This window comes from Mytilus galloprovincialis, chromosome 12 (assembly GCF_965363235.1).
Source record: "Mytilus galloprovincialis chromosome 12, xbMytGall1.hap1.1, whole genome shotgun sequence".
Classification (NCBI taxonomy): domain Eukaryota; kingdom Metazoa; phylum Mollusca; class Bivalvia; order Mytilida; family Mytilidae; genus Mytilus; species Mytilus galloprovincialis.
In genome coordinates this window covers 38,928,567-39,000,655 of record NC_134849.1, presented here as the reverse complement: position 1 = coordinate 39,000,655, position 72,089 = coordinate 38,928,567, and the positions used below count along the sequence as shown (strand labels likewise).

The window sequence follows — 72,089 nt, the reverse complement described above, 5'->3', positions numbered from 1 at the left end:
ACTACGAAGTTGAAGAGCATTGAGGACTAAAATACCTAAAAGTGTTGCCAAATACAGCTAAGGTAATCTATTGCCTGAAGTAGAAAAGCCTTAGTATTTCAAAAATTCCCATTTTCGTAAACAGTTAATTAATAAATATAACCATATCAATGATAATTCATGTCAGCACAAAAAGTACTGACTACATGGCTGGTGATATCGTCGGGGAAATAAATCTCCACCAGCAGTGCCATCGACCCAGTGGTTGTAAATGAACTCATCATAAATATCAGGACTACATTTTGTATATACGCCAGACGCGCGTTTCGTCTACAAAAAACTCATAAGTGACACTCGAATCCAAAAAGTTAAAAAGGCCAAATTAACTACGAAGTTGAAGAGCATTGAGGACTAAAATACTTAAAAATTTGCCAAATACAGCTAAGTCAATCTATGCCTGAGGTAGAAAAGCCTTAGTATTTCAAAAAATCTAAATTTTGTAAACAGTTAATTTATAAATAGAATCCATATCATTGATAATTCATGTCAGCACACACAGTGCTGACTACTGGGCTGGTGATACCATCGGGGAAATGAATCTCCACCAGCAGTTGCATCGACCTAGTGGTTGTAAATAAACTCATCATAGATTCCAGGACTAAATTTTGTATATACGCCAGACGCGCGTTTCGTCTACAAAAGACTCATCAGGGAAGCTCGAATAAAAAAAGTTAAAAAGGCAAAATTAACTACGAAGTTGAAGAGCATTGAGGACTAAAATACTTAAAAGTTTTTTGCCAAATACAGCTAAGGCAATCTATGCCTGAGGTAGAAAAGCCTTAGTATTTCAAAAATTCCAAATTTTGTAAACAGTTAATTTATAAATATAACCATGTCAATGATAATTCATGTCAGCACAAAAAGTGCTGACTACTGGGTTGTTGATACCGTCGGGGAAATAAATCTCCACCAGCAGTGACATCGACGAAGTGGTTGTAAATAAACTCATCATAGATACCAGGACTAACTTTTGTATATGCATTTCGTCTACAAAAGACGCATCAGTGACACTCGAATCAAAAAAGTTAAAAAGGCCAAATGAACTACGAAGTTGAAAAGCATTGAGGACTAAAATACCTAAAAGTTTTGCCAAATACAGCTAAGTCAATCTATGCCTGAGGTAGAAAAGCCTTAGTATTTCAGAAAATCTAAATTTTGTAAACAGTTAATTTATAAATAGAATCCATATCATTGATAATTCATGTCAGCACACACAGTGCTGACTACTGGGCTGGTGATACCATCGGGGAAATGAATCTCCACCAGCAGTTGCATCGACCTAGTGGTTGTAAATAAACTCATCATAGATTCCAGGACTAAATTTTGTATATACGCCAGACGCGCGTTTCGTCTACAAAAGACTCATCAGGGAAGCTCGAATAAAAAAAGTTAAAAAGGCAAAATTAACTACGAAGTTGAAGAGCATTGAGGACTAAAATACTTAAAAGTTTTTTGCCAAATACAGCTAAGGCAATCTATGCCTGAGGTAGAAAAGCCTTAGTATTTCAAAAATTCCAAATTTTGTAAACAGTTAATTTATAAATATAACCATGTCAATGATAATTCATGTCAGCACAAAAAGTGCTGACTACTGGGTTGTTGATACCGTCGGGGAAATAAATCTCCACCAGCAGTGGCATCGACCAAGTGGTTGTAAATAAACTCATCATAGATACCAGGACTAAATTTTGTATATGCATTTCGTCTACAAAAGACGCATCAGTGACACTCGAATCAAAAAAGTTAAAAAGGCCAAATGAACTACGAAGTTGAAGAGCATTGAGGACTAAAATACCTAAAAGTTTTGCCAAATACAGCTAAGTCAATCTATGCCTGAGGTAGAAAAGCCTTAGTATTTCAAAAAATCTAAATTTTGTAAACAGTTAATTTATAAATAGAATCCATATCATTGATAATTCATGTCAGCACACACAGTGCTGACTACTGGGCTGGTGATACCATCGGGGAAATGAATCTCCACCAGCAGTTGCATCGACCTAGTGGTTGTAAATAAACTCATCATAGATTCCAGGACTAAATTTTGTATATACGCCAGACGCGCGTTTCGTCTACAAAAGACTCATCAGGGAAGCTTGAATCAAAAAAGTTAAAAAGGCAAAATTAACTACGAAGTTGAAGAGCATTGAGGACTAAAATACTTAAAAGTTTGTTGCCAAATACAGCTAAGGCAATCTATGCCTGAGGTAGAAAAGCCTTAGTATTTCAAAAATTCCAAATTTTGTAAACAGTTAATTTATAAATATAACCATGTCAATGATAATTCATGTCAGCACAAAAAGTGCTGACTACTGGGTTGTTGATACCGTCGGGGAAATAAATCTCCACCAGCAGTGGCATCGACCAAGTGGTTGTAAAAAAACTCATCATAGATACCAGGACTAAATTTTGTATATGTATTTCGTCTACAAAAGACGCATCAATGACGCTCGAATCCAAAAAGTTAAAAAAGCCAAATAAACTTCGAAGTTGAAGAGCATTGAGGACTAAAATACCTAAAAGTTTTGCCAAATACAGCTAAGGCAATCTATGCCTGAGGTGGAAGATTATCAATAATAAAGCTATGAAAAATTAAGAGAGAACAATTTCCCACCAGAATTTCGATGGCTAATATATTGAAAACAAGCAAGCTGACCTATATATATGTATATATAGGCGTAAGTTTTTTTCACATGTGCAGATATATATATTCATTAAATAAAATAATAAAATAAGTAAAAAGTAAACAGTTCCATTCTATCGATTTCATCCTTCCATTGGGACTCTTCAGGATAAATGATGTAGAGTCGCTATAGGCGACGTCGTTAAGGAGGTTTATGACGTTCCGTCATTGTTCGTTACTAAACGTTCTGTGGATTTAATTTTGATCGGAACGTTGTTATGAAATAACATTCCATCTCTTTTCTATATGCTTCATTCCGTCTACATTTAGAAATAGGCATTATTTGAAAATGCTTTTTACCACAAATTTCAAGATGGGCACTAATTGGCGAATTTCTGTATTGTTGGTCTTTTATGTGTTCTTTGTGAACTCGCATCCGTTCACAGAGGCTATTCCCGGTCTGTCCAATATAATTTTTGTGACAACCAGGACATGTGACGCAGTAAATAAGGTTTGTTGTCTGACAAGTCATATTGGCGTTCACAGGAAATTTTTTTGCCATCTTTAAATGATTTCATTTTACCCGTTTCTAAATATTTTTTATCTTGGCCACAAACACCGCATCTTGAATCTCCGCAAGACTTTATTTCAAAGTCATTAACCTTCGGTTCGAACCGAGGTCTGATTAAGTGTTTCTTTAAGTTTTTAGGTTGTCTTAGGCTGTAGATTAAGTTTTCTTCCAGTATCAATTTTTTCATAGTTTCACTTTCGTGTAGAATTGGAAGGTTTGATTTAATTGTATTAAAAACGTTTGGTAAATACGGGTCATGTGTACTAACAAACGGTATTTTCTTTAAGGTTTCGTCGGTGTCTTTCACTTTCGGGGTTCGTAATTCTTGAAGTGTCAAGAGTTTATATTTTCGAATTCCACTTTCGATTAAACCCTCTGGGTATAGCTATTGTATCAAAAAACCTTTTAATTCCTTCAAACGTACTTCTCGAATGTTATGGTCATATACTATAGCACAAATCCGTCTGACTATACAGTAAGGTATATTTCGTTTTGTATGTGACGGATGACACGAATGAAAATCTAAGTATTGATGGGTGTCTGTGGATTTATAATAAATATCCGTTGTTATATTTCTGCCTGATTTTAAGATGAGGATATCCAAAAATGGTAATTTGTGTCACTGGTTTCCATGGTGAATTTAATCGACGGATGTAAGGAGTTGATAAGATCTTTAAATTTACATAAATCTTTTTCTGATCTGCTCCAAAATATTATACAGTCATCTAGATATTTTTTCCAAAATTTAATGGCATAATCACAGAAGTTTTGATCGAATTGGACAGATATTTTTCGATACATCTGTTGCTCTAAGTATCCAATCACTAAATTTGCGTATGTGAGGGTAACTTTAGTTCCCGTGGCTGTACCTTTAATTTTTTTGTATTTGTTTCCGTTGAAATAAAATGTATTTTCTTCCAGAACTATTTTGGTAGCTTCTAGTATGAAGTTTGTTTCAAATCTACTGTCAATTTTATCCCGTTTTTCTTCGATCCAGTATTTTACGGCTGTAAGACCTAGATCATGGGGAATATTTGTGTATAGACTTGTAACATCAAAGCTTGTTAATAGTGTTCATTCCGGAACTATGGCAGGAATGTGATTTAAAAATTCCATATCATCTTTGATATAACTTGGAATTGACGGACATTGATAACAAGGTCGATAAAATGACTTAGTCTTTGAGTTTATGATTCCCGTCCGGCTATAATTGGTCTTAATTTCAAATCGGCGGGACGGAATGTTTCAACGTAAATATTGTTTTGATCTCGAACAGTTTTTTTGTATTTGTGCACTTTTATGTACTTTTGGAAGTCCATAAAAATTACTCTTTTCGAATCAAAGTCACACAAGTACGCTATTTCTTTCTCGGTTAAACATTGATTGTAGTCTTTTATCAATTTCTTTAATCTCTTTTTAGTTGCTTTATCCGGGTTATTTGTTATTTGTTTGTAGTATTCCCCATCATTAAGCTGTTCCAAAACTGTTTCTTTATAAAAGTCGGTATCCATAATAATGATGGCTCCTCCTTTATCTGCTTCTTTAATGATAATGGAGTCGTCATCTTTAAGACTTTTTAAATCATCCTGTTCATTTCGGGTTGAATTCTGTTTACATTTACGTGTACGGACGGGAAATTTTGTTATTGTCTCAATGTAAGTATCTAAATAATCATCTTTCCCCGGTCTTGGGGTGTAAGTTGATTTGATTCTTACGAGAGATTTATCATGGTCCTTTTTATTCTTCTTTTAAACGGAGGCGTCTAGAGAAATTGTTGATATCAGCTTTGAACAATTTACCAAACGTTTTTAATACAATAAAATCAAACCTTCCGATTCTACACGAAAGAGAAACTATGAAAAAATTGATACTGGAAGAAAACTTAATCTACAGCCGAAGACAACCTAAAAACTTAAAAAAAACCTTAACCAAAGCTCGGTTCGAACCGAAGGTTAATGACTTTGAAATAAAGTCTTGCGGAGATTCAAGATGCGGTGTTTGTGGACAAGATACGAAATATTTAGAAACGGGTAAAATGAAAGCCTTTAAAGATGGCAAAAACATGTCATGTGAACGCCAATATGACTTGCAAGACAACAAACCTTATTTACTGCGTCACATGTCCTGGTTGTCACGAAAATTATATTGGACAGACCGGGAATAGCCTCTGTGAACGGGTGCGAGTTTACAAAGAACAAATTAAACACCCACAATACAGAACTTCGCCAAGTAGTGCCCATCTTGACATTTGTGGTAAAAAGCATTTTCAAATAATGCCTATTTTTAAATGTAAACGGGATGAAGCATATAGAAAAGAGATGGAACGTTATTTCATAACAACGTTTCGATTAAAATTAAATCCAGAGAACTTTTAATAACGAACAATGACGGAACGTCATAAACCTCCTTAACGACGTCGCCTATAGCGACACTACATCAGTTATCCTGAAAAGTCCCAATGGAAGGATGAAATCGATAGAATGGAACTGTTAACGTTTTACTTATTTTATTATTTTATTTAATGAATATATATATTTGCTTTTTTTGGTTCCTTTTACAATCCCCTATAAATATATCCCAGTATTATGAAAAGCTTGTTATTTTGAAACTTAGTAGCGAATCTCCTTAATTTGACCAATAGGCCAAAGGCCTCACCGAAACACCTAAATGAACTAGTGTTTTTTTTTTCCATAAACGTTAATAAGCCAATAATCTTACAGTTAAAAAACACACACAATTATACATTTTAGGTCAGACAAATATGTATCGGTTATACAGATTTTAATCATGATAGCTGTGTTAAACACATGTCTAACATAGCTCAATATCCCAATTGACAACATCTACAAGAATGATGTGTTTACAAATTGTCTTGATTTCTAGATAGAAATTTTAATGAAAAGTAAAACAACAAAAATGTCGAGAGTAAGGTTGCACTTTGTTAATACAGCTGTTTCTTAAAGCATACCTCTTTTTTGGAGACATAGAATATACATAGATAATTGATTTTGTTTACATACTGGTTCCCAGTTATGATCTCTAGTTTTTTGGATGAGAATTCAAAATTATTCAAAAAATTTTGGATGCCCATTTTGTCAACTTGGTCAATAAGGGGTGGAAAATCTTACCCATTTAACTGAAAGCTCATTTTAAATATGTTTAATTTTTAAATTAAACTATTCAAAATATTATTTTTAAATATATCTTCAGTATCCAATCAGATTTTCAATAAGTCGTAGATGAAGTAACCTGATTTTAACATGTAAACGTGTTAAAACAGTTGAAAACCAGAAAGGTAAAGAAAAATGCCAGAGAGCTGATTACAAGTCTGAAGTACAACAAAAACATAAAATACATGTTATCATTACATTTTTCTGCCAGATAGCAATTTTAAAACAGACATGCTACATGTATATATATTCAGGATCATTAAATTGAAATTTTGGAAAAATTGAGGCGAAAAAATTAATTTCAAAACAATAATAAAAATAAATGGTGAAACAATCCAAGTCACAACTCCGTGATGGGGACCCTCAAAATCAATATTGATTTTCTCCATATCTAATCGATAGAACTGTTTAATTTTCTAAAACAGCATACAATATATATTACAGTGAGTTGACTGTTAGTGTTGCTCTCCTTCAATTGCAATTCATTCAAAATTTTGACCCAATTGCAATTTGTTTTATAAAATCAAATTGTTCAACTGGTCAGAAATTTGAACCAACTGCTGTAGAAAACCACAGACAAGTCATGAAAGTGCAAGGTGATAAAATAAAACATACGTATAAGTATAAGTCATCTGTAAAGATGGTAAAAGTCTTATAATATCCTTTTTATTTTTTAATTGTTTTAGACCTTAAAGAAACTCACCAGATATACCAGGACTAAATTGTGTATATATACGCCAGACGCGCGTCTCGTTTTGTCTACAAAAGACTCTTTAGTGACGCTCGAATGTTAAAAGTTAAAAAAGGTCAAATAAAATACGAAGTTTAAGTGTATTGAGGACTAAAATACCTAAATGTTTTGCCAAATACAGCTCAGGCAATTCATGCCTGAGGTAGAAAATCCTTGGTATTTCAAAAATTCCAGATTTTGTAAACAGTTAATTTATAAATATAACCATATCAATGATAATTCATGTCAGCACAAAAAGTGCTGACTATTTTTGTGCTGACTACTGGACTGGTGATACCGTCGGGGAAATGAATCTCCACCAGCAGTGGCATCGACCCAGTGATTGTAAATAAACTCATCATAGATACCAGGACTAAATTTTGTATATACGCCAGACGCGAGTTTCGTCTACAAAAAACTCATCAGTGACACCCGAATCCTAAAAGGTTAAACAGGCCAAATAAACTACGAAGTTGAAGAGCATTGAGGACTAAAATACCTAAAAGTGTTGCCAAATACAGCTAAGGTAATCTATTGCCTGAAGTAGAAAAGCCTTAGTATTTCAAAAATTCCCATTTTCGTAAACAGTTAATTAATAAATATAACCATATCAATGATAATTCATGTCAGCACAAAAAGTACTGACTACATGGCTGGTGATATCGTCGGGGAAATAAATCTCCACCAGCAGTGCCATCGACCCAGTGGTTGTAAATGAACTCATCATAAATATCAGGACTACATTTTGTATATACGCCAGACGCGCGTTTCGTCTACAAAAAACTCATAAGTGACACTCGAATCCAAAAAGTTAAAAAGGCCAAATTAACTACGAAGTTGAAGAGCATTGAGGACTAAAATACTTAAAAATTTGCCAAATACAGCTAAGTCAATCTATGCCTGAGGTAGAAAAGCCTTAGTATTTCAAAAAATCTAAATTTTGTAAACAGTTAATTTATAAATAGAATCCATATCATTGATAATTCATGTCAGCACACACAGTGCTGACTACTGGGCTGGTGATACCATCGGGGAAATGAATCTCCACCAGCAGTTGCATCGACCTAGTGGTTGTAAATAAACTCATCATAGATTCCAGGACTAAATTTTGTATATACGCCAGACGCGCGTTTCGTCTACAAAAGACTCATCAGGGAAGCTCGAATAAAAAAAGTTAAAAAGGCAAAATTAACTACGAAGTTGAAGAGCATTGAGGACTAAAATACTTAAAAGTTTTTTGCCAAATACAGCTAAGGCAATCTATGCCTGAGGTAGAAAAGCCTTAGTATTTCAAAAATTCCAAATTTTGTAAACAGTTAATTTATAAATATAACCATGTCAATGATAATTCATGTCAGCACAAAAAGTGCTGACTACTGGGTTGTTGATACCGTCGGGGAAATAAATCTCCACCAGCAGTGACATCGACGAAGTGGTTGTAAATAAACTCATCATAGATACCAGGACTAACTTTTGTATATGCATTTCGTCTACAAAAGACGCATCAGTGACACTCGAATCAAAAAAGTTAAAAAGGCCAAATGAACTACGAAGTTGAAAAGCATTGAGGACTAAAATACCTAAAAGTTTTGCCAAATACAGCTAAGTCAATCTATGCCTGAGGTAGAAAAGCCTTAGTATTTCAGAAAATCTAAATTTTGTAAACAGTTAATTTATAAATAGAATCCATATCATTGATAATTCATGTCAGCACACACAGTGCTGACTACTGGGCTGGTGATACCATCGGGGAAATGAATCTCCACCAGCAGTTGCATCGACCTAGTGGTTGTAAATAAACTCATCATAGATTCCAGGACTAAATTTTGTATATACGCCAGACGCGCGTTTCGTCTACAAAAGACTCATCAGGGAAGCTCGAATAAAAAAAGTTAAAAAGGCAAAATTAACTACGAAGTTGAAGAGCATTGAGGACTAAAATACTTAAAAGTTTTTTGCCAAATACAGCTAAGGCAATCTATGCCTGAGGTAGAAAAGCCTTAGTATTTCAAAAATTCCAAATTTTGTAAACAGTTAATTTATAAATATAACCATGTCAATGATAATTCATGTCAGCACAAAAAGTGCTGACTACTGGGTTGTTGATACCGTCGGGGAAATAAATCTCCACCAGCAGTGGCATCGACCAAGTGGTTGTAAATAAACTCATCATAGATACCAGGACTAAATTTTGTATATGCATTTCGTCTACAAAAGACGCATCAGTGACACTCGAATCAAAAAAGTTAAAAAGGCCAAATGAACTACGAAGTTGAAGAGCATTGAGGACTAAAATACCTAAAAGTTTTGCCAAATACAGCTAAGTCAATCTATGCCTGAGGTAGAAAAGCCTTAGTATTTCAAAAAATCTAAATTTTGTAAACAGTTAATTTATAAATAGAATCCATATCATTGATAATTCATGTCAGCACACACAGTGCTGACTACTGGGCTGGTGATACCATCGGGGAAATGAATCTCCACCAGCAGTTGCATCGACCTAGTGGTTGTAAATAAACTCATCATAGATTCCAGGACTAAATTTTGTATATACGCCAGACGCGCGTTTCGTCTACAAAAGACTCATCAGGGAAGCTTGAATCAAAAAAGTTAAAAAGGCAAAATTAACTACGAAGTTGAAGAGCATTGAGGACTAAAATACTTAAAAGTTTGTTGCCAAATACAGCTAAGGCAATCTATGCCTGAGGTAGAAAAGCCTTAGTATTTCAAAAATTCCAAATTTTGTAAACAGTTAATTTATAAATATAACCATGTCAATGATAATTCATGTCAGCACAAAAAGTGCTGACTACTGGGTTGTTGATACCGTCGGGGAAATAAATCTCCACCAGCAGTGGCATCGACCAAGTGGTTGTAAAAAAACTCATCATAGATACCAGGACTAAATTTTGTATATGTATTTCGTCTACAAAAGACGCATCAATGACGCTCGAATCCAAAAAGTTAAAAAAGCCAAATAAACTTCGAAGTTGAAGAGCATTGAGGACTAAAATACCTAAAAGTTTTGCCAAATACAGCTAAGGCAATCTATGCCTGAGGTGGAAGATTATCAATAATAAAGCTATGAAAAATTAAGAGAGAACAATTTCCCACCAGAATTTCGATGGCTAATATATTGAAAACAAGCAAGCTGACCTATATATATGTATATATAGGCGTAAGTTTTTTTCACATGTGCAGATATATATATTCATTAAATAAAATAATAAAATAAGTAAAAAGTTAACAGTTCCATTCTATCGATTTCATCCTTCCATTGGGACTCTTCAGGATAAATGATGTAGAGTCGCTATAGGCGACGTCGTTAAGGAGGTTTATGACGTTCCGTCATTGTTCGTTACTAAACGTTCTGTGGATTTAATTTTGATCGGAACGTTGTTATGAAATAACATTCCATCTCTTTTCTATATGCTTCATTCCGTCTACATTTAGAAATAGGCATTATTTGAAAATGCTTTTTACCACAAATTTCAAGATGGGCACTAATTGGCGAATTTCTGTATTGTTGGTCTTTTATGTGTTCTTTGTGAACTCGCATCCGTTCACAGAGGCTATTCCCGGTCTGTCCAATATACTTTTTGTGACAACCAGGACATGTGACGCAGTAAATAAGGTTTGTTGTCTGACAAGTCATATTGGCGTTCACAGGAAATTTTTTTGCCATCTTTAAATGATTTCATTTTACCCGTTTCTAAATATTTTTTATCTTGGCCACAAACACCGCATCTTGAATCTCCGCAAGACTTTATTTCAAAGTCATTAACCTTCGGTTCGAACCGAGGTCTGATTAAGTGTTTCTTTAAGTTTTTAGGTTGTCTTAGGCTGTAGATTAAGTTTTCTTCCAGTATCAATTTTTTCATAGTTTCACTTTCGTGTAGAATTGGAAGGTTTGATTTAATTGTATTAAAAACGTTTGGTAAATACGGGTCATGTGTACTAACAAACGGTATTTTCTTTAAGGTTTCGTCGGTGTCTTTCACTTTCGGGGTTCGTAATTCTTGAAGTGTCAAGAGTTTATATTTTCGAATTCCACTTTCGATTAAACCCTCTGGGTATAGCTATTGTATCAAAAAACCTTTTAATTCCTTCAAACGTACTTCTCGAATGTTATGGTCATATACTATAGCACAAATCCGTCTGACTATACAGTAAGGTATATTTCGTTTTGTATGTGACGGATGACACGAATGAAAATCTAAGTATTGATGGGTGTCTGTGGATTTATAATAAATATCCGTTGTTATATTTCTGCCTGATTTTAAGATGAGGATATCCAAAAATGGTAATTTGTGTCACTGGTTTCCATGGTGAATTTAATCGACGGATGTAAGGAGTTGATAAGATCTTTAAATTTACATAAATCTTTTTCTGATCTGCTCCAAAATATTATACAGTCATCTAGATATTTTTTCCAAAATTTAATGGCATAATCACAGAAGTTTTGATCGAATTGGACAGATATTTTTCGATACATCTGTTGCTCTAAGTATCCAATCACTAAATTTGCGTATGTGAGGGTAACTTTAGTTCCCGTGGCTGTACCTTTAATTTTTTTGTATTTGTTTCCGTTGAAATAAAATGTATTTTCTTCCAGAACTATTTTGGTAGCTTCTAGTATGAAGTTTGTTTCAAATCTACTGTCAATTTTATCCCGTTTTTCTTCGATCCAGTATTTTACGGCTGTAAGACCTAGATCATGGGGAATATTTGTGTATAGACTTGTAACATCAAAGCTTGTTAATAGTGTTCATTCCGGAACTATGGCAGGAATGTGATTTAAAAATTCCATATCATCTTTGATATAACTTGGAATTGACGGACATTGATAACAAGGTCGATAAAATGACTTAGTCTTTGAGTTTATGATTCCCGTCCGGCTATAATTGGTCTTAATTTCAAATCGGCGGGACGGAATGTTTCAACGTAAATATTGTTTTGATCTCGAACAGTTTTTTTGTATTTGTGCACTTTTATGTACTTTTGGAAGTCCATAAAAATTACTCTTTTCGAATCAAAGTCACACAAGTACGCTATTTCTTTCTCGGTTAAACATTGATTGTAGTCTTTTATCAATTTCTTTAATCTCTTTTTAGTTGCTTTATCCGGGTTATTTGTTATTTGTTTGTAGTATTCCCCATCATTAAGCTGTTCCAAAACTGTTTCTTTATAAAAGTCGGTATCCATAATAATGATGGCTCCTCCTTTATCTGCTTCTTTAATGATAATGGAGTCGTCATCTTTAAGACTTTTTAAATCATCCTGTTCATTTCGGGTTGAATTCTGTTTACATTTACGTGTACGGACGGGAAATTTTGTTATTGTCTCAATGTAAGTATCTAAATAATCATCTTTCCCCGGTCTTGGGGTGTAAGTTGATTTGATTCTTACGAGAGATTTATCATGGTCCTTTTTATTCTTCTTTTAAACGGAGGCGTCTAGAGAAATTGTTGATATCAGCTTTGAACAATTTACCAAACGTTTTTAATACAATAAAATCAAACCTTCCGATTCTACACGAAAGAGAAACTATGAAAAAATTGATACTGGAAGAAAACTTAATCTACAGCCGAAGACAACCTAAAAACTTAAAAAAAACCTTAACCAAAGCTCGGTTCGAACCGAAGGTTAATGACTTTGAAATAAAGTCTTGCGGAGATTCAAGATGCGGTGTTTGTGGACAAGATACGAAATATTTAGAAACGGGTAAAATGAAAGCCTTTAAAGATGGCAAAAACATGTCATGTGAACGCCAATATGACTTGCAAGACAACAAACCTTATTTACTGCGTCACATGTCCTGGTTGTCACGAAAATTATATTGGACAGACCGGGAATAGCCTCTGTGAACGGGTGCGAGTTTACAAAGAACAAATTAAACACCCACAATACAGAACTTCGCCAAGTAGTGCCCATCTTGACATTTGTGGTAAAAAGCATTTTCAAATAATGCCTATTTTTAAATGTAAACGGGATGAAGCATATAGAAAAGAGATGGAACGTTATTTCATAACAACGTTTCGATTAAAATTAAATCCAGAGAACTTTTAATAACGAACAATGACGGAACGTCATAAACCTCCTTAACGACGTCGCCTATAGCGACACTACATCAGTTATCCTGAAAAGTCCCAATGGAAGGATGAAATCGATAGAATGGAACTGTTAACGTTTTACTTATTTTATTATTTTATTTAATGAATATATATATTTGCTTTTTTTGGTTCCTTTTACAATCCCCTATAAATATATCCCAGTATTATGAAAAGCTTGTTATTTTGAAACTTAGTAGCGAATCTCCTTAATTTGACCAATAGGCCAAAGGCCTCACCGAAACACCTAAATGAACTAGTGTTTTTTTTTTTCCATAAACGTTAATAAGCCAATAATCTTACAGTTAAAAAACACACACAATTATACATTTTAGGTCAGACAAATATGTATCGGTTATACAGATTTTAATCATGATAGCTGTGTTAAACACATGTCTAACATAGCTCAGTATCCCAATTGACAACATCTACAAGAATGATGTGTTTACAAATTGTCTTGATTTCTAGATAGAAATTTTAATGAAAAGTAAAACAACAAAAATGTCGAGAGTAAGGTTGCACTTTGTTAATACAGCTGTTTCTTAAAGCATACCTCTTTTTTGGAGACATAGAATATACATAGATAATTGATTTTGTTTACATACTGGTTCCCAGTTATGATCTCTAGTTTTTTGGATGAGAATTCAAAATTATTCAAAAAATTTTGGATGCCCATTTTGTCAACTTGGTCAATAAGGGGTGGAAAATCTTACCCATTTAACTGAAAGCTCATTTTAAATATGTTTAATTTTTAAATTAAACTATTCAAAATATTATTTTTAAATATATCTTCAGTATCCAATCAGATTTTCAATAAGTCGTAGATGAAGTAACCTGATTTTAACATGTAAACGTGTTAAAACAGTTGAAAACCAGAAAGGTAAAGAAAAATGCCAGAGAGCTGATTACAAGTCTGAAGTACAACAAAAACATAAAATACATGTTATCATTACATTTTTCTGCCAGATAGCAATTTTAAAACAGACATGCTACATGTATATATATTCAGGATCATTAAATTGAAATTTTGGAAAAATTGAGGCGAAAAAATTAATTTCAAAACAATAATAAAAATAAATGGTGAAACAATCCAAGTCACAACTCCGTGATGGGGACCCTCAAAATCAATATTGATTTTCTCCATATCTAATCGATAGAACTGTTTAATTTTCTAAAACAGCATACAATATATATTACAGTGAGTTGACTGTTAGTGTTGCTCTCCTTCAATTGCAATTCATTCAAAATTTTGACCCAATTGCAATTTGTTTTATAAAATCAAATTGTTCAACTGGTCAGAAATTTGAACCAACTGCTGTAGAAAACCACAGACAAGTCATGAAAGTGCAAGGTGATAAAATAAAACATACTTACAATCCTATAAGACTTTTACTCCACTTTAATGATGTTGTGACAAAATTAGTTTATCAGTTTGTATAGTTATATTATATTCATTTCCATGCTGAAGGGGAACTGTTTATTTTGAATTGCTATTAAATTGTCCAAACTAAGCTTTCATATAGTTTATCTTTCTAAAAGTATTCTATATTTATAAGAATCAGATATCATTTTAAATAAAACATCATATATTCAGTAAAATATGTGTGAAATAACAATATGCTATTGATAAGTTTTCAGGGGAGATAACCTAAAATAGACAAGGATTGTGCCTGATATTCTTATGATGAAATCATAATCTTTCAATCAGTTTAATTGAAGTCTGGAGCTGGCATGTCAGTTAACTGCTAGTAGTCTGTTGTTATTTATGTATTATTGTCATTTTGTTTATTTTCTTTGGTTACATCTTCTGACATCAGACTCGGACTTCTCTTGAATTGAATTTTAAATGTGCGTATTGTTATGCATTTACTTTTCTACATTGGCTAGAGGTATAGGGGGAGGGTTGAGATCTCATAAACATGTTTAACCCGCCGCATTTTTGCGCCTGTCCCAAGTCAGGAGCCTCTGGCCTTTGTTAGTCTTGTATTTTTTTAATTTTAGTTTCTTGCGTGCAATTCGGAAATTAGTATGGCGTCTATTATCACTGAACTAGTATATATTTGTTTAGGGGCCAGCTGAAGGACGCCTCCGGGTGCGGGAATGTCTCGCTACATTGAAGACCTGTTAGTGACCTTCTGCTGTTGTTTTTTCTATGGTCGGGTTGTTGTCTCTTTGACACATTCCCCATTTCCATTCTCAATTTATATTTATAAGAATCCGACATTATGTGAATTAAAACATTTCATTTTCAGTAAAATATGTGTAAAATTGCAATATATGTTTGTAGGGAGTTTCCATGGGGGAGATAATAACTTTTCTTTCAAAAAGTCTTTATTCAAAAGAATAATATTTTAGGTTATCTCCCCTGAAAACTTATCAATAGCATATTGTTATTTCACACATATTTTACTGAATATATGATGTTTTATTTAAAATGATATCTGATTCTTATAAATATAGAATACTTTTAAAAAGAAAAAATTATATGAAAGCTTAGTTTGGACAATTTTATAGCAATTCAAAATAAACAGTTCCTCTTCAGCATGGAAATGACTATAATATATCTATATAAACTGATAAACTAATTGTGTCACAACATCATAAAAGTGGAGTTAAAGTCTTATAGGATTGTAAGTATGTTTTATTTTATCACCTTGCACTTTCACATTTTGACTGAACAATTTGTTCAATATTCTGACCAGTTGAACAATTTGGTTTAATAAAACAAATTGCAATTGGGTCAAAATTTTGAATGAGTTGCAATTGGTGGAGAGCAACACTAACAGTCAACTCACTGTAAAGATTATTACAGGAATGAATGAAAAAAATTGAGTCTACCAATTGATGGAATTTTGTTATAATTGAAGCCAAGCCGTAGCGTAGCGTTAGCGAGAAAAGTTTAAAAAAAACACAATTCTCTCCATATTATTGTTTTTATTATAAAAATCAATATATCAATATATACAGTTTTATTTCAAGAATATATGTACCAGAGATTAACTTTTTCATTTCATAGCAGTGAATACTTCATATAAACACCAATACGCTTATAATTTTCCGTCAGTATTTTGCAGTACATGATAGGAAATAAATTACAAGAGCGCGCCATTTTTCAGTTGACGTCGGCCGACGCAAAATAGTCTAATTTTCGGCATAGGGCTACTGAGCTCCGCCGAATCACATTTTTGCCGAAAAGGCACATCCGGTTGTCCTACTGCTGTCGATATTCAAAAAGTAAGCCGCAATTCCTATATCTGCCTTTTTGTCATCGCAGCATAAACAAATACAGGCTAGAGATACAAAAATATCTCAACAAAAGTTACATTAGTGTAGTTATATCCTGAATGTATACTAAATATTCAATATTGCTAGAAACCGCTGAATAATTAAGGAAACTAGTGGCCCAAGGGGCAAAAAAAAAAACCAAGAGAAATTGTTTACCCCCTGAGGCATAAACCAAGTAATTTAACTTGTAAATGCTCTATTTTTTTCTGATTTTAAAAGGTATTTATATAGAAAACAATAAATGTACTTGGAATTTTTTCAAAAATTAAATGTTAGCAGTCATTTCTATAACCTGTTAGGTGTATGTATACATCAGTCTGGTATCTGCATATATTCAACTATAGCAAATACGACTTTATACTAACACTTCTAGCTCATATATTGGCTAAATTATGTCAGAAATATGGTTAGAGATGGTGCTGTTGTGACAAGAATTCTAATCTGACCATTTGAGGCAAAAATTGTGAGCTTTCACTGAAAAATAGTCATTCAGCTGTTGTTTACTCTATGGTCGGGTTGTTGTCGCTTTGAAACATTCCCTATTTCCTTTCTCAATTGTATACAGTAAAATGTGGACTGGAGATACAGACAGATACTATTGAAAACTGAATTATATTGGAAATGTTTATCCCATATGCATTTCAAGTTAATATAATGCTAGGTTTTAAAATTAAATTGTCTGGTTTGTTATAAATAATGATACATAGATGACTTCTGTTTACTATGAATCTGAAAATGAGACAGAAGAAGCTGTTCCTATATTTTCCTTAATGTAAAGTCCCAGTGGATATATAATGGGAATCCAATCATTAAATATTGAATTGAAAGTCAAGAAAGCATCATCAACCCTGGTCAGTACTCAAAGCAATTAATCACCAGCAAGTGCCTTCTAAAATTGATTGAGCTATCACAGAATTGTATCAGAAATTATTTTATTTACGGTAGCAGAAACAGTTGTATAGTATATACTAAAAAAACGTCAATTAGAGAGAATGTTAAATTAAAAAGAAAATACTAGTTCTACACTGATGAAAGAAATGATTCCTGTCTTTGAACATCTATTGATATATTCCTGTTGCGAAATATTTGACACAAAACATGTATATCAGCTAAGAAACGTTATTAGAGGGTATGTGTCAATATACAGATGTACATGCAAATTGTCTATTGTACATTTAAAGCAAAGCACATATTGTTATCCTTAAATAATTAAATACGTATAAACCATGCTTATTCACAGTTTAAGAAAATAATTGATTGCAAAAAACAGTGCTTAATCATGTTAATGTTGAATAAAAAGAAGAAATATCTGGTATCTTTTTTTTCTGAAATTCGTTTGGTCTTATGAATAATAACCCATCATGTTGTACAACAAACAATAACATATGATGCAATGGAAGCTGGTGATTTCTATTAATATAAAGAAACAAGTGCACTACATCATGTACGTGTATTTGCAATATGAAAATAAATTTGAGGCATCGTGACCCTAACATTTTTTTTTTTATTTTGAATAACTAACCCAGAGGCATTTGACACGACATATTGCTTTATTTGTTATTAAAATCAGGCAGATTTGTATTTTGAAACAATGTGAACTAAATATCAGTAATCTATCTTTAATATGTATCTAAACGTTCAGCGGTTATGTTCTTGAAAAATAGTTGCGCCGAAAATTGCAAGTACTGTATATTACAACATTTGTGTCGATAATTTTTGTTGAGGGAATTATGATCTACAGAAATATATGTTTCAGGATAGATGCATCAAGCAAATTTCATTGAACTCTTAATTGAATATATGACACGAATCACTCCCCCTCCCCCTCCCAAAAAAATAAAAATATATATTGGCAACAAAACATACATAAAAATGATAGGACAGATATATTTGTCACGGTCAAAATACATAAATGTTTAGTCCTTAATGTACAAATGAAAGATAAGTGTACCAATTAACCACATATCATGGAAATCGTACTTAAATATGTGACGACACTATCTATGATTAAGTGCATAGCAACTATAACAACATATAGTACTCAAAATTATGGAACTTTCTTATTTACAAATACTTAACACCACATAAGCTATTTCGCAAAGTTTGACAACATTTACAGTTCAAAAGTAAGAGGAGTACATCAAAGCTAGTTTCGCAGGTGTCAATGTTAATTGGACATAAGAAGTCACTGTTTTGATATGCCAACTAGGACAATTGTTATCGGCAACTTCATATTCGTCTTGGATTGCAAACTGTTTTGATCATGTATATGTATCAAGAGGAGGATCGCTGATAACATATGTTGGTTCTCCCCTAGAAGCATTTAGCTCCAAATAATCTGAACGTGTATTAATTATATTTATTGCATTTAAAGCATCCTGATCTATATAGGCATATTCATGTTCCTGATCTATGTTCAACACAGGCATTTCTCGATGGTCAGGTTCTTCAAAGTATCTTCTCGGTCTTGAAGGACAGTATCGACGTCGACCCAAGACGATAAGTATCACGACAACAGCAACAATTATAACAACAACAACACCAACTATAACAAAAACAACAACATCAACACCATTAGTTGGACTTCGTATGTTCTCATTCGGTGTGACACCTGCGGATTAAAAAGAAAATATTTTTTGTTGAACTGCCTTGAATTAGTTAAACCTACACCCCTTTTTCAGAAATGTCACTCTTGATTTTGAGGACCAGCATCTTCGCTAGCCAGAGGTTACGACCCACTTCTCTCCTCTCCACCCTTGGCAAATTGAGAAAGAATTTTGGAGACACAAGGTAATGATTTTCATAGATTGCAGTCGAAACTCGCTGCAACTAATCAAAAACGCTTATAACATGATCACGTGTAAATGTAAAAAGTGTATGTGAACAAGTGCCACGTGCTTATTGTGCAACAGGTCCTTACATCCCTAAACATACGACTATATTAAGCGACAATTTGAATGTTTTTAATCAATTTAAAGAAGTTCCTGGATATGTTTATTGCACAAATTCATGAATTTTAACGTATATTTTCGTTTCCTGCTTTACTGATTGTGTAGAATCTAGACGCTACCGGATGTTTACGTCCAAATTAAAGAGTTCATATTCTACCGTTGGTCAATAATAATGTATTCGAAATGGACGTGACTTGATTCGGCCGATAGATGGAGCAACATTGTTATCACAAATGTTGGCTTAATCTGCCAATGGTGGAGAGGAGAAAAGTAGATCATAACCCTTGACTAGCGAAGATGGAGAAGTGGATTAATTGGTGAAAATGTTTTACCTTCACAATTGCACACTTATTTCCTGCATCGTCCTGATTTTGCCAGACAGAATATTAATTTTTTCCATCGTGTCTAAATAATTTATATTGTCTATGGCTGAAAAAAATAAAATCCCAAAATTCCCAATCCCCAAAAAGTGTTTATATCGAATTAATACTGACTAAAAGACAATGCATTAATCATGCATATTATATCATTGCAAAAGATTTTCCGAAATTTAATGGGATCTCTCAATTCGACGTAACGTGTAAGCAATCGTCGATATGGGAGGATAATTTTAAAAATTAGAAAGCACAAATCTTGTGATTTATGTTAAAAAAAATGTTCCTGGTTACTAATCTGCTCATAGCTGTGATGGTGTACTATGCATACTCGTGGGATGATTATCAAGCTCAAAATATTCCAAATCTGTAGAATGTGCTCACCAGGAATTAACCATTTGTTCTGTGTTCTTAAAGCTTTGTCACCAGCACCGATTCTTTTTATAGTTAAGAAAAATAATCAAATACATTTCTTTGTGATGAGAATGTCATCCATCAACAGTTTGCCCATTTTTGTTTTACATTATTATAGAATGAAGAACGGATACAATCGTCTGTTAATACCGGACATTCTCAATAATTTAAAATTAATACAGCCGGGCATATCACGATATATACATTAATCATTTTTGTTAGTATTAAGAATATCGTATTTTTTTTTTAAATCGACCATCAATTCCATGAACACATGTGGATTTCTATTCATAATCTGATATAGCACATACTTCCTGAATCTTGTTTATTATTTTTGTATGCTTCAATCCTAAAAAAATGTATTTAAGTTACCATATTTCTTTTATTTTTAGGTGACATTTGTTTTTAAATTAAGCATTTAATTTGCATTGACTGCGGTCACTTTATTCTCATCATGTAATTCTTCCCATACCAAAGTGAATTTGCTACATCCAGTGTCCTCTTACATCATACATGTAACATATTTCTGAGTTAATAGTTTTATACACGTTCCAAACATTTACTGTTGATAAACAGATCAGTGTGTATGTGTGTGTATGTAAACTATCGTGTTGTGTTAAGCCATTCAGAATCAACAAAAGCCTCCAGATTTGTTTATCAAACTATTCACTTATAACCTCAATCTGTATAAGTATAGCTCACCTGGCCAAAAGGCCAAAATGTAACCAAACTTAGGGTGTCTAATTTCCAAAGTGTTATTGATGACCTCCTCGCCTTTTGTATTTACAAGTCAAAATGACCAAAGATGCAAGATGTGTTTGATATCTTGAAATCGAAATAAATAGAGTCAGGTATTGTTACTATTAAAATCTACCTGCTGTTCATTTATATTGAAACAGATGACATCTTTAAGGCGTAATAACCCTTTGATGTCATGTTTCATAAATTGTTTTCATTTAATCATTTCAGTTCTCAAGCTAGAATGAAAATATATAATCTTTTGATAAGAACATTTATCTGACTAACATGATCTACAAATAGGTATAACGTTCAGAAATCTCTATACACATGTTCCCTTAAAATGTATAGAATTTACTATTTGGAATATGACATCACATTAGATCAACTGTGGTTCTGTGTATTGCTTTAAATGACCCGATGACTGTATTGATAGGCAACAAACAAGTTGTATAAACAATGATTTTAACAAGTAAAATCAATCATAAAGTACAATTATGTATAGAAACGTCGGTCGAGATTTTTTTAAATCTGAACATCTGAAAACAAATAAGAAAGCTAATGATTCATGAATAAATGGTTTGCCCCTGTATATACAATATAAGTAAGTTTTTGGTTTTAAATATTAAGAAAACCAAGACGTTTCAAAATGCCATTCCATATATTCTGGACATTGTTGGATATTTTATTTGTTATTATACGACCATTGGTAAACATGGTAAATCAAATGCATAATTCGTACACTTACTAGTCATCTTAAAATTGTGTGAACGTTTGATTTGACCAAATGTATACCTGCATCTTCTGTTGAACAGTTGAGAAAGCAATGGATGCCAACATCATGATAATGACGACATTTGGATGTGTCTGTATTGAAGTTACAATTCAGTAATTTACTTTCAGAGCCAGAGCATTTGACATCATTCAACCATATCGGACCGACACCATCCCGTATTAGCGATCTGGGTTGCATGATTCCAGAACTGTAAACAAATGAACGATACATTGGATTAGATATTTTCTACTTTGCGGTCAGAGAGAATGTTATATCGGCAAATTTGAATATTCAGTTGATTACAGAATAACAGTTCAACACCTATTCGTCATTAGTATCTGTTTTTTAAACACCAATGGTCATTTAAAACTGTATAACTCTCACATGCTTGAATGTACAACAGCAAAATACGTCACGATCTGTTCCAGTTATTAAGTTTACACAGGGAAAAAATTATTACAACACCAACTTGAAATTCAAACTAAAAAAACACTCTTTATTTTTTTGTGATATAATTTGTTGAAATAGAACTTGTTAAACATTATTTAAATATCACCTGAGTTTAGTCAATAAATATCGACTCGATAAGTTCTTATCTGCACATGCAGATACTGTACTCGTAAGCAATAAAACAGATGCTTTTATCCTCATTGTTTTCAACACTTTAAATAACCAAGTTTATAAAATTATGTGTTTGACATCTTGTAATTGGTCATCCACAACTCACAACTGCAGCAAGAAGGCAGATAATCAGCATGAGAGAAGCAGGTATGTCGCTGTGACGTATTGTTGGTCATCACCATTTCATTATAAGTCGTTTTGAGAATAAAATCAGGCTAACAATGATGTGAAAGACCTTCCGAGATCAAGAAGACCCCTTTTAACATCTGCTAGGAAAAATCAAGCATAATGAAGGTTGGTCAGAAGGAAACCCATTGCAAACAATAAGATAATAAAAAAGAGAGTGATGACCTTACAGGAGCCTTTAAACAAGAACTGTTCGAGATCGGCTCATCACTACATGTTATCGTGCGATAACACCATTTTGGGGACCTTTGCATAAGAAAAGACACACAGTTGTCCGTATCCAATATAGTGCAGAGCCCACCAAAGTTGGAAATTAGCATGGTGGAGAATCCATTGTTCAAATGGAATTCGGTTTATCTTCCTTGGCCCGATCGTAGCCCGAAATTGAACCATATCGAGTATATATGGGACACTTTGGGATGTAAAGTGCATGAAAGGACACCCCAGTTCAAACACGTCATGAAATAAACAATACCCTTCGTCAGGAATGGTTGCTGCTACCTTAGCAACAAATTTACGGCAGGAATCTGAAGACGTTAAGGTGCGGATATTCGTTTGAATGGAGGCTGCGCACAAAATACTAATTCTTTGGCGTATAACAATCAACCATGATGTGAACAATCATCTAAAGATTAATTTTGAAATGTCTAAATTGTAAAGTTCGACTACAGTAAAAGTTGTAAAATGCATTTTTTTTGTACAAAAATTTTGGTTAGATAAAACATTTTTTTTTTCATACATTTTTTGTTCGTTTTAATGTCAATGTTATCATTAACTACTTTTCGATATTATTTTTCAAAAATTTTATAGTATACCATCCAAAATAAGAGGCTGATTTTTCAAGTTTTAAAAAATCAAGGTGTTGCAATTTTTTTTCCATGTGTATATATGTACAGTACAATAGCAATTGAGAGCGATCAAGTACTACAATTATTTTCAGTTCTGGTTAAGGGAATTAGGAAAAACGCCTAGCATTTTTAACAACAGTAAAACTTCTTTTATCTTGGCTTCTAGGAAGTGCTTTACAACTTTTCTCCCAGTGAATTTTAACTAGTTCCTAAACTACTATCATAGAACTTACCATTATCTTTAAAATCACATACATGAAAATAGTAGACATTACCTTTTTTGAAGCGTTAATGAATCTTTCATGTAGATATTATAAATAAAATTACGTACGTTTGATGATCCTTTTGATGCTGTTGATAGTTTTGACTTTTTAAGTGTTTACTTGGACGGGTCTACATGGATTAGGTACACATTGTATTAAAGAAACTAATTCGAAAGAAATTGTGCATTTGATATCTCTCCCTTAACGTAATACACACCAATATCCGAGCTGTCTACATGCTACTTCTGCATCAATGTCCTCAAAGTGATTATCACAAACTGTTCCCCATTCACCTTTATAATTAATTTCCAGTCGTCCTTGATGCAGAGCGTAACCTCCAGCAATACGCAAACGACCTGTAGAGAAAGGTAATGAATAGTTTTAAATGTAATTTTTGTAAGAGGTGGTCAAAGTGTGTGTATATAATAGAGATTTTTTTTTCTTTTTTGACATAGTTTTTTGTTAGCTTTCAGAATAGTTTCTTTTGTGTTGCGTAGTCTTAAGTTTTTGATGTTATGTCTTCTGTACTATTATTTTTCTGTTTGTCTTTTTTTATTTTTAGCCATGGTGTTCTCAGTTTATTTTCAATATATGAGTTTGACTGTCCCTCTGGTATCTGTTGTCTCTTTTTTCTATGATAGTCGCACTCAATTCCATATTATACTTACATTGATGTGTAAAAAAACCCCAAAAAGATACATAAAAGGTTATATTGTATAAAATGGGTACACAAGTCAACACTGTGTTATGATCTTACGCACTACAAAAAAAAAAAAAAAATTACGTTCATAAAAAACATGTTTTGCAATATAAAGATTTTATTTGTAAACTATTTGTAAAACAAGTAGTTGTCGTTTGTTTATGTAATTTTGTACGTGTTTCTCGTTTCTCGTTTTTTTTTTATATAGATTAAACTGTTGGTTTTTCCGTTTGAATGGTTTTACAATTATTATAGTAATTTTGGGGCCCTTTATAACTTGTTGTTCGGTGTGAGCCAAGGCTCCGTGTTGAAGGCCGTACATTGACCTATAATGGTTTACTTTTTAAAATTGTTATTTGGATGGAGAGTTGTCAAATTGGTACTCACACCACATCTTCCTATATCTATGAAATTAAAAGTCACTGTTACACACAAAAAGACAACACACACAAACAGTGTTGATTATTTAGACATAGTGAAAACAAACAATATACATATTGCTTTATGTTTAAGTACACGAACCAACAAACAAAAAACATTGACCTATTTGTAGCAGAGACTTGCGTCTGTTTACCTTATCAACACATATTGTGTCCTTCATTGAAGGCATACTAATTCCATTTGTTCTTGCGCATTCAACCAAAATCGAGGAAAAAATGCAAGGAAAATGCAATATTTATACATGACACACAGTTTGTTGATGTGTTTTGTGCCTTAATGAATTACTAAACCAAAGAGTAGTCTTTATCTGTTTACATTACTTAACCAGTTTGATCTGACCTTCATACCTTCATCTTCTGTTGAACAGCTGAGAAAACAATGGACACCAACATCATGCCAGTAGTGCTCACATTGAAATGTAACATTATTGAAATTACAATCCAGTAATTTGCTTTCTGAACCAGAGCAATTTACATCATTCAACCAAATGGCACCTTTACCATGATATATAAGATTTGCGGGTTGCATGATTCCAGAACTATGCATAAATGAAAGACATACATATTGATATACTATGCATTAGGTTCTATTCAGGAATCTATGTTCTAAACTCTTAATTTTGTGTAAAATACAGAAGAAAGCTTTTTACACATGTTGATATGAAGAACTTGTTGTCAAGATATAATAACATGTCCACGCTATAGCCAAATTATTCTTGTATGCTTGATATATTTGATATATTATTAATTGACTTTAACCCTTCCATTTAGTGTGAATGTGTCTTGGAATGTAGGTGTTTACTAAATTATTTGTTTTTAAATTTTGTGATACAGAAACAAAACTAGCATACATTTTGTAACAGTCCAAAGGTACGTAAATGATGGAATCAAAAATAATATATCATTTCTTTGTTATTACAAGAATGTGTATTATTGAGATGACATTGTGTTGTTTCGTTTTGATAAGAAATCAGCGGCTTTCCATTTCCTCACTGCTGACTAAATGTTTTCAGTATGTAAATTTAAAATTTAACTATAGTTGAAAATTAAATCCCTTTTTCTTTTAAATTCACCTGTCGAATAGGACCATTTAAATGTTGGATATTACTTTTTGAATTTGAACCCGGTGCATTTGGACAAAATAGAAATGAAGGAAATTATTGGAATAAATTATCTTAATGGTAGTCTGTTTAAACGTAAATATACCAATATCCGAGCTGTTTGCATGCTACTTCTGCATCAACATTCCCAAAGTGATTTCCACAAACTGTTCCCCATTCACCTCTATAATTAATTTCCAGTCGACCTTGATGCTTAGCGTAACCGGCAATTATACGCAAACTACCTGCAAAACAAAATGTTGTTAGTGTTGGATAAACCTTTCTTTAAGTCCTCACTTAACGAAAACACATATGTTTTTCATACAGTTCACCTATATATGGACATAGAATTGAAACATAATGCTACCATTATTGCCTATAATAAATGAATTGCGCATATAGCACCATATTTATAGATTATCGTTGGTCATCTTAACATAAATTGACTTCATCGCTTGAGCTGGTACGGCGATAATCAGAAAATATATAGAGTTGAGATGACCAATGATAATCTGTTTATCGCTATTTTACTTCTGACGACGTTGATAGTTTCATTGATAAATGCACGTGTGCCCTGACTTTCTAGTTATGATGTTCATATCAGTAAATTTCTTCAGAATGAAAAAAATCAATCAATAAAATTTAAGGAAAATAACGATAAACTGTTTTCAATGATTATGTGTACATCAAAATAGTTTTTTTTTTTTTCTCAATTAAAACAAAATCACCAGAGCAGTTCTATGAAAACTGTAGTTTTATGTGATCATCGTGTTAACCGATAATTTGATCAAACAATTAAGAAAATAAAATATATATATTTATGCTGTATTTGTAAAACAAAAAAAAAATGAAAGTTATTATTACAACACGAATCTACCATAAATGATGATTTAAAGTCATATGATACTGGTGACCAGTGAACACTTATGTTTACCAAATTTCTGAACCAAATGGATTTATTATATGAAAAACTTAGACTTCTGTGGAAGATGTGATCATTTTGTACGCATCATTATTGCATAATCGTCATTTTTTTTACATGACTTTATACAGAGAGTAAACGCGACTAATAAACAAGTTTTATTTTTTTAAGTAAACGCAGAACAAAAATAAACATTGAATATTTGTAGCAAAAGAGGGACGAAAGATATCAAAGGAAGAGTCAAACTCATAACTCGAAAAAAAAAATGAGAACGCCATGGATTAAAATGAAAAAGACAAACAGACAAACAATAGTATATATGACACAACATAGAAAACTAAAGAATAATTAGCACGAACCCGACGTCATTGTAATCGACAAACACATATTAACATAAGAAAATAATTTCTTGAATATGCATTTTGTAATATTTCTACTTTTACCATTGTGTTCAACCAAAAAGCGAGGAATTTTGCAAAGACAAATAAAATGTAGATAGTTGACATTACCAGAGTTTTTTGTCAGGTAATTAAGCTGCATCCTACTGTTTATTTTTACAAGAAAGTATTCGTTGAATATTGATCATGCATCAAAAGTTTCATCAGCCTTCATACCTTCATCTTCTGTTGAACAGTTGAGAAAACAATGGATACCAACATCATGCCAGAAGTGCTCACATTGCAATGTTACATTATTGAAATTACAATCTAGTAATTTACTCTCTGAACCAGAGCAATTTACGTCATTTAACCAAATGGCACCTTTACCATGACGTATAAGATTTGCGGGCTGCATGATTCCAGAACTATGAATAAATGAAAGACATACAGATTCAGATACAATGCATTAGGTTCAATTCAAGTATCTATGTACTGAACTCTTAATTTTGTGTAGAATACAGAAGAAACATTTTTACACATGTTGATATAAAAAAAATGTTGTCAAGATATAAAAATGTCCACGTTATTGCCAAAGTATTTCTCTATGCTTGATATATTGGATATATTATTTATCGACTTCAATGATTCCATTTAGTGTGTTTGTGTCATGGAATATAAGTGATTATTAAATTATTTGTTTAGAAATTGTTTAATGCGGAAAAAACTAGAATAGCATTACCAAAATGTGTTAATGATGGAATCAAAATTATTATATCATTTCTTTGTGATAACAAGAACTAGTGGTAGTCTTGATCATGTTTAGAAAGAATTTATAGAAACAAACTAAGACATTGTGTTGTTTCGTTTTAATTTGATTTCAACGACTTTTACATCTTCACAGTCAGGATTCTACTTCGTCAAAATTATCTCCCAATTACGCCAGTTCATTTTCACAATCGTAGAAATGGAAGCCATTGTAGGGAAGACGCGTTACTAATTTTGCTCTCAGAAACCGATAAATTTATCCATATTGCACCATTACGATCCTTATACATGTTATATAACAGTTGTATTTTAAAAGACAAATATACCAACTAGCTAATGAGCATCATTTAATGATCTTGTCTGCATTGATTCAACTTAAAACTATTGTCTGATCAGTTGTCAAGTGGAATTTTCGAAAATTCATAAACATTTTGAAAAATTCTAATTAAATATTTCGTAGAAGGGCAGACTAGATTTGTTTTAGTGGTTGAAGACTATAAACCCTAGTTATCAGACATAAAAAATTATAATTTTTCGAAGATATGCATTTTCTTCATCCAACTTGAAAGACTGTCGTCAAGTACTTTCAGTAAAAAAAATAGCTATTCGAACACACCTACTCTGTTTTTGTGATTAATTAAATAGGTATTTCACTTGACCCATATATTTCATCTTTAAGTATTGTGATTTTTTTCATGTTATAAATCAACCTGTAGCTTTAATATCTAAAAATGATAGAATCTGAAGCAAGACGATGTATGAAATATACTCAAACACGCCCAAACATAAAAAGGTGCACTCGATTTTCTCTTTTCGATACAACTGTAACCCATTTTTGAAATTTTTTTTGAGTCACATAATGGAAGGGCAGACACATTGATATGTTTTTCGGTCGTAATGTTCGTGGTAAATTGTTTTTTAAAATCGCAGGTGATGCATTTTCTACATCCAGCTTGAAAGATACCCATGTCGTCGACTTGATATATAATTGTTCTGCTTAACTATGTACTGGACAAATTGAAAACTTATGCAAATGGTGTTTTTAAAATAAAACATTTCGTAATCGAGAAGAAAATTGTTTTTTTGTTTGTTTCTATTAATTTTTAAAATGTTTATAACTATAGTAAACATTACAGTTAGAATTTATCACCTTCTCTAACAAAGAGCTTCGATTCATTTGTTCTATTTCAACCGGGTTTCAGACTGGACATACTCACTGATTGTGTAATTTGAAAATTTAACAACTATAGTTCAATATTAAATCCTTTTTTTTAAATTCACCTGTTAAATAGGACCATTGAATGGTAGATTATTACTTTTTGAATTTTAACCCGGTGCATTTGGACCAAATAGAAATGAAGGAAATTATTTAAATACTCTGTCTTAATCATATTAATGGTATTCTATTTAAACGTAATATATACCAATATCCGAGCTGTTTACATGCTACTTCTGCATCAGCATTCCCAAAGTGATTTCCACAAACTGTTCCCCATTCACCTCTATAATTAATTTCCAGTCGACCCTGATTCTTAGCGTAGCCCGCAGTAATACGCAAATTCCCTGCAAAACAGAATATTTTATATTTAGATGTTGGTGTTCGGTAGACCTTTCTTTATTTCATCACTTAACGAAAACGCATATATTTTTCAGATTGTTGTCCTATATAAATTGACACAGATTTGGAACTGAATGCTACCATTATCGCCTATAATAAATAAATATTTCATACAGAGCCATATTTATAGATTATCGTTGGTCATCTAAACGAAATCGAGTGGAGATGACCAATGATAATCTGTTATCGCTATTTTACATATGACGACGTTTATTGTTTCTCTGAGAAATGAACGTGTGCCCTGAGATTCTAGTAATGATTTTTATATTATTCAAGTGTTTTAAGAATGAAAAAAAATCAGTAAATAAAATCAATGGAAATTTAAGTAAAATAACGATAAACTGTTTTTAATTATGTGTACATAAAAACATGTCATTTTAATTTAAAAAAAATCACATGAGCAGTTCTATGAAAACTGTAGGTTTATTTGGCCATCGGACTAACTGATAATCTTATCAAAGAATTAAGAAAAAAATATATATTTATGCTATTGTTTGAAAAACAAACAAATGAAAGATATTTTTTTTTTTAAAAACAAATGTACCTTATTGACAATTTAAAGTCATATGAAACAAGTAACTAGTGAATAATTATGTTAACCAAATGTTTGACCCACTGGATTTATCTTTTTGTTGAAAATCTAAGTCTTCTGCGGAAATTGTAATCATTTTGTACGGATCCATATCGCATCCATATCCATATTCGTCATTTTATTTTTTCACATGACTTTAAACAATGAGTAAACGCGACTAATGAACAAGTTTTATTTATCTCTTAGTTAACTTAACATAAAATAAACATTGATCATTTGTAGCAAAGGAGGGACGAAATATATCAGAGGGAGAGTCAAACTCATAAATTAAAAAAAAACTGACAACACCTTGGCTAAAAATGAAAAAAAAAGACAAACAGACAAACACTTGTACACATGACACAACATAGAAAACTAAAAGATAAGCAACACGAACCCTACGTCATTTTACTCAATTTTCTTTTTTGTCATATTTCTACTTTTTTACCATTTGGATCAAACCAAAAGCGAGGAATTTTGCTGAGACAAATAAAATATAGATACATGACATTACCGGAGGTTTTTGTAAGGTAGTAATGTTGCATCCTAATGTATATTTTTACAAGAAAGAATTCGGTAAATATTGAACATGGATCAAACGTTTGATCAGCCTTCATACCTTCATCTTCTGTTGAACAGTTGAGAAAACAATGGATACCAACATCATGCCAGAAGTGCTTACATTGAAGTGTTACATTATTGAAATTACAATCTAGTAATTTACTCTCTGAACCAGAGCAATTTACGTCAGTTAATAAAATGGCACCTTTACCATGACGTATAAGATTTGCGGGCTGCATGATTCCAGAACTATGAATAAATGAAAGACATACAGGTACTATACAGTTCCATTCAATAATCTATGTTCTGAACTCTTAATTTTCTGTAGAATGCAGAATACATACATGTATCATTACACATGTTACATGTTGACAAGATATACAAATGTCTACGTTATTACTAAATAATTTCTGTATGATTGATATATTATATATGTTATCGATTGACTTCAATCAGTCTATTAGTGTGTCTGTGTCATGGAATATAAGTGATTACTAAATTATTTGTTTTGAAATTTTTTGATGCGGAAACATAACTGTTATAATATTCCCAAAATGTTTTACTGATGGAATCAAAAATATTATATCATTTCTTTGTGATAAATGTTATTCTTAATCTTGTTTAGAAAGAATTTATAGAATCCAACTCAGACATTGTGTTGTTTCGTTTTAATTTGATATCAACGGCTTTCATATCTTCACTTGCTCTCTCCTGACTAAATGTTTTCAGTGTATACTTTCACAATTGAACCACTGTAGTTGAATATTAAAACCTTTTTTTTTAGATGCAGCTGTCGAATGGTTTGATGTTATTTTTTTTATTTAAACCCGGTGTATTTGACCAAATAGAGATGAAGAATAAATAAAGGCAACAGTAGTATACCGCTGTTCAAACTCATAAATCCATGGACAAAAACAAAATCGGGGTAACAAACTAAAACTGAGGGAAACGCATAATTATAAGAGGAGAACAACGACACAACACTACAATGTAACTAACACACACAGAAACGGACCAAGCATCAGACAAAATCCCACGGGAATAACAAATATAACATCAAAACCAAATACATGAATTTGGGATAGACAAGTACCGTGACACGTCTTATCGCAATGTCAATTTACAATCAAAAATAAGAGAAAACAAACGACGCAACGTTAAATTGTAACACACACAGAAACAAACAATAATAAAACAATGGCCATATTCCTGACTTGGTACAGGACATTTTTAAAGGAAAAAATGGTGGGTTGAACCTGGTTTTGTGGCACTGTAATGGCAATGTTGAATATAACATAGAAATGGCAACATAATATTACAGGACTACAATACGCATAAAAAGGAAAATGTATTAGACAAAGAAACACATGATTAATGAATAACAAAAAGCATCAGGTTTAAAATTTAATACGTCAAAAACGCGCCTCGTCCACACAAGACTCACCAGTGACGCCCAGATATAAAAGATCGAAAAAAAAGTACAAAGTTGTACAGCACTGAAGATCAAAAGTTGAAAAAGGTTGTGTCAAATACGGCTAAGTTTTTATGCTTGGGATAAGAACATCCTTATTATTAAGAACAATTAATACTATTGTAAACAGTAAATTTTATCAAATGAATATAACAGATATACATAATGAAACTGAAGTATTAACTCATTACATAAAACAAACACGAATACATAATGAATGACCAACACAGAATAGACACACCCGACTCAGTCCAGGCCTCAACACAGTAAACTATGAAAATGACGTCACATACGATGGTGAAAAGGCTTTAAAAATTACGTCACATACGATGGTGAAATGGTATTAAAAATTACGTCACATATGAAAAACTATATCTCAAAAGTAAGATAGAATTAGGATTGATTAAAGATTAAAATAGAACTAAATACTGATATTGTTTTTAAACACAATGCATATATTAAAACTGTCTTAATGGTATTCTATTAAACGTAATATTATTAGTTACATAGTGTGCTAGTGATCTTATACGGCCTTTATGTGGTCAGTAAATTCCATATGGTGTGATCGCGAAGCTCGAATCTCCATATGGAATTTACTGACCCCATATATACCGTATTACGTCGTTAGCACACTCTGTAACGAACTTATCTTACCGACTATTTTAACGTGTGAATATTTAGACAAGTGACCTATCGAAATGAGCAAGTCTTCAATACTGTTAACATTAAAAAACAAATTCTCAGTACCGTTTTGTTTTTATAATGGGACGTAACACCACTACTAACCGTGTATGGAATAAGCCCCGCCTCCCTTTTCAATTAATATGGAAAATAAAGGGACGTAACCCACTACTAACCGTGTATGCAATAAACCCGGCCTCCCTACATACCTAATATGAATATACACGGTCTCCACGCGGACGCTTTTAACCAATTATATTCCTAGAAATGTAAAGGAGGTAAGATAAATACCAATATCCGAGCTGTTTACATGTTACTTCTGCATCAGCGTTCCCAAAGTGATTTCCACAAACTGTTCCCCATTCACCTCTATACTTAATTTCCAGTCGACCTTGATGCTTAGCGTAACCCGCAGTTATACGCAAACTGCCTGCAAAACAAAATATTTTTTATTCAGATGTTGGTCTTGGGTAGACCATTATTTAATTCATCAATTAACGAAAGCGCTCATATTTTTTTCCGACAGTTATTCTATATATGGACACAGAACTGGAACACAATGATACCATTATCGTCTATTATAAATGAATGGCGCATATAGAGCCATATTTATAGATTATCGTTGGTCATCTTAACGAAATTGCCTTTCTCGCTTGAGCTGGGACGGTGAAAATGAAAAAAAAGTCTATCTAGTTGAGATGACCAATGATAATCTGTTTATCGCTGTTTTATATATGACGACGTGAATAGTTTCATTGACAAATGAACTTGTGCCTTGAGATTCTATTAATGATTTTCATATTACTCAATTGTTTTGAGAATGAAAAAAAATCAGTCAATAAGATCCAAGTAAAACAACGATAAACTTTTTGAATAATTATGTGTACAGTGTTGCGAACCTTGGTCTATGCGCATATCATAAACGAAGGACACAGATTGATTAATGACAAAATTGTGTTTTGATAATGATGATGTGTTTATAGATCTTACCTTACTGAAGATTTTGCTACTTACAATTGATTCTATCTAATAAACCTATGAATCTATCCCAGTAGTTAAAATCTTTGGTAAAAATTTACAAAATATATGAAAATTGCTAAAAATTGACTATAAAGGGCAATAACTCCTTAAGAAGTCAATTGACCATTTTGCTTATTTTGACTTATTTGTAGGTTTTGTTTTGATGAACATTATTGCTGTTTACAGTTGATTACCACCTATAATAGTATTCAAGATAATAACCAAAAATGAAAAAAAAAATTGATAAAAATTACTAATTCAGGGGCAGCAACCCAACAACGGATTGTTTGATTCATCTGAAAATTTCAGGGCAGATTGATCTTGACCTGATAAACAATTTAACACCACGACAGATTTGCACTAAATGCTTTGGTTAAAGAGATATAAGCCAACATCTACATTTTACCCCTATGTTCTAGTTTTAGCCATGATGGCCATCTTGGTTGGTTGGCCGAGTCACTAGACACATTTTTCATACTATTAACCCCAATGATGACTGTGGCAAAGTGTGGTTAAAATTAGCCCAGTAGTTTCAGCGAGAAGATTTTTGTAAAAGTTAACGACGTACGACGACGACGACGTACGACGAAGACGACGTTCGACGATGGACGACGACAAAAGCTGACGCCGGACGTAAAAAACTTAATCTTCTATGGAAGATCTGATAATTGTTTACGCATCCATATCGCATCCATACCGCATAATCGTGATTTTTTTTTATATGACTTTAAAATAGAGTAAACACGACTAATATACATGTTATATTTAGTTTTAAGTAAACAAAACAAAAAATAAACATTTATCATTTGTAGGTTACATGTGCGTCATTTTACTCGAGAAACACATAGTACACACTTTTCGTGAATAAACTGTTTGTAATATTTCTACTTTAACCATTGTGTTCAACCAAAAGCAACTAATCTTAAGGAGACACATAAAATATAGATACATGACATTACCGGAGGTAATTATTTTGCATTCTAATTTATATTTGTACAGGAAATGTTTCGTTGAACGTTTGATTAACCTTCATACCTTCATTATCTGTTGAACAGTTGAAAAAAAAACTATTGACACCAACATCATCCCATACATGACGCACGTTTTGTTGATGTGTTTTGCACCTTAATAAATTACCTTATCAGAGAGTATTTGCATATGTTTACATTGCTTAAAAAGTTTGATCTGATCTCCATACCTTCATCTTCTGTTGAACAGTTGAGAAAACAATGGATACCAACATCATTCCAGAAGTGGTCGCATTGAATTGTTACATTATTGAAATTACAATCAAGTAATTTACTCTCAGAACCAGAGCAATTAACTTCATTTAACCAAATGGCACCTTTACCATGACGTATAAGATCTGCGGGCTGCATGATTCCAGAACTATGAATAAATGAAAGACATACAGATTTAAATACTATGCATTAGGTTCTGTTGAGGGATCTATGTTCTGAACTCTTCATTTTCTGTAGAATGCAGAAGAAACATTCTTACACATGTTCGTAAAAAAAATGAAATGTTGTACACCATCATTCTTACAATTCCTCAAACACCACTACACCATTCCCCTTACAGGTGTTACACCACTAATTTGGGCCTGGCCAGAAAGCACATACCAGAAAGTAGTAAATATTTAACACAAAATATTCCTACGCATGAGTGTTACTTTCGAAATATGTAAAATATTTAGGTATTTTTGGTATCAAATGAAAGATGAAGGACTGGTGATCATTGTAAAACACTTTTGGACTTTTAAGTTTGAATATTAAAAAAAAATGCACCTAATTTAAAAAAAAAGGAAATATCTTGTCTGTTTGTCAGATCTGAAGTATCTGTTTTGGTACATCCGAAGTTCCGTGAACCAGATCTTTCTTATATGCCATTACAGGTATGTTGATTTTTTTTAGTACAAGACACCATAAAGTGTTGCATTGAAATGTGTTGATTGCCACTTTATTTGAACCTAAAACAAAAGAGGTGTGCCTGCTTGAAACGGGGGAATTTAACATAGAAAGCAATGGGACCATGAAATAGTGGTGTACTTCCTACACCATACACCATAGCACCATACACCTTACACCATTACATCATATGCCTTACACCATTACACCATTTTTTTTAAGTTTACACCATCCAAGGGCTGTACTAAATTATTTGTTTTGAAATTTTCTGATGCGAAAACAACACTAGAATAATATTTCCGAAAAAAAACAACGTTAATGATAAATTCACGCCTATTATATCATTCCATTGTGATAACACGAATGTGTGTTATTCTTCATCATGTTTAGAAAGAAAAAAGTAAAATCACAAAAATACTGAACTTAGAGGAAGATCAATTGGGAAAGTCCATAATAACATGTCAAAATCAAATAACAAAACGCATCAAAAACGAATGGACAAGAACTGTCATATTCCTGACTTGGTACAGTTGGTACAGGCATTTTCAAATGTAGAAAATGGTGGATTAAACCTGTTTCTATAGCGCTAACATCAGAAAACAACTCAGACATTTTGTTGTTTAGTTTTAATCGTTGGATTCTACTTTTTGAATTTGAACCCGGTGCATTTAGACCATATAGATAAAAAGGAAATTATTATAAATACATTGTCTAACTGGTACTTTGGGATATATACCAATATCCAAGCTGTTTACATGCTACTTCTGCATCAACATTCCCGAAGTGATTTCCACAAACTGTTCCCCATTCACCTCTATAATTAATTTCCAGTCGACCCTGATTCTTAGCGTAGCCCGCAGTAATACGCAAATTCCCTACAAAACAAAATATTTTATATTCAGATGTTGGTCTTGGTAAAACTTTTCTAAAAATAAAGAAAACGCACATATTTTTCCGACAGTAATTCATTATATGGACACAAAATTGGAAAATGCTACCATTATCGCCTATAATAAATGAATGCACATACAGAGCCATATTTATATATTATCGTTGGTCATTACAACACAATTGACTTTCTCGCTTCAGCTTGAACGGCGAAAAGAAGAAAAACGACCGAGTTTTGAGAAAGGAAATAATCAGTCAAAAAAATCAAAGTAAATTTCAGTAAGATAACGATAAACTGTTTTAATATGCCATTTCAATTTAAATAAAAATCATCGGAACAGTTCCATGAAAACTGTAATGTTATGTGATTATCATGTAACTGATAATTTGAAAAACGAATTAAGAAAAAAAATAACAATTATACATGTGTGCGTGTGTGCTTTTATTTGTAAAACAAAAATAATTAAGTCATGTTTACAACACAAATCAACCTTATTGATGAATTGAAGTCATATGCAACGAGTGACTGGTGAACAATTATGTTTACCAAATTCTTAAACCAATGAATTTGTATATGATAAACTAAGTCTTCTGTGGAAGATGTTATCATTTTATGCATGCATATCGCATTAATATCGCATAGTTGTCAATTTTGCCTCCGTCTATAATGATGTGAAATATGGGGTCAAATCAATTGTCGTGTTTAGAAACCATAGTTTACCGATTGTAACCTTGTAGTTAACAATCAACACAGAAGTATGGACATTGAGCACGTGTATAACATGTACAATAAAATAATAGTTTAATTCAATGTCATATCCATGCGTATTGTAATCAACGAGAAAAGGTCACTCCAAGTTCACTGCATACGAAAACAATCGGCGAATTGTTTTCTGGTAGGAAACAATTAAAAGAGTAAATTTCTTCTAAACTGAGACAAGTTATAGAATTTTCTTAAAAAAAGTATATGTAAATAAGTTTGATAACAAAAACTAATTATAAAAAACATATGCATCATTTCATTTTTAATTTGAAGTTTCATATGACTTTAAACATAGAGTAAACTCGACAAATAAACATTTTTTATTAATCATGTTTATCTTTTAGAACACGAAATAATTTTTTTTTTAACATTTATCATTTGTTGCAAGCATGTTTCGTCATTTTACTCGACAAACACATAAACCCTAGTTTTTCTTGAATACACATTATGGAATATTTCTTCATTTATAATTGTGTACAACCAAAAGCGAAGAAATTTGCAAAGACAGATAAAATTAAGTTATGATGACAATGACGTACGTTTTGGAAAGGTAATTATTTTGCATCCTAACGTATATTTGTTGAATATTAACCATTCATCAAACGTTTGTTTGATGTTCATACCTTCATCTTCTGTTGAACAGTTGAGAAAACAATGGACACCAACATCATCCCAATGATCACATTGTAATGTCACGTTATTGAAGTTACAATCCAGTAATCTACTTTCTGATCCATTGCAATTTACGTCATTTAACCAAACGGCGCCATGGCCATTCCATATAAGTTTTGCGGGCTGCATTATTCCAGAACTATAAAGAAAATGATAGACAATCAGAATAATGAATATTAATAACGTTTCAATTAAAAAATTATATTCAACAAAGAATATCAAGATGTTACTTCAATTCAGTAGAACATTCCAACACCTGCTCAATCAAATAACAAGCACAAAGTTGCCCATATACACATATACAGTCCTTATCTGCTTTACTCAACTAGTAAATACTCTGTTAAGCATGTGAATGATAAAATAAAGATATTTGGTAAATAAGTGTTGTAGCCATAAACTAACTTATCTGAAGCAGAATCCCGGGTATAAAACATTTTTTTTGCGAATTGCGTTTGAGTGTGCATCTACAAATTATGCATCATTTATTTTTTGTAGGTATTTGTTTTGATGTTGTATTTGTTATTCTCATATGATTTTGTCTAATGCTTAGTCCGTTTCTGTGTGTGTTACATTTTAATGTTGTGTCATTGTTCTCCTTTTATGTTTAATGCGTTACCCTCAGTTTTAGTTTGATAAACCGATTTTGTTTTTGTCCATGGATTTACGAGTTTTGAACAGCGGTATACTACTGTCGCCTTTATGTATATCATTTCATTAAATATCATATATGGGTTTTATCATGAAGGTATGCTTTTCTTAATCATTTTATGAAAGAGTTTAAAGAGTCAATCTTAAACAATTAACTTGTTTCGTTGCAATATTCCAGTAAGGGTTTTCATATTTCCACTATGTCAGGGCTTTTGTATTGCTATACATGTGTTATTCTGTTTAAACGTGCTACATACCAATATCCGAGTTGTCTACATGCTACTTCTGCATCGACATTCCCAAAATGAGTATCACAAACTGTTCCCCATTCACCTCTATACTTAATTTCCAGTCGTCCTTGATGCTTAGCGTAACCAGAAGCTATACGCAAATGACCTTAAACAAAAATGGCTACATGCAGCTGTTTGTTCCTGAGAAATTTTTTTTATCCATAAATTAGCGAAAACACACAGTTTTAGTTGTCCATACTAAAGGAAACACAGAACAATATTTGGTTAAGAAAAAAACCAATGTTGTCAATATGGGCATCATTTTAGGGTATTCAAGTATAAATATAATTAAAAAAAGGTGTATGCAATAGTATTTGTCATGATACTTTTTTAGTAATTGACTTGGCTTCGCTATTTGTGAGCTGAAACATGTACAACAAAGAACTTCCCACAACAAGAAGCTCTTATGTGTAAATGTGAAAATAAGGACTTGTTGTATGCTGAAACGGAATCACGTGGGACCTTTCAGGTTTATTAAATTCGAAGAAGATTAAAACCCTGACAATCAAACATATCAACATGTTCTGCTTCGATATACAAAAGTTAGTCCTGGTATCTATGATGAGTTTATTTGAAACCTCTGTATATTTCCCCGAGGGTATCACCAGCCCAGTAGTCAGCATGTGGTTGTGCTGACATTAATTATCATTGATATGGTTATATTTATTAAATTAGCTGTTTACCAAATTTAAATTTTTTGAAATACTAAGGCTTTTCTACCTTAGCATAGATTACCTTAGCTGTATTTGGCAAAACTTTTAGTAATTTTGGTCGTCAATGCTCTTAAACTTCGTACGTTATTTGGCCTTTTTACCTTTTTTGGATTCGAGCGTCACTGATGAGTCTTTTGTAGACTAAACGCGCGCCTTGCGTATATACAAAATTTAGTCCTGGTATTTATGATGAGTTTATTTATCGAAACGGCATTAACAATCTATCATAGATGTTCAAATTTATTATATGGACAGAGAAACGAAAGAAAAGGTTACCTTTTTTGCCTATCTAAAATTAATTGCGCATATGAAGCCATATTGTAACTTATTTATTTTCTACAACATTATTATAGCATTTTGTTAATTCTTACATTGCTTCGAACGTTTGATCAATCTTCATACCTTCATCTTCTGTCGAACAGTTGAGAAAACAATGGATACCGACATCATCCCAATGATCACATTGCAATGTCACGTTATTGAAGTTACAATCCAGTAATCTACATTCTGATCCATTGCAATTTACGTCATTTAACCAAATGGCACCACGACCATTCGAAATAAGATTTGCAGGTTGCATGATTCCAGAACTATAAATTAATGCAGACAAAGAGGGTTAGATATTTGTTAAGTTTCATGAAGAATTATATATTCTTTCAAGGAACTTACAATTTTCAGATGAATGTAGAAGATCATTCTAGCACATGTCCGTGTAAAGAACTTGGTGCAATTTACGTCATTTAACCAAATGGCACCACGACCATTCCGTATGAGATTAGAAGACATACAGGGTTAGACAGTATTAAAGAGGGACGATAAATACAAGAGGGACAGTCTACGTTCAATGCAGGGATCAATATTATGTTAATAACTTTCAAGGTTAGGTTAAATGCAGACGAATATTTTGACACCTGTTCGTATAAAGAACATTTTGTCGATCTATCCAAATAATTACAAAATCAGAAAAGTTATTTTACTTTACATATTTATAGTTCATTTGTGTTTTAATCGACTTGCAAACCCTCCATATAGTGTGTTTTTTATTGCAAATACATGTTCACTAAATACTTGTAAATGTCTTAAAGTTGTCAGATGCTGAACCTCGACAACAAACAATATTAAAAGGCTTATATGAAACGTCAACAAATTCTGCATGATGACATTTTATACTATTTCATTGTATACATGTATAACATACGAGATATACCATACGAGTTTTATTTGGTAAGTATGTTATTTATTATCATTATCAAAAAGACTTGATATATACCAAATAAAAACAATAAATATGTGTATTTCAAAGGCTTTCATATCTTCACTAGCTCACTCATAAATAAATGCTTTAAATATATAATTTCGAAATTTATCATTTTTTGTTTTTTGAAATCCTGATTTTATTTTATTTGGGCTGTCGAATGAAACCAAAAATCATTAAATATTATATTTTGAACTTAAAATTGTGAACGTTTGTGTGCATTTGCACCAACTTAAAATGTAAAAAATATAGATTTCTTTTCGCATTTGATATTCTGTTTGAATATTATACACAACACTATACGAACTATAATTGAATATATCGATAAAAATTAAATTAGTATGAATACACTGTCTATGTGGTATTTTGTTTAAACGTGATATATACCAATATCCAAGCTGTTTACAGGCTACTTCTGCATCAATATTCCCGAAGTGATTATCACAAACTGTTCCCCATTCACCTCTATACTTTATTTCCAGTCGTCCGTGATGCTCAGCGTACCCGGGAACTATACGCAAATTACCTGCAGAAAAAAAGGAGAAATACAGAAGTTTTTCTGTGTTCAGAAATGATTTACAACTACGCGTAAACAAAACAGACATAACAGATAAGATTGTCAAAATAAGGGGTACATTAGTCATCACTGTATCAGAATCTTAATTCGAACACATATTTAAGAAAGAAGCACCAAAAGCATCTATTAAATTTAGCAATTACATTTATTGATAATAGTCTCGTATTTAGGGGCGTCGTCACTTCCGTTCCCATGTTGAGCGACTAATTGGAAAACAATAATGCTATATCGCCTACACGAATTGTTCGGCAAATTGAGTTATATAAATTGATATTCAGCATTTATGACATGACATAATTGTAATTAACTACCTATAGAACAAACAGTACTGCTAGTTTATCCTGCACCATTACGATCACTAAGATCACTTGATGAACGTTATTAGTAAATTTATAAAGACGATCCTTTCAATCTGGTTAAAGACATCATAAAGGCGCGCATAATTGACGAGTTTTTTTCCGGTGACAAACTCAAAAGTGGTCTATTGATTTGTTGGTGAAAAAAAACAAACTTGTTAATTCATTTTAAAAGTAGTTCTATTTAATAGGATTGTAACGGTACTGTTTCCCAAAAACAGCAATCAAATTAAGTCCAAACGATTGTCAAATAATAGCAAAATCATACGAAACTTATGAACGTTAGTTTGATAAAAGAAAAATTAAAAAAAACCTACCATCATCCTCTGTTGAACAGCTGAGAAAACAATGGACCCCTACATCATTATAGTGACGACATCGCGTTGAATCGGTATTGTATGTACAATGCAGTAATTTACTTTCTGAACCAGTGCAATTTACGTCATTTAACCAAATGGCACCCTGGCCATCACGTATAAGATTTGCTGGATGCATGAGTCCTGAACTATAGATAAATGAATAATACATGTGGTAAGTAATTTATTAATGCATCAAACTAGTTCCAATTTCTTTATAAATGATAATGTAAATAATTTTATCATCAATGGGTTAATATTGGTCAAACGGGTACTAGTAGAAGACATAATGTTGTGATAATTTTTATTAGATTATTAGATGTTTTCAATATATCAAAGATAAGCAGGTACACACATTTCCAACCACTTATCTAGCAGTATACGTTTTGTGTGTTTGTAAACTTTGTTTATTTTAGGGACTTTATTTTCTAAAAGATCTGCCAAATGAATATAATTTTATTTTTCAGATATAAAAGCATATACAATGGTAGAATGATTCAATGACTGAATGATGTAATGATAAAGTGACCCAAAAAAAGGGAGAACAACAAGACAGTATATTGAAATGAGATTAATGATTATTTATTTTTTTGGGGACTTTTAGAAATGATACCCGAAATCGTGGAGGTCAGTGTTTATTAAGGATATTTTCCGAATATAACAATCGCATTATTTAAGAAAAATGACAATCCTTCTTGTCAATTTACGCGTCTGATTCAAATGTTAACCTCAGTGTTGACAGAGTATTGATTTATTCGATAAACTACAACTGAGGGCCATGGTGAAGTACAACACTATACATTTTAGTGTTAAGCTTTCCGTTAGTGATATAGATACAGTGTATCAAGATCGAGGAAATGGCAGTGGTCATTGTTTGTATTAGCTTTATTCAAAGTAAGTGCAACAGGATACATTTCTGTAGTATACATACTGAAATCGTCATTATTGAGAGCCAAAATATCACCCACATATCTAAACGTATTATTAAATTTGTGTATCAGATGTTGTTTCGATGGGTCTTTGCTAATTTTAGTCATTAATTGTAACTCATAGCAATACAAAAACTGGTCCGCAATAAGTGGTGCACAGTAAGTCCCCATTGGAATTCCCATAACCTGACGATATACGGAATCTCCAAAACGAACAAAAATGTTATCTAGTAAAAATTCAAGGGCAAATATAGTATCAAAGCATGTCCAATTGATATAGTTTTTTTGTTTATTTGTACTACAAAATGACCTACATGTATAAGAGTTTGAACATATATGCTGACATTCTGACTTTTTAAATGCCCATTTAATTAGGTGTGTTAATCTTTTCATAATGAGAATGTGAGGCAATGTGGGATACAGGGTAGAAAAATCAAAACTTTAAACAGATTCAAAATCACCAATATAAGCATGCAATTTATCAAGTACTTCCAACGACTTCTTGACACTCCAAAAGTAATTAATTTCACTATTTTCGAAGGCCTCATTTGAACAATTTATTATCAGATTTTTTATTGTACCAAGTGTACTGGTAAGACGAATAGACAATTTAGAAGTGGAACAATGGCTTGAAGACGAAATAAATCTATATTTGTAAGGTGGTTTGTGTAGCTTCGAAAGCTAATACATAGTTGGGACTTTCATTGTGTTTGGTTCTGCTTCTAAAGCGGTATCTAAAAGTTTATGTTTGTTACAGATGTCGTTTTCTGAAAATAGAGTCAGTTTGAGTGTTGGTGAATTGGTGAGTTCTTTTTTCAGAACCTCAATGTAAAATTTACGTCAAACAATAATAATATTATTAGCAGCTTTATCGGCCTGGACAAAAACAAATTCCTTGGATAGTTCTTTTAGTTTATGTTTGGTACGAGAAATAGGTTTATTGTGGTTATTGTTAATAGAAAAGTGTTCTTTAAAATGTTGGTGATTCGGGTGTGTCTATTCTGTGTTAAACTTTAATAGCATTATGTATTCGGGTTTAGTTTTCTGTAATTAGTTAATACTTCAGTTTCATTATGTATATCTCTTTCATATTCATTTGTTAAAATTTACTGTTTGCAATAGCATGAATTGTTATATATAATAAGGATGTTCTTATCCCGGGCATAAAAACAATGCCGTATTTGGAAAAACCTTTTCAACTTTTGATCTTCAGTCCTGTACAACTTTGTACCTTTTTCACTTTCGATCTTTTATATCTGGGCGTTATGTATTCGGGTTTAGTTTTCTGTAATTAGTTAATACTTCAGTTTCTTTATGTATATCTCTTTCATATTCATTTGATAAAATTTACTGTTTGCAATAGCATGAATTGTTCTATATAATAAGAATGTTCTTATCCCGGGCATAAAAACAATGCCGTATTTGGCGAAACCTTTTCAACTTTTTGTCTCCAGTGCTGTACAACTTTGTACTTTTTTCACTTTCGATCTTTTATATCTGGGCGTCCCTTGTAGGGTCCTGTGTGGACAAGGCGCGTTTTTGGCGTATTGAATTTTAAACCTGATGCTTTTTGTTATCTATTAATCATGTTTTTCTTTGTCTAATATGTTCTCCTATTTATTTGTATTGTAGTCCTGTAATATTATGTTGTCATTTCAATGTTATATTTAACTTTGCCATTAAAGTGCGAGGTTTGGCATGCCACAAAACCAGGTTCAACCCACCACTTTTTTTCCCCTTTAAAAGTGTCCTGTACCAAGTCAGGAAGATGGCCATTGTTATATTATTGTTCGTGTCTGTGTGTGTTGCATTTTAACGTTGAGTCGTTTGTGTTTTCTCTTATTTTTGAGATATTGAGATCAGACGTGGCACGGTACTTGTCTATCCCAAATTCATGTATTTGGTTTTCATGTTATATTTGTTATTCTCGTGGTGTTTTGTCTGATGCTTGGTCCGTTTCTGTGTGTGTTACGTTTCGGTGTTGTGTCGTTGTTCTCCTCTTGTATTTAATGCGTTTCCCTCGGTTTTGGTTTGTTGCCCCGATTTTGTTTTTTGTCCCTGGATTTATGAGTTTTGGACAGCGGTATATTACTGTTGCCTTTATTGAATACGTATATCAACTATGTTCATTACTGAATTAAAAAAAAGAGTCCAAAGATGTTTTGTCAGCTTTTTCCCGTTTTATCCATTTCAAACAGTAAGTACGGAGTGAGTCGTGAATGATATTACGACACTCATTCCAATTAATAGACATGTTACGAAAAGGTATATTCTCGTCGCTGAGGTTGACAAATTACACTTTAAATTTGGGGACGGTGTCAAAACATTGATAATAGATAAAAATTAAATCATGTGCGTCTTGGTGAATTCAAATCACATTTACGTAACATCCTAATATTATGACATTTGCTTTTGTGATATTGTTGACTATCATACGACTGGAAAGTTGTACGCGTGCAATAGTGGGTGGGATAGACAAAGGGGGGCTGAGAGTTATACAAGTTCATATATAGAGGAAAGACCCATCGGCCATCGGTGTTAATTTTCCTAATGTCATTATCTTATGAAACGGTTGGCGAATTTCAACCAAACTTTCCAGGAATTTGTAAAATGCAAAATATCTGCATAAGGTGGTGTTAAGGTGTAAATGCAAAGTCATTATGTAATGCTTTTGAAACTCTGCGGGAATGTTCAACTGATGAGTAGTGAGTCATATTTTACACAAACCTCTTATCGTTCTAAACAGGCATTAAATATTTGCCACTGAACGTTATGCAACCAATAATCAATCAATCACAAACACCTTATAAAGAAAATACAAATTGAGCTGAAACTGTTTAAATTAAGACAAAGTTGGAAGGAAATAAAGGAAGAAAAGTCATGCACTCGAAGCTAAGTGACCGGGATTATAATTTTTCTTAACTAGAATGAACATGATTCGAGTTGAATTGTATAAAACTCATGTCTATGTGTTTTAAAACAGACCCCGTCAGATAAAAATTTAGGTGGCAAACAACTGGATCAAAATACTTACACTTCTCTGTGTGCTTTTCATACCTATATAAAAATGACCGTTACATATATTCACGAGCCAGTGGCGGATCCAGAAATTTTCATAAGTGGGGGCTCACTGACTGACCTAAGAGGGGGCGCGCTCCAGTCACGCTTCAGTGATTCCCTATATAAGTAAGGCGGAGCAGGTATTTGTAAAGCAGATTATAATACTTAAGATTATTTGCAACTTCTATCAATTTTGCAAGGGCTCGCCCGAAATATTTACACACGCATGTACACCGTGTCTCCGTTGCATTTACTAGACCACTCCCCCCCTCCCCCCTCAATCTTTTGCATTAGAGTATAAGAGTTTCTTAAAAATATTATGGAATTTATTAATATCTTATATACAGGCAACAGTAGTATACCGCTGTTCAAAATTCATAAATCCATGGACAAAAAACAAAATCGGGGTAACAAACTAAAACCGAGGGAAACGCATTACATATAAGAGGAGAACAACGACACAACATCGAAACGCAACACACACAGAAACGGACCAAGCAACAGACAAAACACCACGAGAATAACAAATATAACATCAAAACCAAATACATGAATTTGGGATAGACAAGTACCGTGCCACGTCTTATCTCAAAAATAAGAGAAAACACAAACGACTCAACGTTAAAATGCAACACACACAGAAACGAACAATATTATAACAATGGCCATCTTCCTGACTTGGTACAGGACACTTTTAAAGGGGAATAAAAGTGGTGGGTAAAAATGTTTCTGAATATTCGTTCCATACGGCGGATTGCCTCCAAAAGTATCAATGCAGTTTTTAAAGAATATTCAATGTATACACAGGTAATCTCTTTTGTGTTTCGACACAGTCCCTACATTTAAAGTGTAATTTGTCAACCTCAGCCTCGTGAATATACCTTTTCGTAACATGTCTAATAATGGATGGAGGACGATATTTAGGTCCTTTACTGAGGAATGATTTTAACTTTCGGTCTTGAACAATGTTAAGATCTTCTGTTATAACATGGGAAATGGACCTATAAATGTATTCGGAATTACTACAATTACATGAAGAAGGTGTATTTTCACTGATATTAACATCTTTACACAATTGGCTATAATTAAACACAAATTTTCGGGTAGAATTCTTGTAAATATAACAAAAAAGAGAAAGCTCCGTTTTGCCAAAATATCCAGGAATTTGTTCTTTAATAGAATTGTCGTTAAATATGCAGGCAATATTTACAAAATCAAAACCTTTATTGACATACTTTTTTTTTTAATAAAATGTTTTTTTATGATCTTCAGAGGTCGATCAATTTTCGGAAATAGTTTAGAATAACAATATGCCATAATATTTTGAAGAATTTCATACCTAAGACTGCTATTTGAAATTGTGTTGCAATCCTCCAAAATTTTATTTAACTTATCAACCGGTAATGAACAGGGCTTTGTTAACAGATAATGTTTGCCGTTGTTTTTTGAAATAGAAATTAAGTCCGAAATATTGGTGTGATTGGTCCGAAATTGTCTTTTAGGGCGATTTTTTTCTACGACCGTGAGAACGGTTTTTACAAACAGTTTCAGAAACTATATCCAAAATGTTAACGGAATCGGTTCTTGATATATTACCAATTCCCATGATATTATCATTAAGACAGAGAGGGTAGACTGTCTGTATTTTTTTAATCCAATTTAAATCAATTATTTTCCATGATCGTACAAACTTTGAATGAAATGCGTTTACATAAATATCGTCCAGTTTCACCTACGTACTGAATACCACATCCCGGTTTGTTTCAAGAGAGTAAATAAATAATACTGTTTGTTTTTCAAGTTCTATCAGTTTCAAAATTTAAAGAAAATGTGCGACCATTAAACATGGACCTTACCGTATTGTTGGTGGAAAGACGGGGAAGTTCACTGCATAACTTATGTGTGTCAACCGATGCTTGGTGGTCAATTTTAAGATTGTTTCCCTTATACTGTAGATCAAACGTCATTGACACAAAAGGCCAGTGACTATTCAAACAGATCGAATTATTTCCCACGACAAATACACTACTCCAACTATCGAATATTCATCTTTAAACATAATACGCACCAATATCCGAGCTGTCTACAAGCTACTACTGCATCAACATTATCAAAGTGGTCATCGCAAACTGTTCCCCATTCACCGTGATGAAATATTTCTAGTCGTCCTTCTTGCGCAGCATAACCTGCAGTTATACACAAACCACCTGCCAAATGGGATTAAAAAGGTGATTCTTCGTATGATGTGTTATTCACAAAATGCAATGAAAAGTGTTATATACTAGTTTTTAGTACTAGTATGAAAAAGAACAACATGTTCATATTAACAGCATACTAGTTAGTTGATTTTAACCAATATGTATCTCATTCTTTTTAGGTTAAAACACAATAATGGTCTGAAATATTTATCATTCGTGAAATATTCCAGAAGTGTTTTTATTTTTTTCTTCAAATACTCATCTGCTAATCGATGGTTCAGTGAAATATTTTTTTGTTCATTCATTTACATAATATTTCTATATAATATGCATTTTAACGTAAGTGTGTGCTGGGAATACAGTAAGAGTAACAGGTCAGGTGAATGTCAAAAACATGTAACTAACCTGAAATCTGACCATTGACCAAGATTGTTAATTTCATCCCAGTAAGAAGAAGGATCCACATCAGTTGATTCATTTTGACTAAAAATAAGAAATTGCATTTATAGCAGTGACAGCCTACCAATTCTAGTAATGTTCCAGGCCTCTGCACTATAGTAAAATTGGTGTGAAGAAATTAGGTATATCTTTTAAAGATTAAAAAAAAAAACAGATGCAAAAAATACCTACGGAGTAGTCAGTGGATAGAACAGTGATACTGACTGATTAACTTGAACTATTCTTCACCACAAGGTGATCCAAGGTGCATCAGATTGGGAAGCAAATCCCGCTTAACATGTTGCGCCAGAAGAAAAAAATTAAAAAAAAACACATGTAAAAATCTCAGAACACATTGTTAATATTCTTATAAAAAAAATAAGAAAGTTTGCTACTCAATTTCAAAATAACAAGCTTTTCATTACACAGTATATATTGATAGGGGTTTAATAAAAGAAGGAAAAAGCAAAAAAAAAAAAAGATAATAGGTCAATGTTCTTGTTTTCGAGATGTTAGCCATGAATAATTTTAAAAGGAAAATGTTCTGTCTTGCTTTTTCATAGCTTTAACATTGACAAGTTTAAGTTATCAAAAACTATTAATAAATAACAAAAAAGTTTATGAGACTTTAACTGATGGCTTATAATTATACATATACAAGATTTATAAAAAGAAAAATACGGGTCAATGGGCATTTTTTTTTAAGCTCTTTTAATGGATAGAGGATTCCGAAAATCTGACAAAAATAGAACAGCCTTAAACAAAAACATAAGCAGTTATGTGTTTCTAAATTCGTCAAATGTTTTTAGAGTTTCATTTATTAATTAATTGAATAGGAGAAGTAATGAAGCTTGAATCGAAAATTGAAACTTTCATAAAGGTTTACTCATATAAGAATATGTGTTATTATACACAACACAATGGAACCAAACTGGATTAGTGAAGGTAATTACAAAATGTTGTAAAAATATTATTTATGTAAATCAACCCATTCTTCCTACTTTAATTTTCAATTAAACAAAGAAAAAGATAGCAATATTGACCAGTCAGGGGCATTACTAAAACAAGTAACAATTAAAATAACCTATACAAGCAATGTTGAAAACGAGGCTATTTTAAATATTACTTATAGAAGTAACTTTTCTGAATACTATTTTTATAGGCGTCCAATAAATAAATACAGATTTACAAGCTTTAACAAATGTTCACAGTCATATGGTTATTTTTCTCATTAAATATAAAATTTAATCCTTCTGAACCACTAATTGCCTTTCTGACACACTTATCTTTCATACCGACGCTTCTGGATCAAAGATTGGTATCTTTGGACTATTAAGGAGGCTCGCGGGTCTAAATCATTGTTTTTAACTTAATATAGGATTTCGCTATATTTTTCTATAAATCAACTTTATCTTATCCTTAATAGAAAAATGAAATAAAAAAATGGGGTCACCGTTCATTTTCGCTCACAATCTGCCTTCGAAAGAAGCATAAATTTTTGTTAATGTCCTTTTTCTCTGTTGAACAAATAGGAGAAATAACGGTAATATTGAAATAAAAAAGAACTAAATTACAGAAATCGCTTAAATTTTACAATTATTTAGGTTATGGACAGCTTATTCGAAAATAACAATAAAAAATATAGGTCACCGATGAGTTAAAAAAGATATTTCAATTTAAAAAAATGCCAATGTTGCACCAAAGGGAGATAATTTGGAGCTTTTTCAATGATATCTACATTTTAAAAGTCACTTTGGGCCAACACGAAATTATTTTTTGGGATGATTTTTGTACAATATGATAAAGTAACAACTACTAAAGTTAATAAATAAAATTTGTAATAAAAAATAAATGTTTAATTTTTTTCTGAAATCTTATACCCGTGAGCCTCCTTAACTTATCATTTTCCTCCAAAATCTTGATGGTAGATTGATATAAATCGATAGAGACTTGTGAATTAATCAAGACTTGAAGTTATTTATAGTTTGTAACCGAAGTAAATTACATATGTTCTTTAAATAAGTGATATTACTATTTTTTTTCAAAAATGTATAAAATAACTTATTCAAGTAATATTTTTGTCATTATTTTTAAAGTGACCATATATCTTTATGCTGCTCTCAAATCTAATATATTCTTTTTTTTTTTATGATATAAGATGGTGTAAAAATTACTGAAAACTACATTTAATCTATGCTCCTACTGAGATTTGAAATAACTCTATTAGGTAATTTTATTATTTTTACAAACAAAAATTACTTATATAAGTAACTTAAAAAAAAAACTTGTTTAAGTAACGCCCCTGACTGTTGACTATTTTAAAGAATACAATTTCTTTAGAAATCTTTTACGAGATACACTTTAAAAGAAAGATGTCCCCATTGACAACAACTTTAATTATAAGCTATTTATAATACATTTATAAACGCTTGTAATGACGTTATTTTTTTATAACGACACAAATGTAGTTTGTTATGTTTTATCTCATATTGTACATGCGTTTATATAATGTTATTTAATTAATATCTAGGACGGATTCAATTTAAAAAAGGTTAGTTCTGAAAGTGGGCCACGATGGAATCGGATTTCAGTGTAAACCAGAAAAAAGTAATTTTGTTATTGGACTAGATAATCTATTTGATTGGACACATGCCTAAATCTAAACACATGACATATTGGTTATCGTTTGACCCTTTATTAGAACAACACATTGTTTACGTCACGAAAATGACTAAAAATCCATGTGTACACTTAAGTCCTGAACAGCTAAACACACATATATTTTAACATGGGGTTCTACTGCATGATAGGTGCTTTGGAAACGGACATCAATGTGGAGAGCAAGTTACGTTATGCACTCAAACTGTGTATGCATATTGTATAAAGTGCACCTATTCAGTAGTATTTACTTAATCATTACTGATGTGTTTATTTTTATACACTTTTTTTACAGTGTTCACAGTTCACCTCTTAATTTCGGGTGAATTAGTTACATTACACCGTAAGACAGGTTTTTTTTTTAAGGATGAATCATTATTTGCGTATAAACTTATACATAAAAACAAATCAACACAGACTATCGGTGTAATTGTTTAAGCAATATTATAGATACGTATCTAAAATTATAATATTTTAGTGACCATTCAAAGCTTTAATAATAATGAAGTTATAGAACATCATTCCTGTCAAACAAATGCTCAATTAGGAATTGAAAAGAGCAATACAAAACAATAAATTAATTGTTTAAAAAATCTGCTTTTAAGCGTTCCTTTTAACCGATTTGTATAATATGCAATTAATTTGGTAACTATACGTACTCATGATGATAGACTTTATCTCAAACATGTCGATAAAGTCACAAAAGTATCATGGTTCAAAATGAAATGTGACATTTTTGACGACAATTAAGTGAACAGGTGCAAGCACAAATATAAAGTGAATAAAATTCGTGTTTGCATTATCTAATACAAATGTAATTGTAAGTATTGAATGTGTTGTTGACCGTGCACACATTGTTTTCATATTCAATACTCTAAGGCTGACTTACAATGAGAACATGAAGACACATTCTTAAATATAACAACGTCGTGTTACAATCTGGAACGAGGAAAAACCCATGTATGTCAATCTGAAATCGATCGGATGAAATAAGTGATTTGAAAAACTTGTGTTATGAAATGTTTATTTAGTTATAACCTTACATTAAAAAAAACAACCAATTCAAGGTCTTTAAAGATATATTTATTAATAGATTGTTAGTACAATTACACAAAAATAGCAATATCAAAATAGACCAAATTACATTCAATAGAATTTGAAATTGAGCCGTAAGTTCTACTTTTTGACAAATGAAGGCTATCAGTCATCTAAAAAACAATGGGTAAAATTACTGTGATTGGTCTGTTCAATGTCTACGTTAACAATAAACGAACAAAATATTATTTGCTGATTGTAATAAGATATAATTCACATTTTTCCGGTTTTGATATAATCTCCCAATATCGTGACTGAGGTTGTATAAATAGATTTAGAACTCACTTGACAACTTATTTAACATGTTTAACAACTTCATAATGTTAATTTCAAAGTATCAGGTTTTTGACTAGATTATACAAAGGTGAAAGTCTATGCTGTCCAATGGATCAGTGAAGTTACGTGCTCGTGCAGACAAATCAACATATTCATATATAGGACAACGAACTAAATTGATTTTTAAAAGTGTAAATACCTTGTTAAAACATATAAGTGTTTTCCTCAGACCTGTTTCATGAACTGTCAAAATAACAACAAAAAGCACATAAATAACTCTAACGTTGTATGTACGTGATGTCAGAGTGACGTATTGTAAATTTAAAATGGTTAAGACAATGAAAATATAAATATAACGTGCGACAGAACATGTAGTATGTTTAATGTAATAATGCATAGCATATAGGGCATTTAATTAGAATGCAACCCCTAAAACAAACAGTGTCAAACAGCTTCGACTCAGATGGCCATATTTATCTCGAAGTAACAATGTTTTATTTGCTCCTCTAAATTATGTTTTGTTTTTTTTAATAGAAACATTAATGTGTCGTAACAAATTGGCTCCAATGTGTTGGTTTTTGTAACAGTTACCATACTTTTAATATCAGGAGTTATCTATTGATGTCTATTGATATTAATAATTCCAATATCAAAAGTCTATGTAGTAACTAGTACATAAAGGTCTACACATGTTTTAGTCTATTAAGAATGACGGTTAATCCAATAGTCATGTATGACTACTTTGGTCAATTAGGTACATTTCGTATGTATTTTCTTTAAATCCGAGTCATGGTGTGTCATACATTGTATATGTATCTTATTGAGCATATATCAATATTTATCTCTCAATTCAGTTAACAACCTAACAGACAATTTCAATATATTCGTGCAACGTAAAGATTGTATTGTATGCTCCAATTAGTTTCAATAGCTATTCATCTAGCTATGTTGTTACCAATACTAAAAGAGACAATACTCTTTTCTTAATCTGTTTAATATATATTTTGCTAAAAACTACCACTATCATTTTGTAAAATCATTTCGCAACAATAAAGATATAATTTATTATTCAGAATAAAGTCGATTATAGGCATCCTCGTGTTACTGACTGTTGCTTTGTTTTTAAAACGTGGCAAATATAGTTTATTATTCATATAACTAACAATAAGTATCGTGATAGCTGACGCCATTGTTTGCTTCTCCCTGCCTTCGAGAGGAGTAAACATAATAATATGTGTTAACTAATGAACCCACACGAACCAACACTATTTCTTAAGAAACCTCGGATAATATATAATGATACATGTGCTGTGTCTTTATAGTACTTGACAACAAATTGAGCTAATCGCCAGGCGTGTACATGTAGCTTTGATTACGATAACACGCTTGGACGAGCACATGAATTTCGAAGGGACACATATGTTGATCCAACGAAATATAAAGGAACTGTTTAAAGAACTCGAGCAGTTGTAATATTTTTTGCGACGGCTCGTATTTTCATGTTTCCATTAACAACATTTTCCAATAAAGAGGTGTAAACTTTATGTATTTAATTATCTTATATTATGAAAAAAATAACAAAGACATCTTACTTCTTTACTATTCTAACAAAGTTTTGATTTTTTCTCGATTGATTGGTTTACTCAACATCTCCTTTTAATCATGTTCTAAAGTAACTCGTTTGGATGATTTCATAAAAATAATTAAAAATTATATTCCAAATCAACAGAATCGGATCCAATAATTTCTCAAAGGGGGTACCAACCCTGGATAGAAAGGTTATCCAATAAATGAGGATTTTAACGTACGGAACCTCTTCCTGGATCAACCACTGAATGCTTTATACCTTTAAAAAGACAGACAAAAGATAATACAAATATATTCAAACTCATCATTTGAAAAGAAAGACACAATATCACTGTATAAGCCGAAAAACGCCTGATAGAAAAACAGTACATAAATAGCAAAAACAACTTCAGATTATGCAAATAGAAGTGCATGTGAAAAATAGGAGTGACCCAGATGCTCAAGAAGGGTATTCACATATGGCACTCATCTTCTTGCTCATACAAGTGCTCTAATAATAATAATTCGTTGGGTCACATTTGGGGAAAAGGAGATGCAATTGTGGTTTTAACAATGGAACATGTCCAGCGTCATCTGTAAAAACAGTAATCCAAATTATGATATCAATCTTAACATGTTCGAAGGGAAGTTTAACTTCAGCAATTGGAACTCTTTGTTTAATAGCTTCTTTGTATTACGTAGCAACATCACCAAGGAAATAATGATGGGACGTGCAAGTTATGATTTATTGTAACAACTACGATATATATTTCCCTATGCAGAATCTGCATGAATGTTGTTACATAGAAATGTAGGTTAAAAACTAAAGTTGTGTTTTCAACCGACAAAGTGTGCTGCTATTCATAAATTTGTAATGAAAGGAATAGCAAAATGTTTCTCGACAACGCGTGAGCCCTCGGCGTTTTCGGGCGTACTTTTAACATAACCTTGCTACGCCAGTTATCGTTCACTAAGTAGTATGTATAGAACATTGGCTGATGATCTAAATTATGCGTGTCCGTTAGATGCTTGTATTGAAGTGTTCAGTATTCATTGACAAATTATCGGGTGCAAAAAATTTGACAAACACATTGTACCTTGTGTATTTAGCTAAAACAAATGGTCTTCAATTTTCAGTTGATACCGGAAACCTATTTGACAAATTTTTTATGCTTTTTGCTTATGTTATATGTTAGTATACAAACTTTTTTCACACCATATGACGCTTGATAGCTATTTACATAATATAATTGTTAAACACTAATATATTGAAGTAAAATTGAGAAAGGAAATGGTGAATATGTCAAAGCGACAACCACCCGATCATAGAGCAAACAACAGCCGAAGTAGCCAATATGATGCCCGTTCTAGAGCAACTGCAATGTGACCCAATGTGTTGTCGTAGTTACCAGAGCTTAATTTTTGATTTTTTTCAAATATTTTATCATTATTATGAAAATTCTTCCCCATTGAACTTCAATGGACCCGGGTGGTGAGTTTGGTTACCCAAATGGACGTTACAATTGCTTATATTTTTACAGTAGAGTGAAACGTTTAGAACATATAGAAGTATTTTTACTACCAAAATAGATATGATAAGCAAACTATATAGATATTGGGCCCGGAACTGACCATGTCTTGCATATTATAATCCCCTTTCATGGTGTTCATTTCATAAAAAGGTCCAGATATTATATTTTGACAGCAACAAATAGATCCACTGAGTGACTTTTATACCGCTATCGCTTAGATGAATTATTAATATTTGGCCATAGTTTTACACGACTGACTCGAAACACCGGTAGCAATTTATTTCCGATAATAAAAATAAACGAATAAGCTTTGTTTTCGGTTAAGCATGTTTCACCTTGTTGATCTCTACACAACGAGTTTATATTCGCATTGTGCATATACCATCGAACGGAGATAAAATAGTTACAATTATATTTTGCTTGACGCGGGACAGGACAAGATCTTCTTTGTTGGAATTAAGTAGATTCACTTAGCTAACTATATCATTGAATGTGCAACAATTGTATATTAAGCTTTTCCTGACAATAACACATCCGTATCATGGAATGTTTAACACCTACTATGCTGTTCAATGTGATATGATTAATTTGATTCTTTTTTTTTTAATTTTCGACAGACTTTCCGTTAAGCGTTTAGACTGTATAATTGTAATCAAATCAGATATCCCGTGCATATTTTTGGGTCAATGGTATTTATCAGTACAATGGCGTATTTAATTAGGCAATCATTGAATATGCACATTAACTTCAGATTTGGATGTATCTTTTTCACAATAAATGTTTATCAAAATCATGCTATAATTGTTATGTGTAATATGAATCACAAAGGCATTAAAATATAAATACATTGAATCTAAAAAAATCTTACGTTACAAGCAGCTATCCTTTTGCAAATGTGTATTTAAAAAAATAAAATCTTTGTTGAAAAAAAAGTCGTCGAACTATAAATAAAACGGGGTAATGTTTTGTGTTTTTTTTAGAAATAAATAAATCTGGTTAAACCGGGTAAAACTTCCATTATATCATTATATAACATTATATCTTGTTTTTAAAGACGCCAACGCACTGGAGTGTAAAATAGAAGGCAAAGATCACTTTGGTTTGAAAAGAATGTGACGTGGAAAACATTTAATTATGTTTAAACAAAATAAATAAAAGCAAGATGTTATATTCAAAGGAATCTACCAAAAATTCGTTAATGTATACATGTATTCTAAAAGTTTATTCGGTGATGAGTATTTTTGGAGATCGGTAATTTTTATATAAAATAAAAATAAATGCATTGGAAGATACCCATGTTTGTTTATATCAAATGTTAACATTATCATCGTTCTAACTACAATCATAAACTATTATATTTTACTTAATGACTGACATAGCTACGACATTTAAATTTGCACAACGTGTTTTCATGAGTAGCCTAGTTATTCTAGTAACATAAATGTTGTAATGTAACAATCGATAAACCTACCTTTGAATAGTCTTTCAATATGTGTGCCTGTTTAAGTTTATAGTGATACTGATAACTAAACGGGTTTCCGGTGTTTAAAATGTTTAATCTATACACTTTGCGTCTTTGGTGAGTTTTTAAATAAAAAAAATATATCCTTGTTTTGGTAGTATTCGTATTATTCGGTATATAGTCCGAAATTAAAATAACAGGAATATATCTCTTATTTGAGATAAATGTAAAAATAAGTGCAAAAAGTGCAAATTATGTTTATCATGTTTATACATTAACTGTCTTTTCAGTCGTTTTTCCCCGTTTTTTGTCAGCGAAGAATGTCTCTCTTGTATCTATTGATTACATGTTGTTGTACGTCTGTGTTTGTGTCTATAGAAACATCAAGTTTTGTCAAAAAAAAAATGTCTGAATTCGATTACACGGCATATCAATTTTAACAGCTATACCACTCCTCACAATATTCTGAATGGAAGTAACTAAATATATCTAAGGTCAGATTTTTTAGTTTATTGTACGCATATTTAATGTAAACCCACTTATCCCTCCTCTTTTAGTTTTTCCATACTGCTGTTTTATGTCTTATTTTACAAGTTTCTGCTGGTCTCTTACCCCAACATAGAATTTCTGTCGCGGCTTCTGGATTTACAACTCTTCGCCAGTCTATAAACACAATTAACCACAGTACGACGTCCATCTGACGAGTGATAACGAATTAACAGTCATAATGTACAGATAATTAATGTTATGACAGTATTTTAGCAGAGTTCATCATGTTCATCACTAGGTTGGACTTTATAGGCTGCACCAGTACCGATGAACTGGATTTATCATTGTATTAATATTCAATTTAGAACATTAATCCATGTAATACCACCAAATCATGGTAAGCCACATCCGGTTGTATACGAAAGTAGGTCTAAAAAAATATTCCCTTGAATTTGACAGTTGTAGGTAATTAAACCTACATTTTATTGCAGTAAAAACATTTCTGTGTCATAAACATATGTCTTGGGTATTTCAAAACACCATTATTTTTTATTTGGGATTTCTATAGAAAATTTTGCAATCTTGAGGTTACATGGTGACTAAACCGTGTACACAGATAAAATAAGGGGAGACAGTTGATTGGTTAACTTCCAATGATGGTTATTTTCTTATATGCAATGAAATGTTATGTGAATTTTGTTCTATAGTACTGGACAGGATAAAACTTTACTCATGCCAAGTATTTCTTTATTTGAAGCAAAGATAAATTCTGCACATTTTTTTGAAAAGTGCAAATTTAACAAAGACTAATAGGGGAAAATCAATGGTGGTATTACACCTCAAACGTAGTTTCTCATGTTAATTTTGGACATATGTTGCCAAAGTTTAATTCAGCACCCCATTATTTCAAAATTTCATTTCATTTTAGTTTTTATTTGAATTTTGAATTTTATTTATCTATTTTATGTGCATCTAATTTGAGGTTGCCCAAAGACCCTTTGTTTGTGGGTTGGTAACCGACAGAAGCCATCATCTGACTTCGCCAATAAAATATAACGTCTTCTCTCTTATAACTTGAATTATAGATATACAGTTTATGTGAAAGGCAATATGATCGAATATGATCGAATATGTAGTTGCAAATGATGTGTTTTAATATGATAATAATGTTATATAGGTGTTAATGACAAATTAAAACTAACCATATATATCGTTGATATCAAACTGCAGTAAATATATGTTTATTCTGCACTCGTTCTATTTGAACAGTCAGCATGCGTTGTCCGTATATTTCTATGTCATATACTGTCACTGACATGATATCACTTTTCCTCATGAATATTTAAATAGACATTGTCGAAATTATATTTATTTATTCATACGACCTTTACAACCTGTTCCTGCTTCCAATGTAAACAACGATGCGTTTAACGACTCAAACTTGTTTCTTTTACAATTTTTGGAAAAAAACATATTTTACGTGTTAATATTTTTTGTTTGCAACCTATAAATAATTATGTTTTATGTTTATTGTTGACATTTTAGTCTATAAACAAACGAATTCGTTCACCATTGATTGCGGTTTTCAACAGGTAATGCTTTACATTTCATCGTGTTGTATATTTCTCCGGCTATGTGATATGAGGCCTTTTTAAAGGGGGATTTCCCAAAATATTTATTTCAAATAAATAACATTAACACACTAAACAACAATTGAAAATGGTTTTTCTTAGATTGCAGTATAAAGACATTAATAGTGCATTGACTTGACATATCAAGTCAATGCACTATTATTGTCTATATATAAAATTATTAAATATTTATTTAGTTGATATGATTAATAAACATTCTAAACTACCTATACTACTTTTTTAAAGTATTTCTGGTAAGTGCCAATTCCTATTTATGAACATTGAATTTAAAACAGGTATATTATTAACTTTTTAAATTCTACACGTCTTGTAACATGTGTAAAGCATTGCACACAAGTGGAAACAATTTGAATACAAGTATGTGTGGTCTTGGTACAATTTAAAAAAAAATATTACACAAGAGCCATTGACACTATTACATTGCAACTTAAATGGTTAAAAGTTTTTTTTTAGAAGCTAGCAAATACATTTTAAACGTGTTAAGGGTACACCGAAGTCGTGTCAATAGTTGTCGTTCTGGTATTCTAAAATGTTCATTTCTAGTTATTTGTATATGTATGTGTCCTAACAATAAAGATATTCCATTCCATGATTTTGTACATTTAACTAAATTCAATATTAACATCAACGCTTGAAAACAGAAAAAAATTAAATGAAATGTTTGTATATTTTACCGTTAGTTGCTGAACATGCAGGTCAAAAGAACATTTGTTATACAACTATTAAAAAATCTGGACAAAAGACATAAAATCTTATTGCGAATCACATTATTATAAAATCGTTTATTGTTAGGAGATTATCATTTTGAAAGAAGTAGGGCCAATTTGCCTGGAATCTTTTTCACAAAAAGGCCAATTTCAAAAATTGCCGACAGAATAAACTTTACAACAAAAACAAAAAAAAATAAAAATGCTTTTTGATCAATATTTCGATTTAAATATATTATGACATTTGCGATTAATTGTAAATGTAACCCTCAAAAAGGATGAGAGTTCAATATGAGGAATTTCGGGTGTTTTTAGATGGGAAAAACAAGGGATACCCCCCGGAAGAACATTTCAAACCAAAAAAAAAAGTTATGTTTCTTTACGACTGTTGTAATTCATAGTACTTTTCCCCTCAAAAATGAAATTGATTCAGTGTGTCCTTATTACATAAAAATCAACTTTTAAAAAAATATTGCAACATCGCTAAATTGTACCGATATAGCTCCTAAATAAGTAGTATATGGATGAGCATCACCATGGCTCCACCAGTAGAGCACATTCATCGTTCGAGTGGACCTTGATCTGAACGGACGTTGTTTTTGTCATATGTGAAAAAAAACACTGTGTTATATGATATTGCTCGGATTTCCAAGCTATATAAAGGACTATTGTGATTCTGACTTGTAACATTAGTTAGTTTGTTTTTTTATTTGTCAAAATTTTGTCCTAAGGTAACTTTTGTGATGATGTAATCATTGTTTTGTAAAAATAGGTCTCGCAGGGGAATTTATGTTTAGACTATTAGGTTTGTATTTCATCATGGAAGGACTACCGTCATTATTGACAAGTACGATACAGAATCCTTGTAATTAATTTAGTAACATTACATTTACAGTGCAAGGAGAAAATGATCAAGCCAGAATATCAATTATGTTAACTAACAGGAGGGTATCAAAAGTAAACGTAAATCAAATTCTACAATTAAAAGTGACAACAAAAGACTGAGGGAATTTACTGTAAACAATAGTGACACTATAATATTAGAATATGCCACAAATACCCAGTGTGCAAATGCAGATAATTGTGTCGAATTAGTTAGCGATATGGACGTTGAAATTATCCCGAATGTCACCCCAACAACGTTAACAGGTGAAATCAATCAGCTGAGAATGTAAATATTGATTTGTGTGTTTACAATACAGGTAAATCGCCTGACTTATCGGAATGTTTAAACAATAACAAAGATGTAAATAAAACTAAATATGCATGGTCAATGGACAATATTGGAGACATTAAGGTAGCAAAAGAATATTGGAAAGTGGATGATGATTCTGATTTCTTTTCTACTTTTAAGTTCCGTAAGCGAAATATAGTACATGTGTGAAACCGTCGGCTTCAAATATTACTGTTATAACCAAACAAATTATTAGGGATTAAAATATAAGAACCGACGAAAGTGTAGCAGATGACTCTTATAAAGAAATCGTATATGATGCAAGTGTTGATGAAAAATGTAACTTGATTTCCGAATTTGTCCGCACAAAATGTAGATTTACAATTGGAAAGCTGATATGCAAAATTGAAAATACGGGTAGACTAATTATTTTGGAAAAAGACTCAAACACATAATAATTAGCTAGAAGTGACATAGAATACACACAGTTTAATACAGTAGTGACACAAGTGATGTTCATAAACCGCTGTATATGAATGCTGAAATTGAACAGGCGATACTTCAAGTGAAAGATTATGCTAAAAATACAAAAATGTTGTAAATAATTTGTGGATAAGTATATTTTTATGAGCATGCGTTTACACATTTGTAAGATTGAGTGTATGATTGTGTTTTTTTTTGCGGCATTTTTCAGGACTGTTGTCACATAGAACTTGTTTCACATTGATGAATTTCAACGTTATTGATCTTGAACTCGCATGTTGGAATTGTGTCCAGCCCCGTAAAAATATTTGATTAGTTCGTTTAAATTTCAGTCTCATTATTTACTGTAAACGAAGACAGTTAATTTTATGTTTTATTTTGTATTTTGCGTAGGTGTCTAATATAAGTTGAATGATTGAACTGCATGAACAATTAGTGTGAGATAGCATGATAGTATGGGACTTGATGTTTTCCAATAACTATGTTAATATGTAAATTGATGTAGAAGTTGATAATGATTTGTGCAATACATTTTATCAACACAAAAGAGCACAGAACTACTAATGAATAATGGTTTTGAAGAAAGGGTTAGAATCTCTCTCAGAATAATTGCATGTTTTGTGTTGTTATATTAAACTTAAATGTTTCTATCATATTTTTTCAGATGTTTGCTTAATTTATAGAGTAATTCTGGTTGATTTTGACTAAATAGTTTACTAGTATATAATTTCACATGTATTAAAGAAAAAAATACGGTATCTCTTATTCTGTGCATTCTTACGACTGTTAATACTCTTGACTTACTTTCTATACATGTGTTTACATTAATAACATATATTCTAGTAACAACTGCCGTCAAACTGATGTAGGTGCCTGTACATAACCAGTTACACGATAATTGATTGTATAGCAATGCAGCCCAAATGTTGCGGGTGTAATATACACATAACTTTAAATAAGGCCATTGTATACAAGTTTCAATACAACACATACATTTTTTTGAAATTTTATGAACATGGTAGTATATGTAACAAATGCAGTCAACAACAATTGCGTCGCCAATTCACAAACTGTGTAGATACTAGTACTGAAATGTTTACCATCGTCCCTACACCGGTACCTATCAGGAAATAAAACAACAGAACAGTACAAATCAATTACACTACACATCGTGATTGTGTGTAAAACATAAAGAAGCTGTATCACAACGAAGGGCCGATATATGTAAATGCCAGAAAAGGCAAAATAACATGTGTTAGTAACACGGGGTGATCTATGACCAACTTATGTAAGATGTTCTCCGGTTACAATATATACATGTATTATATTATTTCATCTTATAGACGATAAAACATTAAAAGACCAGGACAAATACAGATATACATAAATTCAGAATGAGAAAAACACGATTTGAACTTGTTCGATATTATTTGGCTCCTTGGCAAGTGACGTGGTATGGTACCTTGAATAAATAATATTAATAATAAAAAATGAAATCAATAGTAAAATATCAATAGTCTTGGCCGCCTTTTATTTTTGCAATACCTGTTCAAGGTATGAAAATAGATGATATGACGTATTTCTATGTAATATAATTAACATTTATCGGGCTATTGAAAGCACGATTTACCTATCTTATGATTGAAAATAAATCACGGCAAATTGGCCCTACTTTTTTGTAGCTTAACATACTTACAGTAAACATGTTTTTGATAAGTTTCCTGCTACTATGCTTTATTGTTTTCAACTCATGTTGAAAATTTTGAACATTTAAAAATTTCACGAAATAACTAATCTGCCATTGATTTCAAGTTCGCTATTTTCTACGCTGCATCAACACGTATATAACATGTATAACTAGCCGAAATTGTATCTACATTTTAAAAGTTAGTAAAGGAGACCTAGGTTTATTCTTCAGAGGGAAAGAAATACCATATGTTTAAACGTGAACTCATCAATACAGTAAGGCTACATACATAACATATCAACATTCTGAAATGAAAAAAAATATTGACGTAACATCATCAAAATACAAGTTAGTATCGATTATACAGTTTCACCTGTGTATTTTTTTTTAAATCGATCAAACTTGAAATCCTTAAATCCTTGAAACTCATTAGAAGGACAAACATACAAATGTGCGTGCACGGGTACCTTCCTGAGAGGTTGACAAATAGGCTACAAATTAGAAACGCAATCATTATTTTCAACTGTTTCAAAATACTACATTATTTTGGAAACTCATCTATTTGTTTGTTTGTAACTTAATTGATTGATACACCTATCGTTGCTTGTTCAACGTCCAGTGACACATATAAAATGCATGTTTCGAACGGAAACAAACTAACAATGAATAAAATGGTAGTAGAACCTGTACATTGCAAATCGAGGGTATATTAGATATTGTATAGGGACATAAATGTATCCTTGCATGCAGCCATCTATGCATACGGACCCCTCGCCTAGTTGTTGCAAGGGTTTGACAACCTCTCTACACGAGGCATCGGATTTAACGTCTCCCTTTTGACCGAATATAACTGTGGACTTGTACATCATGCTCTGAAGAACGGACGCCCCACTTTAGAAAATGTTTACCGTCGGTCAGAAGAAAACCTGCAATTAATATACGTGTATTCCCCAGTCACTTATGTTGGAGGGCGTAGGATTGAAACTCGAAAATCATTTATTAAACATGTAATCTGACAACAGTAATTGAGTAATTGTATATGTTTATGAATTGTTTCAAATCTCCCAAATCCTGCATAAATATTTGTGTGAGCATCGCAAAAATCGTTGATGCATTCGAATAATATTATCATCTTTATGTGTGATGTACATTTCATCATGCTTTTAACAACAATAATCACATGGTATCGTAGATATGTAATACTTTCGAAAATTTCAAAACGTCTTTCATATATTATAAGAAAATCTTTTTTTAAAATCGGTTTCTATGTTTAATCACATGCCATCTAAATGATAACACCTTACAATAACTGCTCCTATAATGTTCGTTTGTTGAGATACTTTCGTTCGTCAAAAGACAGATGAGTTTTAACGCGCGCGTCTGGTGTACTAAATTATAATCCTGGTACCTTTGATAGCTATTTACACCACAGGGTCAATGCCGCTACTGGTGGACCTTTCGTCCCCGAGGGTATCACCAGCCCATTAGTTCAGCACATGAATATCAATAATGTGGTCATTTTATAAATTTCCCCTTTACAAGAGTTTGAATTTTTCGAAAAACTAAGGATTTTCTCATCCCAGGCATAGATAACCTTAAGCGTATTTGGTACAACGTTTTGAACATTTTGTTTCCTCAATGCTCTTCAACTTTGTACTTGTCTGGCTTTATAAATATTTTGATATGAGCGTCACTGAGAGTTTTATGTAGACAAAACGCGCGTCTAGCGTACTAAATTATAATCCTAGTACCTTTGATAACTATTCACACCACTGGGTCGATGCCACTGCTGGTGGACGTTTCATCCCCGAGGGTATCACCAGCCCAAGAGTCAACACTTCGGTGTTGACATGAATATCATTAATGTGGTCATTTTTAAAAAATTCCCATTTACAAAAGTTTGAATTTTTCGAAAAACTAAGGACTTCTTCATCCCAGGCATAGATTACCTTGATGAGTCTTATGTAGACGAAACGCGCGTCTGGCGAAGTAAATTATAATCATGGTACCTTTGATAACTATTTAATGTTAACTTTACAACACAATGATAACCAATGTTGATCATACGGTCAACATGGTATGTTAAGCTATACAAACATGTCAAAATACACAATCAACATGACAATCAAAAGCTACATTATTCAAACGTCAAACATGTCAAAGTAGCAGGCATTGGAATTATAAGTTCCTACACTACGTCAACATAGAAATATGGTAATGCTGCATTGGCTCTTTTAAACATTTTTAATTAAGGTCATCGTTCTGAAAAAAGATGTTGATTTGGTGTATTTAATGGCTGTTCTTTGAAATAGATGTATTTGTTTTCATTCTGTAAGTATATGTATTACACAACATGCACAGCACTATACATTCGTAAACAGTTATGCTAATTACAACACAGTTAACATTATGGAAGCATGTTTAGTATTGCATGTAAGTGGTCAAAAACGATTTGGGAAATAAGACACAATATAATGAGGATGCAGGACCGTATGTATCAAGTACATGTCCCACATGCTTTGTGTCTTGCGTTGCATAAAACATGGGTGCATAGTTGTATCCTCTTCATGTATGTTTTTGTTTTACATAATGGTAAACAATAGGATATAGCTATACAGAGTTTGCACTATGTTAACTATGTGTATTTTGAGCACTTCTTGGTTTGAATGAATGTTAAGTCAGCGGTTTTAAATTCTTATAACATATTTTGTTGACAGAAATCTATTTCAATACATTGTGACATCATAGAAAATACCTAATGACCTGCCACTAAATTAAAGCGGAAATTATATAACCCTCTCTACTATCTAGAACTCGTTTTGCATCAATATTGTGTACTATATATGTGATAGCTTTCCAATGCAAATAAACGATTGAATATATGATGTAGGATAATATGAGCATGTTATTTGTATTGTACTACACAATTTCCCCTATAATATATAAAGCACTTACCCCCAATTTTCGCAGCATCCACACCAGCTTAACATAAAAAAATAAGAAACATACGAAACAAGAATGTTCTTACAAAAAGGAATGCATATCATAGCAAGTGGTGTTAATACAAGTTCAGGCATTTAGAGAAAAATAAAACAAAGTGATATACAATATGTGCACATGCGGTATGTCATGTTTTCCAACATATAATTTCTGCAAATACGCAGCATCGTGTCATTGTTTAATTTATTATGCTTGGAATGTCTTCAAATCTAAAGTAAATTATAATGTTTAATCTTGAAATAATAGCAAATGTGTATAAGTTATCATGAACGATACTGCCTTTAATTAAGCTATTCAGTTTAACTTTTCATGCACATTATTTCCTCGTGAGTCATTTGCATGATTCTAAGTTAGAATTTGACCATTTTCTGATGACAATATTTCTCCTGTGATGTGAATATAAACATGTTTATTTGGTAATACAAAAAGCAATTACAATATGTGTTCCATGAAATAAAATGACACTTGTTGATACAAATGCAGTTTAAATGCTAATAAAATAGCATTGATTATAAAGAAAATTTACCACACATCTATTTGCACTGAACTGACGTACATAGCATTTTGATTTTTTCCAAATGAATTGCATTTCAAATGCCAACTCAATGAGCAATACATACATGTACTAACCAGCATTTGCTAAACATGCTGTTTATTATATATGTTTGTTTGTAGCTTTTATGAATCAATCAAACTGTCATCAATATTGGGTTTCTTGTTTTACAAGGACGGTGTTGCATGCATGGCTGATCATTTTATCGGGTACTCATTATGAAGTATTAGCTTTGGTCATTGTTGAAGGGTGTGCAGTAACCTATTACAAAGAAACTAACAATAACATCATTTGTTCTGTGTGGTCTTTGGTTGATTGTTGCATTATCCAAGTTCATACAACATCTCGTTATTCAAGTTAACTTACATCATCCAATACTACAATACTATCAGTGAATGTTGTCTCATTGTTAATAGTTGTCGGACTATTGTTAACAAAAAGCAGCTATGATTAACATGATCATGATGATGGTGATGTTAATACGATTGCTTATGTTGACATGTGACGTCTCCCTACCTAAATGTACCTGATGTATAATTGCATTTGTATTGAAACTCGACTAAAAAGGTTTTACTAGTAGTCTACAAGTATTACGTACACTTTACATTATCAATAATCCATTAAAATGAAGTCAGGTCAAACAAACCATATCAGACAGATGATATAAACCTTGCAGTTCTTCAATATTTAAAATTCATGGTTTATAGTAACAGAGAAAAAGACTTAACATCCAGACCATGAACAAGTGGTTATTGTCAGATTAAACCGACCAAATCAAATATGCACACCAAACACTCATGCCATATATATGCGGCAAATAGTCATTCTATACATTTTCAATGTACATGATGTGGCTTATAGCAGACTAAACAGTCGTACAAAGACGGTTACTGGTATGGACAGCTGTTTTTATAGTCCAGTAGTGCTACATGATATGTTACTTTTCATTTTATTCTGGTTTAAAGCAGGTTACAAATATATATTGTAATAGCGAAACATTGGCAAAGAAAGATTAGTTTTTGGATCTATTCACAAATGGTTACTTGATTGATATAATAAATGTAAAAATATACATACACAAAACTGTGGCGAAATCATGTATATAATAAATACAGATATATTATACGATACGATACGGTATTGTATAGTGTGTTTAATACATGTAATATCGCGTTCATTACAATCATATGTCAATAGGACACATCTATATTGTTTTAAACTAAACTGTATGTTGTTTTATTGTATAAATAACAAATGTGAAGTTGATTCTAAGTAGTAACCCACATTGAGAACATCTGTATAAATGTCCATGGCTTTGCACTTCATTTTCTAAGACTGGTGAACAATTGCTATAAACAAAAACAATGTTGTTTTTTTTTTGTCTTTTAATGGTGTTTTAACAATTTCAACTTTTGTCTTTGCAAATATTTGTTGTCTTGTCATTGTTTGCCTCCATATAAAATATATGTATTTGTTTGTACCAGTCAAATATCCAATATTGATTAATAATGTTATCTTAGTAAAAATCTACACAATCATGTAAATATTTTTTTTTTCAATTGTTAATGCAAATATCTTTGATACAAGATTTGAGAAATATTTGGATGCTTGTTATCTTATTTCTAAGATCTGACAGGTAAATGTAATGTAAATTAAGAAAGAAATGGATTATGTTTGTCAGGATCCAGTTTGTGTAATTTAGGAAGAAGATACAACCTTCCTGGTTGAAGATCCATCGTAGCAGAAATGTATATATAAGTGTGATTTTATAAACGACCCCTTCCCTATGCACTTAAAAGATAGTATAATTGATTTTCTGATTGGTCATTTCTTTTTAATTAATTTTCAATTTCTATGAAGTGAGTAGCACCACCGAATTACCAAAGTCCTACAATTTTTATTTTGTTTTATCCCAGATGACTGTTGTGTTATTTTTGTATGCTTTTCGAATAACAATGTTTTTGTTTTGTTTAGGGAAGGGAAGTTTCCAGGGTAGTGAAATTATCGTGTGCTTTTTGTTTTGATCAATCTATCTTATTACAAATTTTGAAAATATATATCTCAATTGCATTTTAGAATGTCCAGGCTCATATCTAGTTTTTGTTAAAAAGGGATGACAAAGAAAAATAATACCCTAAACATATAATTTTTTTGGCATCAAAGTTTTCTTGCATATTCATTTAAACCTGATGCACTACTAGATTTTGAAATTTTGTTGGTCAACCATTTTTTTCATATTCACGAAGCTTTTAATTTGAGTTTTCCCTGTGAGTGAACGAATCTGTATCTTTCTATTTTTCATTTCATATAATTTATTATCCATACAATTAATGTGTCATTGATGATGTTGATATTGTAATGTTTTGCAGAGATATGTGTGCTTACTATTAAATTCAGGGGACAGTGAGTAGTTGTGTATTTACCTTAAATTAAATGTACCTATCAATTGCATGATATCATCTTCATCTACATGTTTGCGATTGAAGGCTATCTTTGGAAAATTTGGAAGACAATTAATCTGTAGTTTGTTGGTTTCTTTTTTCATATTATTCATCTCTTGCACCAAAGTTCCATCATGTCTTGTAATATTTAGCTCCTGTCTTCTTATGTCTAATTTCTGTCCAGCTGCAAGCACAGATTTAGCATCAGACAACATAATCATCAGCTTGTCTTTCTCCGTCTGGGATTGTTCTTTCACTAAAGCGATCATCTGAGCTACGGATGTGTCAACCATTCGTTTACTCTTACTGCCTTCGTCAGTTATTGCTTTAGAAACAGACCCAACGGCTTGATCAAACGATTCCAAGCTTTCTTCAATCTTTCTTGTACATTGTATTTGTAATTTCTTCATTGGTTTTACCTTGAATTTGCGCCTTGTTTTCGTCTCGCAATTGTGCAATTACATCTACCAATTTTGAAAATTTATGACCATTGTGTTTTCCTGTAACACAATTGGCACAGACAAGGACATTGCATGTATTACACATAAAAGATAACTCTTCTTTGTGTTCACTACATCTAGATTTTCCTTCCAGAATACGAACGGAGGCGTTTTGAAACTGATGGTATGTAGACAGCTTCTGCCGTTGATGCAGCGACTTCAATTTCACAGGTTTTAGACGCAGACTGCGCCAATGCATACTGGGAATAGCTATGACAAGTTAGTATATCATATGACATTGTGAATTCATTATAAATTTAAACCAAGAAAGGTCTATAGTGTTGATGAACGATTTTTCAAGTTTTACTCAAAAAATTTAAATAATATTTGTGATTTAATGTTGCCGACAACAGCACACTTAAATATAAACCTATGATTATTTCAGATAAATTGTAATATTTAACAAGTTGTTGTAAAACATGAATATATGTACATTAAATAAGTTAAAAAATATATTATCTCGCATTTCGCCTGTACGTTAGCAGACTGTGTATTTCAAATTTAACTTTGTATTCGATATACATGTGTAGACGTTTTATAATGTCCGCACTTTTTCTTCAAAATAAAGAAATAGAGAAGATACAATATATAAAAAAAACATAGTGTTAAAACTTAAGATGAACGCTTTCATTATTCAAGTTTATAAAAATGTCTGCCAAAAATAGAAATATAAAAATTCTATAATAAAATTAAATTATTTCTATTACATTTTTTAAACGCTTTAATGCATCTTTCACCAAAGACAATTTTAAGTACACACATTTTCCCTCCATGTTACATGAGTTACCTAATATTTGCACTTTTATACCACAAGTTTTCTATATTTGGTGTTTCCGAAAAGTAAATGAATCCAAACTATATACATGATATAGCAAAAATACAATGTGTAACATTAGACACATTGATACTTGTAAAAATCAATTACGCAATCTAAACTCACGAATGATGATGATGATGATGATGATGATGATGATGATGATGATGATGATGATGATGATGATGATGATGATGATGATGATGATGATGATGATGATGATGATGATGATGATGATGATGATGATGATGATGATGATGATGATGATGATGATGATGATGATGATGATGATGATGATGATGATGATGATGATGATGATGATGATGATGATGATGATGATGATGATGATGATGATGATGATGATGATGATGATGATGATGATGATGATGATGATGATGATGATGATGATGATGATGATGACTGCTACAAGAAGTAATTGATATGCATTTTCAGGAAAAGAACAGGTTAAGGTAATATTATACTAACCTTTGTGAAGTAGTTCTTTTTCGTTTATTTACACAATAAGATCGGTAAAGGAATTCATTCCATATAAAAAACGAAAATGTGGTATGATTGCCAATAAAGACAACTCTCCACATGAGGCCAAATGATACAGCAATAAACATCTTTAGGTTAATGTATGGTCTTCAACAATGAACATTCTATCAACTGTTTTTGCAGAGGTTCTTCAATGTCAACCAATCTACAAACTGGGCTTAATACAGACAAACTGGGCATTAATACAGGGCCATTATAGAAAAACAGGGCAATTACAGAAAAACAGTGTAAATAATAAACAGTATTTTTTGGCAGTAATGTACTTGGTTGGTTAATAATTTTTGTTGAGCCTGCGACTTTTGTTGCAAAAGCGAGACATAGCGATCCACAAACGACAAATATTCACTCACCGGTTAAAGTGTTTTAAACTTTAATAACTTTCTTAAACTATCCTGGATTTCTACTAAGCTAGGACAGAAGCTTGTTTATGATCATGAGATAGCTTAAAAAAACAAAAAAAAACTGAAA

At 31.9% G+C, this 72,089-nt stretch overlaps 1 protein-coding gene across 1 annotated transcript; it reads right to left on the bottom strand.

The window, feature by feature from the left end:
- Positions 1–16,164: 16,164 nt before the first annotated feature.
- On the bottom strand, positions 16,165–53,253 carry LOC143053490 (scavenger receptor cysteine-rich domain-containing protein DMBT1-like). The gene is made up of 19 exons (XM_076226297.1): positions 53,203–53,253; positions 48,942–49,019; positions 48,407–48,545; positions 42,311–42,498; positions 41,448–41,586; positions 40,208–40,395; positions 39,060–39,198; positions 38,106–38,293; positions 36,568–36,706; positions 35,123–35,313; positions 33,196–33,334; positions 30,811–31,001; positions 29,427–29,565; positions 27,472–27,662; positions 26,042–26,180; positions 25,184–25,374; positions 23,913–24,051; positions 21,798–21,985; positions 16,165–19,136 (listed from the first exon to the last, which is right to left on the bottom strand). The coding sequence occupies exons 2-19, from the start codon at positions 49,012–49,014 to the stop codon at positions 18,787–18,789; spliced, it is 3,051 nt and encodes a 1,016-aa protein (XP_076082412.1). The 5' UTR covers positions 49,015–49,019; positions 53,203–53,253; the 3' UTR covers positions 16,165–18,786.
- Between the last annotated feature and the right edge of the window lie 18,836 nt (positions 53,254–72,089).

Bases quoted from the DNA above. Each gene is read 5' to 3' on its own strand.
- LOC143053490 (XM_076226297.1), bottom strand. From the start codon at position 49,014: ATGAATCAACTGATGTGGATCCTTCTTCTTACTGGGATGAAATTAACA. The intron at 33,335-35,122 runs GTATGGAGATCA...TTTGTTTTGCAG, and splicing joins CTGTTCAACAGAAGATGAAG to GCAGTTTGCGTATAACTGCG. The intron at 26,181-27,471 runs GTATGAAGGCTG...TTTGTTTTGCAG, and splicing joins CTGTTCAACAGAAGATGAAG to GTAGTTTGCGTATAATTGCC.